Source organism: Benincasa hispida, chromosome 7, assembly GCF_009727055.1.
Source record: "Benincasa hispida cultivar B227 chromosome 7, ASM972705v1, whole genome shotgun sequence".
NCBI classification, from domain to species: domain Eukaryota; kingdom Viridiplantae; phylum Streptophyta; class Magnoliopsida; order Cucurbitales; family Cucurbitaceae; genus Benincasa; species Benincasa hispida.
Window position 1 is genome coordinate 36,182,583 of NC_052355.1, and position 72,089 is coordinate 36,254,671.

Here is a 72,089-nt window from a genome sequence, read left to right on the forward strand (position 1 = left end):
ATTTTTATTTTTATTTTTTTTATTTTTTCTTTTCTTCGATTTTTGCTTCTTTCATTTATTTTCTTTCTTTTCTCTGGTTTTTCTTCTTCACTTTCTTTTTTTTCTTTTTTATTTTTTTTCTTTCTTTGATTTTTACTTCTTCTGTTTTTTTTTCCCTTTATTCGGTTTTTCCTTCTATCCCTTTTCTTTTGTTTAAGAGTTGTTTTCAAATAAAAGAAAATGAATAAAATAAAAAAAAAAAACTCGGGGGGACCCGACCCATTCGGGTCAGAGATTCCCCGGTTTGACTGGGGACGGGGTCAAATCGGGGAATTTGTTCGAGGCCCCGTCTGGGGACGGGGACAGTATCCCCACCCCAACCCCGATTTTATATATAATTTTTTTATAAATATATATTTAGAATAATATAAAATAATTAATTTGTATATACGTTTATAAAAAAAAATAAAAAAAAAATAAAAAAAAAACCCAAAATGAAAAGGTAAAAAGCCCTAAATCTTCTCCTCTCCTCCTTCCTTCTGCCGAAAATGAGAAAATCATCTTCATTGAGTTGTTAAGTCTTTCTTTGCTTTGAGATTTGAGAATCAGCCAACTCGACTGCCCTAAATCCCTCAACAGCCAACATAACGCCACCTCTCCTCAGCCTCAGGTCCTCACTTGTGAAGTGTGAACGCCACCTCAACGTCCAGGTTCGCCGTGAAGACTGACTGAAGACGAAGAGTACCAACAACCTGCCCTGCGTCCAGGTTCGCATCTGCATTGAGTGCTTTGAGATTTCAGTGTCGTCCTGCCGTCTGCCGTGAAGCTTGACTGAAGAGTACCAACGTCCAGGTCTATGTCCGCCATTGAGTGCTTTGAGATTTCGGTGTCGTCTGCCATGAAGCTTGACTGAAGAGTACCAACGTCCACTTCCAGGTCCAACGTCGTGGAGACTAAAGACTGTGAGTGTGAAGACTTATTTAGGATAGAGGAATAATATAAAATAATTAATTGTTTAGGTAGATCCAAAATTTGTTTAGATCATGAGTCTTTGTTTTATATATTTTGACTATTTTGTGTTGTTTTTCTTTTGAAAAAAATAGACTTTGTGCTGTTCTGAGAGGCGAGATCTGTCCATTCAACTTTCAAGACTTTAAGCCGATGTCGTCTGAGATTTGCTGCTGTTCAAGCCGGTAAAAATTTCCTTTCGTTCTCCTATTTGGTCGTTTGATATTTTTGAAAAGTATGCTTGAAATTAGTAAATAATATGTTTGAAAAATATGTTTGTGTATGTTTGATATTTGAATGTTTTGAATTTTAGGCTTGAATATGTTTGAATGCTTTTGGGGTCGTTTTGAAATTTGAATGCTTTCAATTTTGGGTTGAATGCTTTGAAAATGAAGTCCAAGTCTAAAGAAGGGTTTTTAAATTAAATCTTTGGTAGGTTGAAAACAATGTCTTCATCACCTTCTACAAATAAGGATTCTCTAAATCCAATCCCAAATTCAACCCCAAATTTAACCCCATGCTCATCGAATGATGATAATTTGAATGTTGATAATTGTGTTATTCTTGATGAGGATATTGAGAAGGGATCTTTAAAGAGGAGATTGATATCGACTGTTTGGAACCATTTTAAGAAACAAAAAATAGATGGAGTAGACAAGGCAGTTTGTAATTATTGCAAACAAAAATTAGGTTTATATATGTCCCTTCTCCACACACTTCTGAGATGCTTCATGAAGAAATAATGGAACGTCTGTTAGATTAGAATATTGATCGAAAATTGTCATCAGTAACTGTAGATAATTGTAGTACCAATGACTCCATGGTTAATATACTTGTTGATAGTTTGTGTGGAAACTTAATATTGGATGGGAGTTTATTTCATATGTGATGTTGTGCTCATATTCTGAACTTGATTATAAAAGATGGGTTGGCAGTGATAGGTGATGGGATCGAAAGAGTACGTAGTAGTGTGTCTTTTTGGGTGCATACACAAAAAAAAAGAAGGAGAAATTTGAGGAAACTGCTCAACAGTTGAATGTTTGTGATGGTAAGATGTTGAGTCTTGATTGTTGTACTAGGTGAAATTCTACATATTTTATGTTAGCCACTACATTAAAGTACAAGGCTGTTTTTTATCAATTAAAACAACGAGAACCAAAGTACAAATATTTACCTATGTGAGAAACTGAAAATATTTCATCACGCGATTGAAATATTTTCTGGATCCAAATATCCTACTGCTAATCTTTTTTTCCCAAAATTTGTAAATTGAAATTATTTCTAAGTGGACTAATTCTGACATTCAAGAGATAAGAGACATGGCTTTAAATATGATGTCAAAGTTTGATAAGTATTGGAAGAAAATTCATGGGGTAATGGTCATAGCTGCAGTTTTAGATCCACATTACAAATTAAAGTTAATTGAGTTTACTTCCCTAGAATTTATGGAGATAGTTATTTTCTTGAAGTGGAAAGGATTAAAAAAATTTGTTCAGATTTGGAAATAGAATATCAGCTGAAGCATGAAGGTGAAGGTGATGATTATCACGCTAGAAATTTAGATGGATCCTCACAGAATATAGAATTTGATGATTTTAATGATTATGACTTGTTTATATCAAACTCCAATAATATGAATCAGAAGCAACTGTTTGATACATATTTGGATGAACTTGTCTTACCTCGAACATCCGATTTTGACATTTTAAGTTGGTGGAAATTGAATGGTGTCAAATATCCAATTTTACAAGAAATTGCAAGAGACATATTAGCCATCCCGTTTTCTAGTGTTGCATCAGAGTATGCTTTTAGTACCTGTGCTAGGATTGTAAGCCTACGTCGTAACAAACTTCATCCAAAGACGATAGAGGCTTTGATGTGTGCTCAAAATTGGATTGCAACTGAAGTTTTGACAGGTTAGTTTGTTTATTTTGTTTTACATCTTTTTATCATTAATATATTAATAAATATTTTCTTTTGTTATAAATATTTGACAATGTAAGGTAGTAGCACGGTAAAAGAAATGGTTAAACATTTAGCAATTTTTTTAGAAGATACAGACGATTCTGATGAAGATGGCGTGGTGACTAAGGTATGCTCAAGGATTAACATTATTTCGTGGTCTAGTTTTTTTTTTTTTTTTTTTGTGACATTATTTATTTATTACATTTTAAATGTAGGAATGAATACATCTAAGGATGGGATGATGCCAAGAAAGGAGAAAGATTTGATTGTGAAGTCATCGTTAAAGAGAGAAGGACGATATTTATTGAATTTTAAGTTGTAAACTTATTTGAATGTATAAGATGTTTGCCTTTAATTGACTTCCTTATTCAAACTTTATTAAATTTTAAGAGGTAAACTTATTTAATGGATTTGTTAGCTTTTAAATTGTCAATTTTGTTTATTTCATAGAATAGTCTATTTTTTTTGTTCATTTGTTGTGCACTAGTCAAATTTCAAATAAAATCACTTGAATTAAAAAACGAGGAATTCGATAAACTTATTTAATGGATTTTTTGTGGGCTAATCAAATTTTTTTTTGGGGCCATTTGGGGCACCAAATGAGCTCCGTTCATAAAACTGTCTGGCGCATGACTTTTTTTCATCGTTCTTAGCCCCAGGGTCCGTTTTCGCGTTTTCACCCGCCGAAAAGTTCACGCACAAAAATTGGGCCCGGAGTAGCACCGCCGGGCCCAATAGCCATTTGGGACACCAAATGAGCTGTGGAAAATCCCCGCGGAGAAACGGGGAATGGCACCCTGCGGGGACCCCGTTTCCCTGACGGGGAATCCCCGCCCTCGTTCTCGCCTTCAAATGGCGGGGACGGGGGTGGGGATGGGGGATAATTTCTCCCATGGGNCCCGTTTCCCTGACGGGGAATCCCCGCCCTCGTTCTCGCCTTCAAATGGCGGGGACGGGGGTGGGGATGGGGGATAATTTCTCCCATGGGGCCGGGGACGATGGACGTCCCCGCCCCGCCCCGGTCCTGTTGTCAACCCTAGGTATGATAATAAATTTAATAATTAATTGGCAAACAAAAATAAATTCAAATTTTCAATAAATAATAATCAAAATCTAAATTTGTGCCAACATTGATTTAAGTCTTAAATACGATTTTCCTTTTAATGAGGATCAATATTTTGCAATCAACATCATTTGTGTAAGGGTTCGCCGCCACTGTAGCCTAAAGTTCTAGGGTGTCTTCGTTCACGTCGGGTTCTCTTCGCGTGGGCTTCATCTTCGTTTGTGTCAGGTGGGCTTTCACTGCCGGTCGTCCTTTCGTGTTCTAGAGCCGCCATCGTCGACTGAGCGAATCTGGTTCTGCGTCTATTCGATTGGATTCGAAGCTGCATTCGACTGAGTTTGTCATCGTTTCACGTCGTTTCGCGTCTGGTCTGCGTTCGATGGTTACCGGCGACTGAGTCTATACGGGTCTCGTTGTATGGCTTGTTGACTGGTGGAGGTGCTCGTGGTCGACTGGTGAGGCTGGTTGGGTTCTGTTGGTTCGAAGACGGTGACGATCTTATTGATGTGTGGGTTTAACACGGTGAGAGTTGGTGATGATGGTGCATAAGCAGTCGCCTCTAAGGCTGAAGGAGAAGAATAGAGGGCGAGTTGCTCGTCAACTCTTTCGTTTGCTTAGACCGGAGAACGATTTGGGATTGCTTGCTCGTTCTTCAGAGGTGAAGGATTTTGGGTTGTCTGATGGTCGCTCTAAAGAAGGTGAAGGCTCTGGTATGGGGAGTGTTAGGTTGAAGAAGGAAATTCGGGTTGTGAGGGTTGAATCGGGTGGGCTGGATATTGGGTTAGTTGATGGATAGGAAAGTGAAGGGGGTGTCTGGGACCCTTGAGGGTGTTGGGGGCCCTGTGAGGGGTGTGACGTGGCCTTGAAGGAGCTGGAATGAGCGGGCCTGTTGGAATGGGTTGAGGCTGAGTGAAGGGAGTGGATTGTGTAGGGGGAGTTGGGGAAAGGGTCGATAGGTGTGGAAGCTTTGGTGGGTGGGCCACATGGTACAGGGCCGAAATTGAGAGGCTCGAGGGGGGGGGGGGTAGAAGTCAGAAGTGAGGAGGTTTCGCGGGTTGGGCTTTGTGGAAGTGAGGTTCGATCGGTAGACATTCAGGTTCTTCATGAGCGGAGGAGCCAGTAGCTAAACCGGTTTAGCTAGGGGGTTGGTCCAAAGGTGGTTTGGTTGGAGGAGGGGTGTGGTTCTGGTGGTTCTAAGATCTGACGTGAAAAGGGGAAAGTCATGGGCAACCCTTTTTGGGTCTAAATCAATGGGCAATTTGGAGTTCATTCCCCCATTGGTTGAAAATGATAAAGTTATTGTCGAACCTTATGAGGAGATTATTGATGAGGGTATCTGTGTGTGGGAGAAATCTCTGGTTGGTCAGTTTGTGGATGTCGAACTCCTGTATTTTTTTTATTTTTCGTCTTATTTAGAGAATTTGGGGACGTGTAGAGATGCCAACTATTACCTTGTTGGATAACGGTTTGATTATCTTTAATTTTCAGAAGGTAGAGCCACAAGATTGGGTGCTAGAGAATGGTCCGTGGCACTTGGGTGGCAAGCTCATCTTATTACGACAGTGGTCTCTAGGTATTGTTCCTGAAACCTTTGTTTTTTATTATGTCCCTATCTGGATTAAACTGGAGTGTGTTCCCCTGAAGTTGTGGACGGATAGGGGTTTAGTAGTGTTAGCTAGTTCGTGGGTAAACCTGTCTATTTTGATGTTGCAACAAGAGAGCGGCGATGGTTATCGTATGCGAGGGTTTGTGTTCAGGTGGATGGTGATTCGTTAATGCCCCCTTCAGTCACTGTTAGAATGCGGGGTCAGGAGTTTTTTATTCCAATAGTGTATGAGTGGAAACCTCGTAGGTGTTCTTGGTGTGGTTCCTTTGGGCATACTAGGGCGGTGTGTGAGCAACAGGGTGTGGAGAAGGGTCAGGAGTTGTGTATGGTGGCAGTCAATGAGGGATGTTTGGAGGAGAACGGGGGAATTGAGAGTGTGAGGAAGGGGCAGGACTTGAGTATGGGTGCGAGGGGAGCTAGCCTAGTGGATGAGATTAAGGGCACGGAGAGGGTTGAAGAATTTACTATGGTTAGTCGACGTAGGCATGATAGAGGAGATGTAGGGCATAGGGATGGTAGTGGGTCACCGGGTACAGCGTCCTTGAAGAGCAAAGTAGTTTATGGGTCCCCTGGAATTATGAGGTTTGTAAAGCATGTTGATGATCGTAATCAGTTTGATGTTTTGTGTGATAAAGGGGGAGACTCGTTGGCATTCGCTCTAGTATAGGCAAATCCCGATCCGTTGTTTGTTATGGATGGGATGTTCGGGAGTTTGGGCAAAGGCCTAATGGAAAGTGGTAGGTGTGATCTCTTGTAAGATTCATGATTTGGTGTTCCTGGAATGTTAGGGGGTTGAATAACCCTGTCAAGTGTAGGGTGGTGGCAGACTTTCTGGCTTCCTCCTCTATTACTTTTTGTTGTTTGCTTGAGACGAGGGTTTGTTGTGAAAATTTTGGTATGGTAATGGGTAGGTTTGGTGATGCCTGGAGTTGTGTGTATAGCTATAGTGTGCAGGGAGTTAGGAGGATTTGGGTGATGTGGCAGAAGAGTGTCTATAATTTTTCCATTGATGTCAATGGGGATTAATTCATTTTTGGAATCTTAGTGGACATTGTATCCAGTGCTAGGGTACATATTGGTGCAGTGTATGCCTCTAATCATGTCAACGAGAGGAGGAACTTGTGGTCTCAGTTGATTGATGTGTGTGCCTCGTGGCAGTTTTCTAGAGTTGTTTTAGGGGATTTTAATGCTATTCGTAGTAGTTCGGAAGATTTTGGTGGTTGCCCTAGTTTGAGGGAGATGGAAGGATTGATGAGGTGTTATTGGAAGCAGATCTGGTTGAGTTGGGTGTGACAGATAACTGGTTACCTAGACTAGTAAACTTCAGGGGAATGGTATCTTGCGCCGCTTGGATCGATGCTTGTCCAATGAGGCGTGGAAGTAGCTTTTCTGTATTCGGAGTTAGGGTTGGTCAGGGGGATTTCTGATCATAGCCCTCTTCGTTTCTACAGGGAAGATGAGGAGTATACCGCCTCCTACGTTTCGTTATTTTTCTCATTGGGTGGAGGCAGAGGGTTTTCTTGATACTATCAGGTCAGTGTGGAGAAAGTCTGAGGATGTGTTCTACGAAATTTAAAGGAAGTGAAGCGGGTTTTTCGTACATCGTTTGGTAAGCGTATTTCTATGTTAGCTGATGAGGTGCAGACGACTAGGCCGGTTATGGAGACTGCTTAGGTTATGGTAAAAGGAATCCTGATTCAGAGTCAGTGTGTGCGGAGGCGGCTCGGGCCACTGAGGTATTTGGTCAGTGGCGAGATTGGGAGGGCGTCGCTCTAGCAGAAGGCCAGGGTCAGGTGGCTGGAGTTAGATGATATGAATACAACTTTTTTTCATCGTTGAGTTCGTTTCTATCGCAGCTGCAGTGGGTTATTTACGGTCGTGGATGCTGAGGAGGACTCGCCAGACGGTGCATGACAAGTGGCAGGGATGGGTAGAATTCTTTTGGGGTTGCTTAGGGGCTAGCATGTAAGGTATAGATCTTACTGCCCGAATTGAGGATATTGTGCAGTTCAGCTGGCCCGAGGGGGGGTGGAGGCACTTGGTCGGCCAGTGAGTCGGGAGGAGATTAGAGGCTTTATTCTCAATGAAGTCTGGGAAGGCTCCTAGGCCTGATGGGTTTTCGATGGATTTTTACAGAGCTGCTTGGAGTGTGGTTGGGGATGGTTTCTGTGACGTTGTGCTGAATTTTTTTGAAACATGTTACCTGCCTGGTGGAATTAATTCTACTGCTATTACTCTCATCCCTAAGAGGTGGGGAGCTGAACGTATGGAGGAGTTTTGTCCTATTTCATATTGCAATGTTATGTATAAATGTATCTCGAGGATCTTAGCTGAGAGATTGCGGTTGTGGTTGCTTGATTTCATCAGTGGTAATCAGTTTGCGTTTGTTCCGGGTAGGTCGATTTTCGATAAGATTTTATTTTGTTAGAAGCTCGTGGGGAGCTATAAGAAGGGCAGAGGGAATCCACGCTGTGTATTAAAGGTAGACCTTCAGAAGGCTTATGATTCAGTGAATTGAGATTTTCTGTTTGGTGTATTGTTGGCTATAGATACGCCCCTTCAGTTTGTTAGTTGGGTGAGGGCTTATGTTACTTCGCCTAAGTTCTCTGTGATGATTAATGGTTCCCTTGAAGGGTTTTTTTCTGGTAGGAAAAGGTTGAGGCAGGGGGATTCGTTGTCTTCTTTTTTGTTTGTGATGGTGATAGAGGTCTTGTCTAGGTTGTTGAATAAACCTCATGCGTTGTTTAGGTTCCATGATCTGTGTGAGCGCTTGGGCCTAACTCATTTGATTTTTGCAGACAATTTGATGATTTTCTGTGCAGCTAAGAGAGATTCTTTGGAGTTTTTGAGGCAGGTATTGACAGAGTTTGCAGAGTTGTCTAGGTTAGTTGCAAATATTGGGAAGAGGTTCATGTTTGTTGCGGGTGTGGAATCTAGGGAGGCGGAGGAACTAGCTGCGTATATGGGAGTCTCTCTTGGTTCATTACCTGTTAGGTATCTGGATTTACCTTTATTGACAGGTCGGTTGAGGGCCGTGGATTGTGCGCCTTTGATATAGAGGATTACAGCTCGTATTAGAAGCTGGGCAGTGAGGTTCCTCTCCTTTGCTAGGAGGTTGCAGCTTGTTAGGTATGTTTTACAGTCCTTTCAGGTTTTTTGGTGTAGCATATTCGTGTTGCCTGCATGTATAACTCATGAGGTTGATCGTCTGTTTCGTAGTTATTTATGGAAGGGTAGTATGGTGAGTCGGGGTGGTGCTAGGTGGGCGTGGGATGAGGGTGTGTGTTGCCGTTGGGAGAAGGAGGGTTAGGTGTGAAGCATGTGGCCTCTTGGAACCAGGCTGCTATTATGAAGCTGCTCTGGCTTCTCTTAATTAAATCGGGGTCACTTTGGGTGGCGTGGGTGGAGGCGTATGTTTTGCGTGGGCGGTTGTTGTGGGGCTATTAGGAGTAAGGTTGGGATGTCTTGGTGCTTGAGGGCTATCTTGCGAAGTAGAGATAGATTCAAGCATCTAGTTCGTTTGATGATTGGCGATGGACAGTTTTGTTTTGTTTGGTAGGATCCTTGGTGCCGGGGGGCGCGATTTTGAATTCATACGGATCTACGGTGGTTCATGATGTAAGGAGTAGTTTAGAAGCGTAGTTGTTGGAGTTCTTGGATGGTGAGGGAGTTTGGAGGTGGCCTACAGTGTCTTGGGAGCTGCTTGAGATCTAGTGGTTTTATCCAGGCAGTAGGGCCTAAGGTGAGGGGAGAGATTATTGGGTTTGGGTGTCGGATGCTAGTGGTCAGTTCTCTATCGCTAGTGTTTGGGAGATTATATGTCCTTATCGTCATAGGGTGTCTTGGGCTGGTATTTTGTAGGCGGGGGGTGGTATTCCGCGTCGCTCCTTCTGTGCGTGGTTAGTAGTGAGGGACAGGTTGGGTACGTGGGATTAGTTGAGGAGTTGGGGTGTGTTGTTAGAGGGAGGTGTCTTCTTGTGTGGGGGAGGTGTGGAGTCGCGGGATCATTTATTTTTTGAGTGTGGGTTTGGGAGAGAGGTGTGGTCTATTGTGTTGCATTAGTTGGTTCGACGCATCAGGCGGCTGGTTGGGATGTAGAGTTAAGTTGGTTGTGCCGAGTGGGTCGGGTAAGGGGGTGCGTAGTAAGTTGTTCCGTATTTTCTAGTGTGCGTCCATATACTACATCTGGCAGGAGCGTAATCGGCGGTTGCATGGAGGTCGACCGAGGTTGGTGTCTGCTCTGGTTCACCTTATAGTCTCTACGGTTCGTGCTCGTGCTACTTCCGGGCGGGTTGACCTTTTTGGTCTTATCTAGTGTGTGTACGGATGTTTTTTTCCCTTTTGAACTTCACATTGTTCTCTGTTTTGCTGTAGCCCCTAGTTTATGGGGTTTTGGGTTTTTCTCTCGGCCTATCTTCCTGGTGGTTTACGTGTTTGCGTCTATGTGTTGGTTTTGTTCTATTCTTATCATGTTGGTTTTGTTTTGGTTTTGATGCCCTGTCTTTGCTTCTATTTTGTTGCTTTGTTGCATTTTTTATCCTGGGCTGTGGGATCCTCCTTGTTGTTGTATAATAATATCATCTATTCTAAAAAAAAACATCACTTGTGTAGATTCTAAAATGTCTTTTGAGTATTGTAGTTCAAGAAAAAAAGAAAAAGAAAAGAAAGTCAACCTTTGTTATTATTCCTATTTTGACCAAAAATTAAATTTGAAGTTGTTAGTATATGTATTTGTGACAGTTGAGTTATGCTCATTTTGAAAAAAGAAATCAACGTAAACATAGTACAAACATTTAAAATACCAATTGCATCTCTTGTATAAAATCTCTTTCGTACATTCTAAAATTTATCCTAAAAGGACAATGATTAAGTATAGTTTAGGCTGAACCTAATCTCATACATCCGTTGGACCGCTTTCTTGTATATGGTAGAAAAAAATCATTTTTAAATTCTAAATGACAGTTTTTTATTGGGAGTTATTTGGGTTGTAGAATATATTGGTGCATCTCCATTTAATTATTTTCCTTTTATAGCTAAGGTGGTAGCAGATGGGCCTAGTTTTCAAGAAGCCCAAAGGACTAATTTAAAGCCACAAGGCCCACTTGACGAGTTCCAATAGAAGCCCAAAAGATCGACCGGCCCACATCAGCTCCTATTTCCCGCAACCGCAACTGCAACTCTGACTGTGTGAGCTCGCAAATCAATGCCGTTTTCTATGCTAAAAAATCTGTTAAAGGTCTTCTTCCTCAACTCCTCTCAATTCTTAGCTTTCTTTCTTTCTTGCTTGTTTCCAAATGTTCTGCCCCACCTCTCGAGTCCATTTCTTTTCACTATTTATACAACTTTACACACTTCTTTCTTTATTGTTTATTCCTAATATATATGTGTGCATGTAATACTGTTTTCACTCCTCTGCTCTAAGCCCCAATGTGTTCTTATGAAGGGAAGAACGTTTGAGACGAACCCTGTTCTTTGTAGAGTTTGAATTTTTAAGTGGCTTATTGTGGTAAGAGAATGTCAGTGAGAAAGGGTAATTTGTAGCTTTATATTTGTGTTTGTGGAAGCGAATTTCTGGGGATTTTTTTTGGAAAAGTATGAGTGTTTTCTTTTTCGTTGATTTGTTGGTGAAAATTGAGCTAGTGAGTTTTGCGTTCTAAATGTTTGTTGAAATGCCTGAGTGGTACAGTAATGTTTTATCTGTTTAATAGGCAGATAGGATCATTGACCTCATGAAACTCGCGACAATTTATTGTCCATTTCTTGCCAAACGGAATTTGGTTTCATACCCAAGTAAGCATGCTTTTGGTCTCCAATTTAGATGCTGGAGATCGGCGGCAGAAGGTGATATTGTGCATAGGACAGAAGATATTGATAATGACTATCTATTAGAATCTCGTCCAATTTCCACACGCGGCCACCTTAGGCAGGCTCTTTCACTGTTCTACTCCTCTAGACAACCTCATTCCCACCAGACCTATGCTAATCTCTTTCATGCTTGTGCACGCCTCCGCTGCCTCCAAGAAGGCATGGGTCTGCACCGTTACATGATGTCCCGGGATGATCCCATGAACACATTTGATCTATTTGTTACCAACCATCTTATCAACATGTACTGTAAATGTGGCCACTTAGACTATGCCTACCAATTATTTAACGAGATGCCAAGGAGAAATCTTGTCTCTTGGACTGTGCTTATCTCGGGACTTTCTCAGTATGGCCTTGTGGATGAGTGCTTCCTTATATTTTCGCGAATGTTGGTAGATCACAGGCCCAATGAGTTTACAGTTGCAAGTTTGCTTACCTCATTTGGGGAGCACGACGGCGAACGCGGGCGGCAGATACACGGGTTTGTCTTGAAAAGGTCTTTAGATGTCTTTGTTTATGTTGCAAATGCTCTTATTGCCATGTATAGCAAGAGTTACTCTAAAGATGGTGCTTACAATGATAGTAAAGATGATGCTTGGACTATGTTCAAGAGCATAGAAAAACCTAACCTTATAACATGGAACTCGATGATTGCAGGCTTTTGTTTCCGAAAACTTGGACATCAGGCTATCTATTTATTTATGCAAATGAATCATCAAGGAATTGGGTTTGATCGTGCAACACTTTTAAGCACTTTGTCTTCCACAAGTCTCTGCAATTGGGATGAATTTGGGGACGGTCTGGGTTTTTGTCATCAGATACACTGTCAAGCATTAAAAACTGCTTTCATTTCTGAAGTTGAAATAATTACTGCATTAGTGAAAACTAATGCAGAACTTGGAGGGGATATTGCAGATAGTTATAGGCTTTTTGTTGAAGGTGGGTATAATCGGGATATAGTTTTATGGACCAGCATTATGACAGCTTTCGTAGACCATGACCCTGGGAAAACCCTTTCTCTTTTTTGTCAGTTCCGACAAGAAGGTTTAACTCCAGATGGACACACTTTTTCAATTGTATTGAAGGCTTGTGCTGGATTTCTAACCGAGAAGCATGCCTCAACGTATCATTCACTGCTAATTAAATCTATGTCTGAGGATGACACTGTCCTTAATAATGCCTTGATTCATGCTTATGGGAGGTGTGGTTCAATTTCTTCCTCTAAGAAAGTATTCGATCAAATGAAACATCATGATTTGGTTTCTTGGAACACAATGATGAAGGCCTATGCTGTCCATGGTCAAGCTGAGATTGCATTGCAGCTTTTTACAAATATGAATGTGCCACCTGATGCTACTACATTTGTCTCTCTTCTTTCAGCATGTAGCCATGCTGGGCTCGTGGAAGAAGGGATCAGCCTTTTCAATTCAATTACAGATTATGGTATTGTTTGTCAACTAGATCACTATGCTTGCATGGTTGACATTTTGGGGAGATCTGGTCAGATTCAAGAGGCTCATGATTTTATAAGTAAGATGCCTATAGAACCTGATTTTGTTGTTTGGAGTTCATTCCTGGGATCATGTAGGAAGCATGGTGCAACAGAATTAGCCAAATTAGCATCTTATAAATTGAAGGAGTTAGATCCTGGCAATTCCTTAGCTTATGTGCAAATGTCAAATCTATATTGCTTCAGTGGTAGTTTTTATGAAGCAGACTTAATTAGAATGGAAATGAAAGGGTCTAGAGTGAGAAAGGAACCTGGATTAAGTTGGGTAGAAATAGAAAATCAAGTGCATGAGTTTGCATCTGGAGGTTGCCGTCATCCACAGAGGGAGGTCATATGGAATGAGCTTGAAGAACTCATTGGGAGGTTAAAGGAGATCGGTTATGTGCCCGAGACAAGCTTAGCGCTGCATGATGTGGAACACGAGCAAAAAGAGGAGCAACTGTATCATCATAGCGAGAAGTTGGCTTTGGTTTTTTCTGTAATGAATGATTTTAACTTGGTTCGTGCCGATACTCCCATAAGGATTATGAAAAACATTCGAATTTGTGTAGATTGTCATAATTTCATGAAGTTAGCTTCAAGGCTACTTCAGAAGGAGATTGTCATTAGAGACTCTAATCGGTTTCATCATTTCATGGCCGGTTTATGCTCGTGCAATGATTACTGGTAATCAATCGGCGTCAAACATTCAAATACCTAAGTTTCCACTTGAAACATCCATAGTTTGTAGCCTCAAATATGAATGGGATAAAGTTGTTTAAAATAACATTGCCACTTATATCAATAATCTATCAGTTCCTTTAACAACTGATCAGAAAATTTTAGGAGGTGAACGTAGTTGGTCCTGGTCCCTACTTCTTGTTGGAAGTATGGTACCACAACTTTTTAAGTACACACAAAAGGTTTGATGCCACATCAAGGTTGCAGCCACAGTACCTAGTTGAACTGCAAGTGATACTATAAGCAGGTAATGTGGTAATTAGTACTTGACTATTTTTTTTTTTTTTATCTACAAGATGATATTCCTTTTCAAGGACAACCTTAGATGATTTACTCCATGAAGGATAGGCCGTTGTTTTCTGACTCTAAGTATTGATCCTTGTCCAATATGAGAGAAGGAAAAGCCAAACCCCTTCAGCTTGTTATCATTTTGATTACCAAGAAAAAAAAAGAAAGAAACTCTCTCTCTCTTTTAAAAAAAGAAAAAATCCCAATACAAGATAATTACAGGGAAGACCAATTCCAGACTTGTGGAAGTTGCTTTTACCAATTTGCAAATAAGAAGCTTCTCCATTTTAGTGAGTATAAATGACGAAACTACCAATCATTGTGCAACTTCTAATTCATTTTGGATTTCTTAATCATTGTCTTTATATTAACTAACTAGATTTCGACAGACCTTTGGTTTCTGTCCTTCAGCAGACTACCTCAAGTTTAGTTTCAAATGTTTCTTAAATTCATAATGGTTATGTAATTCCTTGTATATCTTCTTGTTATTGGCATTATTATTTTATCCTGTGGAAAAATACTATATATATATATATATATATGTATGTATGAAGAGTGAAATACTGGCATAGAAGGAAGGCAAGGTACTCCCAAACTAATGTATGCTTCAAGAAATCAAGAAATAATCTTCCATTAATAATTGGAATTGAAGGCATGAAGGCCTATTTATACAAGGAAGGTGACTGGACACCTAGATAACTGGTCATCTATATGAAGTAAGCGGTTGTTGAAGGTAAATACAACTTCTTTTCTGCCGGTTTACATAGGTATAAGAGCTACATCAAATCATCCACTAATATTAAAAGTATTCACTAACAAAAGAGTGTTATAACTCCTACATCACAAACCTAGCAATGAATGAAGCTTATGGAAGCATTGCCGCCTATAGGCCTTCACCGGCATGAAAATTTGTCAACACTTCTATCTAAGAAACATGATTTCGTGGTGAGAAATGTGTAAATATTCAAAACCTAGAACCTCTCAACTTTCTCTTAAAAGTTTTAGCCGTTTTGATCAATCCAAATTCTCACGATTGCTGAATTGCATTGTAATAGTGGCTTGCTAAGCACATGTCCCTGATCTTCTGTCGTGGAAAATAATCTACATGAATCTGTGGAAATATTGTAGAACATGCGGAAAGAAGCCAAGAACAACGAACAAAAACCTCCTTCCTGCACTTCAAAGGAGGCAAAAGAAATTTAGAACTTTTGATTGTTTACATGTCTGTAAATTTGACATATTTTTGCTCACATTATTTGTCCATAATCGTTTTCACGTCTGTTTGAATTTTGTACTTTATTTTCATTGTTTATTGTCTGATCACTTTTTTTCCTCCTGAAACAGTGGTTTCTTTAACTGCTTTTAAAAATATGTACGAGCTTGGTCCTATTGTAATCCTCTTGTGCTACTTCACATTACTCTCATGGTAGAATGTTTGGTTGCATTCCACGTGCCTAAATGCTTTGCCTGTTCCCATGTGAGCATCTTTAGTTCGATCAATAAATTGGGATGGCAGCATTTTTTCCTCTGGTCCATTTTCCTTAATTAAGCTGAAACAATATGCAGCTTATACACGTATAATTGTTATGCCAACTTTCAACTGATGAATAACTTATTTTCTGTTAATATTCTGTTTATTATATTGTTCAATACTTTTCTTTTCCTTTACAGTTTAACATTATAAAATTTTCTCCTATGTTAGTTATTCCCTTGAATCCTCGACTGCTGATGTGACATCCATCATCAATCATCATCAGTATATCTGATTGGCTGGGATAAAATACTGCTTATAAACTAACGACCAGAAGACTGTATTTGAAGTACATGTTGGTTTCTAGGAGCATCAGCATGTGGTCATTGCCCGCTATAGGGTGTTGGAACCCTTTTGCATTTGCTCGCTTTAGAGTTTTTTGTGCTTCTAGTCAGCTACCTGTGTCTCCCAAAGACAAGACCCTGAGAACAATTAACAATTCTGGAGTCATTGCTTGCCTTCGTGCTAGCAGGTAACCCATTTTTATGGAATACTTTCTGCATTTTAGAATATGGTGGTGCTGGATTCTCTTAAAACTCTCTGCTTCATGAGTTTGTATTATTAGTTCTTGATGGCCAGCAGGTAACCCTAATATCTTTGTTACTTTCTCCGTATGTTTTACTGGTTAGCTGATAAATGACATCAAGGACTTCTATCTGTATAAACCATTTTCATGATTATATTACTAAAAATGGTTAGATAGCACCAACCTTATGGTAACATACATTTTCATTATTTTATTGGTTTGCAGAAGTAGAATCTCTCCTCAATTTTGGAAATCATTGCAGATTTTTTGAAGTAGTAAGAAAATTATTCGAATTGAATTGAAATGGACATAGTTTAGGTTTAGATAAAGCCTAAAGGAGCTAGTTACCAACGGAATCATTTCTAATCAAAGATAGATTACCGAAAATGTTAATGATATTGATCCGAAGAAAGGCATCAAAGTGTGCCAAACTTCCTGCGTCCTTCAGAGACCCCTCAAACATACCTTCATGTTTATTTCTAATTCAAAGAAGTCTAGGCTACTGATGTTTATTTGTGTTAAGAAATTCAGTATCATTTGTCTAGAGTTATCAAGAGCCTTGGTATGCACCTTAACTCTTCTTTAAATTCACTATAGTGCAGAGCTGGCAATGAGTGCTGCTTGTGCTGCGCTAAATGGTGGAATATCAGTTGTGAGTGCTCTTAATTTGAAGTTTTCGATCGTAATTAACCTGTAAATGAAAATCGTATTTGAATTGGTGATATGAGCAATATTCATCGGTAGTTTCAAATATTTTTTTGATATATGATTTCTTATTTCTGATGCTTTCAAAATGATTAGTAGAATTTAATAGGTTGAAGAAATTGCCCTCATGACGCTTTTGTAAGTGGTAAGTGCATGAAAAGTAATAACCATAGCAAGTGACTAGAGCATATTAATTTTATTGAATGAAACGGCTTTTTTTCTCCCATTCCTCCTGATGAATTGATTGATGGTTTCTATCTTATTTTCCTCTTTCGTCGCTATGCAGCTGGAGATTGTTATGTCGACGCCAGGTGTGCTTGAGGTTGTTGTAGAGAATATTTTCTTTTTCATTGTATTTCTTAGTAATTTTAGGTATTTATCTCATTCATTTTTTTTTACTTTTTTTCTCTGTTATAAATTTGAAGCAGGTTCTATATCAGTTGCTACAAGACTATCCTACAAGAACATTGGGAGTAATTATTTTCTTTGCTTTTCGTGGGTGTGATCATCTCTTAATGTTTGTAATATATCCTTGGCACGCCTAGGTCAAAATTTGTGAAGTTTTTTTCCCTTGAACCTTTGATCAACAAGGATGAACTATATCTGTACTCTAAATGCTTACCAAAATTCAACTTGTTAACCTAAAAAATGATGGATGGGCACCTGACCCGTTGAGTTCTGAGGATTCCCAAATATTGTGCAGGTTGGGACAGTTCTTAATATTAAGGATGCAAAGAATGCTGTAAAAGCTGGAGCCAAGTTTCTAATGAGTCCTACTATGGTAAAGGTATGCGTTGATAGAGGACCAGTATACCACTTTTACTTTTGCTTATATGTCACAGTGAACTTTAAATGTCACACCCCCTCCCGAGTTTATTCCCCAACCCAAAAGGAGACATGAAGACAGTAGACACCACCTTTGTGACACCTACTGTCTGTCCTTAAACTAACTTATCGGATAACAAATATGTATATTACAATTAACTTTTAATGACAGTTTCAAGAGTTCATACTAAAAACATTCCTGATCCTAGCTAGCCCTAGTGACTTCTAATAACCAGACTCAGGATTTTACTTTGGGAGAGGCAATTTCAGACCTTGAGTGTCACTTCCAGAACGTCCTTTTTCCGTTACTTGGGGAGGAGAAAAATAAAACATTGGAAAATGTGAGCTCAAAGCCCAATGAGTGGTATAATCTATAAGAAAATAAGTTTTGCTTTGGAAATTCATTTTTGGAAAAACAAATTCCACAATCAAGCAATCATAACACATAAAAATGTAACTCTCCCAGCCTGGTAACTGGCTCCTTTTGGCATGATCATGTGTTTCCCAAGTATTCTCGTTTATTCCCAATATGCAAGTTGAGGAAACAATTCACGAGTTCGAGGAAACAATTCCAACACCCACTTAGCCTGCTGAATGTGCACATGTCGACAATATCCCGTTAGTCGTGCTTGAGACACACTAACAATTTTCCAGGTACAATCCCAGTTTCCTGTCAATTCATGTTATCCAGCAAAATCAAGGTAAAACAATCATTCTAGCAAAACAACAGAAACCAATCAACACTAGAATCAATGTACAAAAGCCAGGAAGACACATTTCCCGATCATGCCCATTTCCAAACCTTACATATATATGTATAATAGCATATATATACACAATTCACAAATCATATGAAAGTAGGAGCCACTCACAGTCTTTTGTTGTGATTTTTCCTACTGATTTCCTCGAACGACTCTCGATCCTATTTCCTCGAATTCTACTTATTTCAAGGAAATCCTAAATTAGTCTAATTTCTCAAATAAATCAAATTTGGTCTTAAATATATCCTCAAATTGAATATTTTGACTTACCCACCACAACTTACTGAAAAATAGGTTCAACTTCCGGAAATACAACTTTTTAGGTAAATTGTCTAGGTTGGTGGGCGGCGGTGGGTAGTCAGCGTGCAGGATGGCCACAAGGCTGCGCGCAAATGGGTGGCACTCCTCGCACAGACACGGCGTGACACGAGCGTGGCGACTGGGATGTGGGCGAGCCCGCGCGCGAGGGGTTGGGCAATGTAGCATGCGCGGGCATGTGCTGGGCCGTGCGATGTGCGCGCCAACGGGCGTCCATGTCGTCCTGAAGGCGCGCCTTGTGATAGGGCGCGCGTGCACACATGCGCTATGCGTTGGGCGATGGCATGTGCGATGGGCGCCTGCCTTATGCGACCAGCTGACCTTTCTGTCTTCCAACACGAATTCCTCACTCCTCACTTCTCCAAATCAAATGGCAGCCTAGGATCAGAACCAATGTCCCCTAGTTGCCCCATTTTTAGAAGTCCCAAAACCACCTGTGCTTGACACATTTCCAACCTTGCATGTCCAAGCTGCCTTCAGCATGCATGTACCAATGCATCAAACTTGACACCTCTTTGCATGCTAGCTTCTTCTTCTTGCCTAGGCCAATGCACAGCCTTCCTTTTGAAGTGTCATTCCCACCTTTGCATGCTCTACCAAGCGCCCACCTCACCCTTGTTTTAGCCCAAACTCCACTCCGTTCAGCCACATGACCCAATTTGCTGTCAACCCAACCTTGCTTCCCAAGCTTACCTACTCAACACATACTTCTCTTCCTTAGCCACATACTCACTCAATGCCTAGCCTTACTTGGATGCATAACCTCTTCTTTGGCCACATAGTCATACTTGGGCGAATACCCCTTCCCACGCATAGTCTCCCTTGGGCGCATACCCCATTTGGCCAGCGCATACCTCCTCTTGCACCCCAACGCCTAGCCTCACAGTTGATGCATAGCCCCACTCCACGCCTACCTCGTCTAGCCAATGCATCTCAACGCACGCTCACGCCTCCTTGCCTAAGTCACCTAACCCTTTGCCATGCACGTCACCTTGACTTTCTAACCTTCGCATGGGCTTGGCCAACGCATGGCTTCAACGCAAGGCCTCCTCTCTCTCGGCCATCCCTTAGTCATGCCTTCACCTACCTCAACACCCACCTTTCGCTCACTAACCTCAAATTACTTAAGCTGCTGCACACCTCAACAATGCCTTCAATGCATGGTTCCCTATTTAGCCAAATTTTACCTTCCTTAACCAAGCCTACTACATCTTCACCTAGTACCTGTGTGCTTCATGACCCCTAAAGTATTTTCCTCCTTCTCCCAACATCCTCAAGCTTTCTCCTTATAATCTTAACTTATATTTAGACCTCTTTAATCCTAATATCCAAGTTTGGCTTGATTTGTCTTTAACAAGACTCGAGGGTTTACATTAAATGTATACGTTGAAACCTTGTATCTTTTTCCATGTTTTTTACCTATCGTGATTTTTCAAGTCTTGGGAGTCAAACTAAAAGAGACTATAAAGATATTTTCTTCATTTCAGATTATTTCAACTGATTTGCAGGGTATCATGGATGATATTGAAGGCGAATTCTTATATATACCTGGTGTGATGACCCCAACAGAAGTAATTGGATAAGACTTTTGGCTCTTTTCTATTTCTCAAGGATTCCTCCTTTTTGCATGTGAAATCATTGGTTCTGCCACAAAAATTTTTGGAACTTTTAAATTACCTTTGTAACCTAGTTATATGTAACTTTGCAGGTACTGACTGCATATGAAGCTGGCGCTGAGATTGTTAAAGTAAGTAAATTTGTTGTCTCGTTTAGGGAAGTCATTGAGAGTCGGTTATCATTTCCCATCACCATGTTCCCTACTTATTTCTCTAAGATATATGGCAAGCTCGTTCACATACAGCTTTCAAGGAACTATTACATTTCTTTGGAGGACTAGAAATTTATTTAAAAAATTGAATTCTTGGAGTTCTGCATTTATCGCAACTGAACGTGATTAAAATTGTGCTCTACTTAATTAAAAGAGAGAGAGAACATAATTTCCTATATACTAGACGGAAAAAAAAAACATAAATGTCCTGCATAAATATACTTTTCATTTATTTTTTATTCCCTCATGTTTTTCTATGTAATAAATCCCCAAGAAAATTTCTGAGTGGGAATTAGTATGCAATTATGAATAATAAAATTAGAAAACTCATGCAAGTAATTTATTTTGCTTTGTGTGCTTCAGTGCTTAAAATTTTTCTCCTGCTTATATTTGTTTTTGGCATCAAAATATGGTTCTAGCCTTGTCATTTTTTTTATAGATTTTTTTTGATTTTTAAACTTGAAAAATAGGTGTATCCAGTTTCTGCATTAGGTGGTATTAAATATATATCAGCCCTCAAGAAGCCATTTCCGCATATCTCAATGGTTGCTTCTCAGGGCATAACTATTGGTCAGTACTCAGCTTAAACCCTTTGCTCCTAAAGCCCCGAGGGATACTTGATTTTGTAAAATACACTTTTGGTCCCAGAAGTTTGAGCTTCGTGTCTATTTGATCTCAAAGGTTTCAAAAGGTGCATTTTAGTCCCCGAGGTTTGGAAAATAGTTCTAGAAAGTTCTTGAGTTAACTTGACCGTTAGTTGACTAACGGAAATTTTGATGTGGTAAATTGAGGTGGCAAATTTTACTTTACTTTATATTGTTTTATTAGAAGACATGATTTTCTTTTTTAAATTACCCTTTATTCTTTATATTCTTTTCCATCTTCTCCTATTGACTTTTCTCTTCTCCTTCCTTTTTGTTTTTTTTCCTCCTTTTTTTTTTTTACTTTGTTCTAAAGAAGGAGATGAGAGGAGGGTGAACGGTGAAAAAGCATAAGACTCCATCATTGTAAGAATAAACATACAAAATCCAATAAAAATCCAGCACCGTCGATCTCACACAGATAATATATCCTTCAATTCTCATCCTTCTGCTCCACCTGAAGCTTTTGGCATTTGTGATTTGGCTCCATAAATTAACTTCTGGGAGTGCTAGGTTATTCAGAAATGCATCCTACCCTGCCAAGTGCCAATTGCTGGAACTAGGAAGAAAAATTAGGTTTTTTTTTTTTCCTCCTATCGTGTCTTCAGATTGTAAAATTGGCCATTGGTACCGTTCGAACCTGTGAAATTAGGAAGGTAAAATTGAATTTCAGATCGAATTAAACTATTAGAGCTCTTTGATTTGGGGATTTTGATTGCAATTTTGGAGTGCTCTCTCTAGCTGTCTGACACGTGCTGCTGTATTTCACCGAATGTTTATACTTCTTGTTGTTGTCTGGCAACCATAGTGGCGGCACTGGCAGTGATGCCATTGTAGACATTGAAGCAGAGGCACTAACCCAGTGATGGTGCAGTGGTGTTCAGGATTCAGGCTATAACCAAGGTAATGGTATGACAGAGATGGGGGCAGTCAATGAAGAGAAGAAAAGATAAAAATAGAAAAGAAGAGAGAAGACATGGTAAGAGAGAGAAGCCCATGGGAGAAGATGAGGAGGGAGATTGGAGAAGAACAGGAATGGAGTGGGGAAGAGAAACGAATGAAAGATAATTAAAAAAATGCCATGTAATCTATTAAAAATAATGTAAATTAGGTAAAGTTTTCCACCTCATTTAGATTTTGCCACTTCAATTGGCCACATTAAATTTTCGTTAGTCAACTCACGGTCAAATTAACTCAATGACCTTTTAGAACTATTTTCCAAACTTCAGGGACAAAAATGTGCTTTTTGAAACCTTGGGGACCAAATAGATACGAATCTCAGACCTTGGGGACCAAAAGTGTATTTTTCCCTTTTGTATTAGCATCTAGTAGCAACTCTGTCTGTTTGATATGCTTTATGAATTCTATTTTATCTTTCCAGATTTACCGAGTCAAATAGATTCATGCAAATAGCTATTTGGTAGATTTTTTTTCTTTCAGCTATTCGGTGGTATTCATGTAAGACCAACTCTAATGTTGCTCATATGATTCGTAATTTCTTGCATGACAGCTAAGACTCCTTCAGATATATGCTCAAATACTCTAACGAGGAAGAGTGTTAAAGTAGCATAAGATTGCTGTTCGTATTATAACTCATGTTCTTTCTTAAATCGACTGAGGTTATCTTTGAAACAAAGTAATTTTGAGCTTGTGTTGTTTTGTCGTGTTGTTCATTTTACAGTTCACTGTCTTTGTTTTTCTGGCTAGTCAGTTTTTGGAAGTTCTTTTTATCAGTCTGATGTAACTTGAGCCGATTCTGAGATTCATTTGTTTCTTCTAAATTTTTTCAGAGTCTACCGGGGATTATATTAGACAAGGAGCATCTTCAGTAGTTTTATCTGATGCAATATTTAATAAGGAGTTTATGGACCAAAAAAACTTTGATGGAATATTTCAACTTTCTAAGTTGGCTGCTTCCGTGGCGATGGAAGCTTTAGAATGGTGAGGACTTCTAGTCTCCAATGCCTATTGCGTATCATATTCATGTGTCACCATAACTTGCTTCGGAGTACAAAAAATTCTATTAACAGACGTCCTTAAAGAGGAATTAAACCTGATCCTCCCGACCTCTCCACCCCACAAAAAGTTCTAGTTTTCCTCTCAAGCTAAATACCCACGTAAATAAGGAGTTGCACGACAGCTACAAATTTGCACGTTTGCAAGAGTATAGAATAAGGATATAGAAACCAGAACTAGTCCCAACAGAAAAAGCAGAATAAAGGGAGTTGTAAGATAATAGTACTCCCTCCCATACTTCCTAATATAAGGCTTGATCCCAGTAAGACTACAAGAAAATCATGGCAAGAAAACAAAACTGTTAAAGAACCTTTCTTTTGTCACATAAACTCAAAAAGGAGTGTTCAAGAGTACCTCATACATCGAACAACACCCCCCACTATTACAAGCCGACACAACCCCAAAAGGCTTGAAGAAACGATTCCACCAAAAGCTAACAAAATCACAATATACCAAAGCAAATGATCCATTTCCTCTCCCTTTCTCCTACAAAGAACACGCCATTATTTGCCCATTGTGTTTTTTCCTTCTTTTGTGTGTGATGTAAAATAGAAGAGCATCAATTAGAATTAACTTATTAGTCTTTGCATTATGCTCATAGTCATTGCCCACCCCACTCTTTTTTTTTTTAAATGGAAACAGAATTTTTCATTGATATAAATGAAAGAGCACAACTCAAATTACAAAGAGACATGAACCAAATAAACTACTAAGGATCGGGAGATGCACCCAGATATCTCAATTAGGTTGATACATCTTTAGCACCCTCATTATATCCAATACAAAACAAGATTTCAGATATTACAATTCTTTCTTGGAGTTCGCAGTCCAAGCTCTTTTCAAATTACTCTATTAAGGATATTTGTCTCAATTGGAATGCTTTTCTTCTTATATGTAACCAAGTATTTTAGACCATTTCCCACCCACTCATTCCGGGAGAACAATGGTTTTAAGTTGTTAAGCGTTTGATGGGAATTCAGAACCTAGACTTTTCCCAATACCATATCAGAACCCCTTGGATGCGCCTCACTTCAAATTTGGTACATAATTAGCAAATAGCCTTTATTTGCTTCATAGCCTTCGACTGTCTTATGTGTCATTACAGGAAGCAGCAGTCTTCATTGACTGAATCATGTCACTAGTAGCCAATTTCCCGTTTGTGCTTTGACCTGGTTCAGATGTATTACAAAAGCTTTCAACTCTTGTAGGGGTGAAAAATCAAGGTAAAAACTAATGCATGTCTTTACTTCATTTTATTCTAAATGGTAAAATTGACTGCTCAATTGTCTACTGGCATTTATGCATGCAGTTTTGTGTCTCCATTTCTGTCTTCTAGTTTGTATGCAGCACTACTTAGAATTGAAATATTTTCATGTTAATTTGTCTACTTTAGTTTTTCTGCAGCACTACTAGTTTAAGGCTCCGTTTGATAACTTAAACATTGCACTTGTTTTCTCACCATTTCTTTATAACTACAATGATTTTCATTTTTCTTAATGAAACATTTAAATTTTTAGTCAAATTCTAAAAACAACGGTTATTAAATCGGGCCTAAGAAACTCCATTTTGACTCCTATAGGATATGGTTTTGTTAAGGGGTATTTAGAGTAAGGAGTGGAGTTGTGAAGTCGTAGGACTTAGTATAAGAGATAATAAAGCATACAGTTGATTCTTTTAGTCGTGGAGTCCACAAACTCCTTAGACCAAACAAGGGTTGGAGTTCACAACTCCACTCCATCGGTCAAATACCTCCTTAGTAATTATGTTCCTTTGAAAAATGAGAGAAACATGACTTTGAGAGTTGTTCCTTTGTGCGATAAACATTTTCTTTCTCTTTCTTTGTAGTGAAGCCTTTTTAGAGAAAATAAAGCATGGAAAATGGTTTCTTTCGTTGAGCGGTTGTGTATCATGTTATGCCTATGGTGATGTTTTTCCTTCCCTTAGTATTTTGTTTCTAAACTTGTGTGTTTTTTTCTACTTGCTTGACGTTGTAGTTAGGTTGGAGTAATTGTATACCGCTATGACTTATTTAATTCCTTGTCGATTATAAATGGTGTATTATTCATATATTGCTTGGTTCATAGGTAATAATTTAATTAGGTTTTGATGAGCAATTAATTTTGATGTATCAAAACTAGGGTTCAACTTGTGGAATTAAAAGTTTAAAGTCGTTGCGCTGATGATACAAACGTGTAAGTTGTAACTCAAGCTAGGGGCATCAAAGTGGCTAGAGGTTAGTTTGCTCTATTTAATAGGTTCTTTAACTTAATTAAGGTCAATATTGATTCATTGTATAAGAGTAAAAATATTTTTCTTTTTCTATATTTAATTACAAAAAATGTTCCCCTTTCTCCCTCAAGTTTTGAGATGAAGTAATTTGGACACCTCATCGTTAATTTATTTAATCATGAGTCAATATAATTATGCACATGGGGGAGAAAATAATATATCAATTTTATATTCATTGATTTTATGTGCTGGCAATTTAACCTAATTGAACTTGAGATTGCGACGTAGTTTTTTAAATTTGTCTTTTGTTATTTTTGTGATATTACGTCTGAAAAATCAGCCATTAAAATTTAAATTAGGAAATTAGTGAAGAAATTAGTTTACGTTATTTGTGCGACGAAGCAATCATCTTCTTGAGTTTTGACACCTCAATTGGACTATTCTTAATTTTCTTTTAATTAATTAAGATCTTTTAAAGTTTCTTTAAGATTAAGTAAAATTATAAGTTTAGCTCTAGACTTTTAATGCTTTTATAAGGTATTTGATAGTTTTTTTTTTTTTTTAAATTTAATATGTAAAGGAGAGGAATCGAACTTCGAAATCGAGATTAATAATTCAAATACTATACTAGTCGAGCTATGTTCATTTTGGTAAATCTTAGATTTTTAATTATGTGTTTGATATGATCAAATCTTTCTTAAAATTAACAAATCTTTTAGATATTAAATTAAAATATGTATCTATTAAGATTTTAAGGTTGTATTTGGTTAGTAATCTGAAAACAGAAATCTAAAAATAATAGATCTTAGCTTCAAGATATATATTTATAAATTATAAAATAGTTCGGTAGATTGATGTAACCATTATTAGTTTTTGTTTTTTTTTTTTTTTGAGAAAAATCTCAACCATTATTAATTAATCTACAAATAAATTTTGTACTGTTATTATTTTATAACTTGTTTTTTTTTACATAATTTAACTTAACAAAATTGAACCAATTTTATAACATGAAACATACCAAAAGAAAGGAATTTTGCATTATAAATTTCAATATTAAAAGTTCAAACATATGCAATTAAATCGAAGTATCACAACTCAAAAAATAAATAAAATATAAACCAAGTAAGGCAACATGCCAACCAATTGCTTCAAAGATTGAAAGTTCAACATGTATTTTTATTTTTCCTAACTTTCAAAAGTTGAATTTTATATAAAATCAAAAGGGCTTTAAAGTCATGTAAATATTTAATTAGAACTTTTAAATGAATATTGAATGGAATAAAAATAAAAATGTAGGTGGACATTGCATGGGAACATCCGAAGGCGGAATAAAGGGGAAGATCGGTCGGCTGAGATTCTTACACCCTAACTCGCACCCCCTAAAACCGCCGTCGAACTCGGAAGCTTCCAGACTTTTTTTCCCTTTCATTTTCAATTTTTAATTCTCACTTATTTATTGACATAATAATTGTATGAAATTCCCAAAAAAAAAAAAAATGGTTTTTTGCCACTCTTTGAAATTTAAGGAATTTGCCCTCTTGCTTACAAAATTACCCTCAATTTTCTTTTTCCCTCTTCTCGAATTTTCTTCTTCCATTTGCATCGATCATTCTCCATTTTCTCTCTCTATTTGTTGTCGGTCATAGGGACATTGTAGTGGAATTGTCAGAGTGGGATTGGAACATTAGATGTGTGAGGTTACCCGAGAGCGAGAGCGAGAGCAAGAGAGAGGAGATCGAGAGATTGAGAGGTCCAATCTGTTTAGACGATGTTTTATTTTGGTAATTTTACTCAAATATGACATAAGTAAAAGGTTTTAAAAAAAAATCCAACTTTGAAAAATGAGACATTTCATTTTCTCCAAATTTAACGTCGTGTATCTGTCTGATCTTTAGAAAAAAAAAAAAGATAGCATATTTTTAACAAAATTGGCGTAAATATTTGTTAAGATTTTCTCTTTTAACATCGGTATACATTAAAAGATTTGTTATGGTTAATGTACATTCATGGTATTAAAATTGGATGAATTTGTGATACTTCAACATATTCATGAATTTGATGAAGAGTTAATTTAAATTTATGAAACACAAAAAACATACATATAGGGACGAGAAATTTGAATCACGATCTCTTGTAGAAAGCATAGCAAGATGTTCTAATATTTGAATGATATTCTTATTCCTTTTCTTATGAACTACATTTTCCTTTTTTTTTTTTTTAGAATAATTCGTCAATATCGATATTTTACCAATGTTTTACAAATTGGAGACATTAGCATTTTTTGTTGTTATCACTATTCATATCATTAGTGCTAATCGTGCTTGAACAATTATCTTTAAGATTATTAAATTGTTGTTATAGGTTGATTAAGATAAATGGTAAAGTGCACAAACTACTCTTTAATTGAGTTCTTATAACTAAGCTCTAAATATAAATCTTAAACCACTTTTGGTGGATTTGATTTTCCTCTTTAGTTGAACAATGATGGAGAATAGGTATCGAATAATTAACTTTTAAAATAGTAATATGTATTTTACCTATGAATCACAGGTCATTTCAACATTTTTTTTTGTCTTCACCATATATGATTCCTAGAAAAAAATTTCAAGATTCCACGAGCTTGCTCCAAACCAAGTACAACTAACTTTCGAGGGCTTATGATTAGGTCATCAAACTGAAAGTGTAACTTCTTAGTAAATATTTTGGCCATATATTTTTATAAATATCTTTAAATTTGATTGTTTTAAAAAAAGATTTTTTAGTGTTATTTTTGGACGATTTTACCCTTTTTTATATTTATTTGTATTCGTTATATATATATATATTCCTATTTTCAAAGTTACTTTAATGATGGAGAGAGAAAATACATTTACTATAAAGANTAATTTTCCTATTTTCAAAGCTACTTTAATGATGGAGAGAGAAAATACATTTATTATAAAGAGAAAAAATGCATTTAATATTAGTTTTTCTCATTTATCAATTGGAGAGAGAACATGTATTTATTTGATTTTTTTCTATTTTCCCATTTGAAAAAAAAAAAGCATTTAATGAAATTTTATTTTTTATTTACATTGGTTTTTACATATCAATTTATTGTTTTTTTTTTTTTTTATAGATTAATGGTTATTTTAAATATACCTTAGAATATTTGGACGGATTCATGATTATTTTAAATACACCTTGTTAGGTATTTAAAAATATTCTAATCAATATATGAAATATACTACAGTTTATAAATTAGAGATTGACTCAATGTTTGACATAAAACACAGTATAAACCAATATATGAACAACAGTATATAAATCTTCATAAATTTCATTTACACCATAGTACATATATCATAATACAATAAGTCTAAAAAAACACTCGTCTATATTAAATAAATGAATGCATATACCATAGTATATATCAAATTCCCTACAAAAGCTTAAAAAAAGTACATATATATATCACATTATATATAAAAAAATAAGAAAAAAAAATAAAGTCTATCTTCATATGGAGGTTTATAATACATAACTCTCCGTCTTCATCTCTTCTTCTTTTTCCGACATGGTTGCCATGGATCTCTCTCCCCGTTGTCGTTGAAAAAATTTGCTCGTCCTGCCATGTCGTCGACCAAATATGCTCAATTTGTCACCATCGATTCACCCCACACCATCGACGCCATCGATTCGTCCCAAGTCGTTCGTGTCATCTCATGCTAAGCCATCAATTTGCCCCACGTTATCGTCTACCGCTTGCAATAAATATTATGTAGGGGGAAGGAGAAAAGAGAGGGAGAGGAAGAAATGGATGTGAATTATGAGAGAGAGAATATATGTATGGGAAAGAGAATATGCATGGGAGAGAGAAATATATATATATATAATGTAGGTGAAAGCTAAATTATAAAAAGCCACTAATATTAATGAAGATATGGAGGCCAATAGGTCTATTTTGTAAAAAAAATGAAATGTGCATGACATTAATGTAATATATGTCTATTCTTTAGGTCTTTTATGTGAAAATCTCTAGTAAATATTAATTTTTTTTAAGTCTTTCTTAACTTTACTTGCATATTCTCAGATCTCTATCAGTATCATTTTATTCGTACATCACTTCTTCACTTAGACATCACATATTATGTGTTCAAATATAACCTAATATGAGTTAAAGATATATTATCAGTTCATGCACTTTACCGCTTATAATGATTAAGTTATTGAGAATTAGAATTTTCATTAAATATCTCATGAAAAAGAAATCAATAAAGCTAACTAAGGCCTTTTGTAGGGTGAAAGAATATTAATAAAACAAATTATTTATTAATTTATCCAAACTTTGTCTCTGTTAGAAATGACATAACTCTCAAAACAAACAGTAAACGGTCAAGACACGATGATCAAACAAAGAGTAAAAACCTACAAAACAAAAACTCGTTATAGGTTGAGTGCGAAGCTTGCTTTCTTTAAGACATTTAGTGATTCTGTCCAAGTGTGCAAACAGGTCTAAAAAATGCAATGTCGTCTCCAAGATAAAACAGCCAAAGAAAGCGATCAGAAATGCACAATATAATTTTACTCTTATTTCATAGATTTTTATAAAAGCACAATATCCTATTTTAAAAGCTACCTTGAAATATAATCGAAGGAATGAAATCAATTGTTCAAACGACTAGTAAATTAATCCTCCATCCTAATATTGTTAAACTAAGAAAAAAACTTCACACCAATTGGTCCATGAAAATATAAATAGAATATAGAAAATTTAATACCATAACTATTACTGCTTCCATTAATATTTTGCCACATGATCCATAAATGTATTATTTTGTAATATAAAATTCATAAATTTGTTTAGGGTAAATTATAAAAAAACAAACCCTAAAATATAGTGGTAGTAGTAATTATACTCTCAAACTTTTAATTGTAAAAATCGAGTCCTCAAAACCAGCAAAAGTATAGTTCAATTGACATAATGTTCATACTATCGACCTCAAAATTTGAGGTTCGAAGAAATTTGAGGTTCAATTTTTATCATCAGAGTGTCCAATTTATACTGTGTTACATTTGAAAGAAGTTTTTATCATTCTCTCATTTGACTTATTTCTCTCTCACAATAAATTATACTGCGTTAATTGTGGTCGTAATTTACATACAATGATTACTATATAACAATTCATTGAATTCTAAATCCAAGTAGGGGGTCACTTTCTACTAATTATATATATACAAGCAATGAATCTCACCCAAAATATTATATAAAAAAATCAACAAAAATTATTGTTAAAAAATGAAATAGAAAAAAATATTAATTATTTTCCAGTAAATTTTAGGCCCAGTTTCGATTTAATCCTATGTTATAAAATATTATAATTTTAATCTTCGAATTTTAAATTTGATTTCAATTTATCTAAATTTCAAAATGTTATAATAGTTGAAATTTGAGTTTTCTGTGAATTTAGATCCTAAATTTCATTTATATTTTTAATCTCGATTTTTAATTAAATATTTGCTTTCAATCTTTAACTTTAATGGTTATTAATTAATTTTAAATTATTACAAAGTGACATTTTAAAATTAATCTTAAATGTAATTAAAAAAATATGATAATTATTTTAAATGATAAAATTGTTGAAAATATTTTCAAATATAGCAAAATATCATTGTCTATTACTAATAGACTGCGATAGACCGTCTGTTAGTGAGAGTGATATTTTGATATATTTTAATTAAGTTCATTCGTTTTTCTTTATTTGAAAATAGTCTTAAAAATACTTGAAAAATTATATTTTTTTAAAATTTTATTAATTAATATTTAATCCAACAATTTACGAATATATGAATGTATTTGTGGAATATATATACATATATTATTGTGATTCTAATATTTACATAAAATGATTTTTATATAAAAATAAAAATTCATTGAGTTGTAAATCCAAGTAGGGGGTCGCTTCTAGAAATTAAACAAAAAAACAAATAGAAAAGAGCAATGAATCTCACCCAAAAAGTTCAACCAAAAAATAAAAAAAAAAAGGAAAATCCATCAAAATTTATTTTTTTAAAAAAAAAAAGAGAAAAAAAGAATTTAAAAATCTATGAATGTCAAACCGACATTTAAATCCAGACGCCACCGTTCTGTCTCACACGTGTACGAAACTGACCCAAAGAAATCGTTAATTAATTAATTTATTTTATTCAAAGAGAAAAAAAAAAAAAGGAAAAAAAGAAAAAATTGGAAAAAAAGAAAAAAGAAAAAGGACGAAGAAGAAGAAGAAGAACGTGAAAACAGTAAAGGAAAGGAAAGAAAACAGAAAGGGACAAAGAAAGGTCGAGAGAGCTTAAAAAAGAGAGAAAGGACAACGAAGGCGACCTCATACCGGTTGTCGTCATCACCATTTTCCCATCTCTCTTCCTCTTCCTCTTCCTCTTCCTCTCCCTCCTTTGCCCAACAAAATTCTCTAACTGGTTAGTTTCTAGATCCTTCTATTTCAATCATGTTCTTTTGTTCTTTATCTGCGATCTTCTTTTAGTACTGTTGAATCTCGATGTTTCTTTCTTCATTTTGGTGTTTTCTTGTGTTTTCTTTTCTGGGTTTGTTCTGAATTTTGGATTGGATAATGGAGATCTCTTGTTGGGGCTTGGGTATTCGGTGTTTTGGATTTCTTTGTTGGGTTTGATTGAATTGGGGATTTGGACTCTGGATTCTTGGATCTGTTCTGTAGGGAAATGATTTCGGTTGATAGTTTTGATCTGTTGTTGTTTTTGTTAAAACGAAGATTTGGGTCTCATTTTGGAATTTGACTAATTGTTAATGTGTCCTCAGTTTCTCCACTTCCTATGTTTGTGCATGAATTGTTGATTTTCTTTCCCCCAATTGTTTGATCCTTATTGATCTGGGTTTTGTTTCCGGATTCATCATTCTTAGGTTTTGGAGTTCGTTTTTGGTGGATAAATTGTTCTGATTTAAACATTTCTAAAGCGTAGTATAGATTGGCAATTCTTTTCGTTTTCCCTGTAAAAGCCGTCAAAACTCTTGTGGAGGTTGGATGTGGAGGAAGTATTTTAATTTCTTAGATGCAGGGAAATTGATGTTAAATCAATGACATGCAGAATTCGTAAACAGTCATTTGTTGTCTGTATATTTTGTAACTCATTACGTTTTTATCACATTCAATGTAAGAATTAAAAGTTTTTGCGTTCATCATCTTTCCATCTGAATCGAATTTTGTGTTTCTGAGTTTTGCTCCATGAGTGCAGAATAGTTTGTGGTATCTCTCCATATCGAAAATTTATTTTTCTCACTTTCTCATTTTGCCTTCGATCCTGAAAGTTATTAATTGGGTGTCCACGAAATCTTCCATAGTGAAGAAAAAAAAAAGGGAGGGAAATGCTTTTAGATGGAAGGGAAGATGCCATAATCTTTTATCTTACTATTTTTCTTGTGATGTAATTGCATGTCTGTTATGAATTCTAGGTTATATTATATACACAAAGAATACTAGAGCAAATGGCGGTGTTGTTTCTCATAAACAATGGCATGCAATTTTTTCTATTTTGTTAGTTATGTCAAGCTAGTTTTCCTCAGAATTCCTAAGAGATTGTGTAACCGGCTTGGTTACATCTTGTAGAGCATTAGTTGTGCATTTTAGTTCTCTTGCTATGGGTGGATGAAACTCATTAGTTCTTGAAGTTGTTGCATTTGTGATTTTTTCCCTAGTTAATTTATAAAGTAACTGGCCTTACTGTATGGAAATGTTTGTGGCTCTTCTCATTCAGCGAATGTGAAAAGGTTTTTGTCTCTCTTATCCGTACAATCAATTTGCAAATGTAATCATATGTTAAGCATTGGTTCAATGCATGTTGTAACTTGTTCTGTTTCTGTTTTTTTACATTATTGTTAGCCGAATGATTGTTTCCCAATTTCTTGTCAATAGTTACTTGATCTTGGAAGATGCCGGTGTCAAAATCCAAGTCCGCCTCCAAGGATAAGTCTTCTGCAAGGGCTGCTTCTAAGAAACAGCTGAAGGCTTCAAAAACCTCTGCTTCTAAAAATTCAAACAGGAGTTCAGCAGCCACCACTGCTCAAAATCCAGTTGATGAAGTGGTTCATACGGTTGAAATATCGTCAACACTAACCACTTCCTCGTTGCACTCTGACAATGGTCACTTCCAGAACATGGAAGATGTGGATGACCACTCAAGCAGTCCACGGGGTACAGCATCTGATTTTGATCTGTCTTCTAACAATGGTAGTTGCTCGGGTGAGTCGGAGGATCCAAAAGAGAAGACAGTTGATTCTTCGAACCAGCAAGAGAGGACATCTGGATGTGACCATGAGAAACGGGAGAAGATTCGACTAAAGAATGAGAAGAAACACCAGAGACAGAAAGAGAAACGGGCTCAGGAGTTGCATGAACGATGCAAAGGCTATCTAATGTCTAGAAAGCTCGAAGCTCTTTCTCAGCAACTGGTTGCTATGGGGTTCTCTCCGGAAAGAGCTACCATGGCACTAATATTAAACGAGGGTAAGCTAGAGGAATCAGTCGCCTGGCTCTTTGAAGTAAACGAGGAAGAACCCCGGAACAAGGACGCTGCTAATATTATGAGTGGGAGTAACTTGAAGATTGATATTAGCAGTGAACTAGCTCATATTTCGTCTCTTGAAGCACAGTTTAAATGCTCAAAGCAGGAGGTTGAAAGAGCCGTAGTTGCTTCTGGTGGTGATCTTGATAAGGCGGAAGGCATTCTAAGAGAACAAAAGCAGAAAGAATCTATCAGTCAGTCGAATCACGAAGTAGTTGGTGAAACAAATAGTATGGCAAGAGCTCAAGAAATGCCTGGGTCTGCACCAGTCTTTACAATGCAATTGAGTAAAAACGATCGAGAGTTTAGCCATAATAGTCCTGCAATGACGGTACCAGCATGGTTAGAAGCAGGCAATAGGAGCATACAGCAGTCTTTGAAGACGTCAGATCAACCGAGACTGCTAAGGGGAGGGGAGAAGAGGTGGCCTGCTGTAGGATCAGGCCTTTCTTCGTCAACTTTGATTCCACCATTGCCTGTAGTTACTTCTCATCCATATGTAAGGGCAGAGTCTCAAATTGGTGTTTCTAAAAACGAAGCCATCAATCTTCGGCGAGAGATGCCGGAGCAGCCAGTAGAGCCAGTTGTTTTTATGCAGCAGCAGCCTCAATCCATAAATGGTTTGCAAAACTCAGTTTCCAGTCCCATGCTTCCTGGAACAACTCCATGGTATTCAAACAATGCTCCAACTATAAAAAATATAATCTCAAGTGACAAATTGTTGCACAACCATAGCAGGATGATCCTTGGTGCAGAAAATAGAAGGCTAGAACAGATCTACCATCAGGTTGTTCATAATCAACCACAATTCATGTCTGGTCCAGTTGAAATGCTATCGTCAGGGCTAGATGTATCGTGGGCGAAAGAGAATGCGGCTTCGTCGCACTCGCTTCCTTCCGAAGCGCAAAGTTTGTGGAAAGCTGGTGGTGGAACTCTATCTTCATTTGCAGTCCCATCTTCCTATGGATCGAGTTCAAACCTCAGCCAAGGATCATCAGCACAAACGACAGGGTTATTGTCACAGATGGACTGGAATATCGGAGGGTTGATGCCGTACTGCGATTACGACAGAATAGACTGGACTCTGCATAGCCCGAGTTCGCGATCGAGCGAGATGTCTCCAGGATTTTCATCCTCGTTGAGGAACGGTTCTGGAATGAGGCTGTGTGAACTTGGGATGCAGGGTGGGGGGGGAGGTGTAAAAGATGTGTCAGGTTCAGGTGGATTGCGCGATTGGACTTCACCTTTTGCAGGAAATGATCTATTCAGTGCACCCAGGCAGCTTGTTACATCTCCATTTCCTTAGGTTTTGGGGAGATATAAGTGTAAACATGTGTGCCTGATTGTTGTTACTATGGACTTTCCCTGTTGTTTATTTGTAGTTTGCCAAATGAAAGAAGGTGCATCAACTAGTGTGGCTAATAATCTTATTGTGTTTCTCCTCCTCTGCCTTGAATGTTTTCTTTATCAGCTCCCTAGTTTTAATATTACCTTATATTATTATTATTTAGATAAAAAACCATGCCTTTCATTTAATATAACCTGATAAATTAGAACCTCAATTTGAGTATTAGGTCAATTGGTTACGGCCAAAAAAAGTTAGTGATCACCAAATTGAGTAATTTATATGTTTTATCCATGGAAATTTTTATTGGTAGAGAAAATGTCAAACTATTGGAAATTTTTATTGGTAGAGAAAATGTCAAACTATTTGTAATCGATAGATTTCTATAATTTTTTTATCAGTTTTATCACATTAAGATTTTATTAAAATGATTTTCTTTATTTTTTTTTATTTTATTATTATTTATTTATTTGTTTATTATTATTATTTTTTTTAATCAATTTGTTGGTTTGAGATTCAAGGTTAGAGGTCTAATGGTTATTTCACATATTGTAACCACATGTTGATGATTGCCTATTCATCTTTTTATATTTAATCATGATATATAAAGTATAAATAATCTTATAAAATACAGAGGAGAGAACAAATATAAGTAAGTAAGAAAGAAATTGAGAGAAAAAAAAGTAAATAACATATATAGAGGTGTGTTTTCAAATGATCTCTACAACCTCTATTTATAAAGTGAAAATGGTGGTTACAAGAATGAAACATAAACAGTAGACAAAACAATTATGTGGATTGACTGGAGAGGGTAATGGATGAGTTTTAACCTACGGAGGTTATGCATGGATATCTATATAATTATCATACTTAGTATAGAATATATGCTTCGTAACCTTACTAGAAAAAATCCAATGAGATAAAAACCTAGTGAAGGAAAAATAGTACATCATTCATATATTTTAATAACTGCTTCATTAAAAGTCTTGCTAGAAAAATCCAGTGGGACAAAACCATGGTTAAGGGAGAAAGAGTGCATCATATTTACTCCCCCTCATGAAAACATCACTTGATATTCTTGGTTGTCACATATAAGTGTTGCGTGTTTAACTTCTCAAATGTTGTTGCAGGTAACACCTTCGCCAATAAGTCTCCCAAGTCGTCTTTTAAAGAAATTTGTTAAATAGTGATGTCAATACTTTATACTTTATCATCTTCATATAAGAATACTATTGGCTAGCCTCGTACATCATCAAGATTTTAACATGATTTAAAATAGTTGTTATGATATGCTTCATTAGCTATCATGATATAAAAAAATCTTCTCTATGTACTAAGTAACCTGTTTAAGATCTAGTTCTAACAGGTTAGATAAGTAACTTGCATTTTCACAATCAACTAGATCACAATTAGATTTATAAGAATAAAATAAATCAATATAAACTAATTTTCAAATAAAAACATAACATATGTTTAACCCTACTCCAATATCTTTATTTGGAAAAATATTATATTCATGCTATGATAGGTAGCGTATAGACTAGTAAAGATATAAGTGCACTTATTTCTTAAAATTATGGTTATTCATTATCTTTTTTATATCAGATGATATAATTTTTTTTTTACACTAAGTGAATGAACCATTATGGTAATGTAATTGGTTCATATAAGATCTTTTATGTATAAATTGATGCAATTTCATATGTTTATACTTTATTTGCAGGCTAAGGCAAAACTTATCATCTCAATTTATTTCTTAAGAAACTCTATTGTCTTTGAAATATTTCAAGAGTTTCTACTCATCATCGATATATATATATATATATATATAGTAAATCTCATGTTGCGATTTCTTTATAAAAGCATATGGACAAATAGGGTTCTTTTTATACCCTCGTATCATCAAATATTTAATAAGATGATTATGTTACATTCATCCGGAATGTTTTATAAAAATTTCTATGATATATATATATATATATATATATATATATATATATCATTCTCTAATATTTTACTTATATGATTTTGGTACCTTTAATCCTTTAAGGATATATTATTAATGGATTCATATAAATGTACTAACTATATCTATAAGATGCATGTTAAGTTTTTTATACACAGTTAGATAAATTAAATATCTCATGGTATTGTATCTACCATAGGATAATATGTCTCCTCATAATAAATACCAGTTCTTTGCGATAATTATTGTAGAACTTCTCTCGCTTTATATATTGCGACCCCACTCTATTTGTTTTTCTTACAAATACTCACTTGTACCCCAAATATTTGACATTCTCTAATGTTGAACTACTAGTTCCCACGATTTGGAAAATGAATTTATTTCTGTTAGATTGTTTCTTTCCACATAAGTCAATCATTTCTATGTCATGACATTTCTCAATGTATTTGAGTATGTAATACTCATTTTCATAAATAACATCGTGAGCAACATTAGTATGCAAAAATGTTGTTTACTTATTTAAGTATGGTTTCATCTTTTCTTGTCCTAACATATAATTTATCGAGATCTCTTTATTATCCTTATTTACTTCAAGATTCTCATGAGTACTCATATTTAGGATTTCTTCTGAAGTATCTATATTCTTAACTGAGTCATTGATTAACTACTTATTTTCCGAGGATCTTTATCTTTGAACCCATTTATCTATCACACTTCAAGCATGTTGCAGACTCATTAGTATTGACAACTAGTCGCATTTGGATATCAATTCTAGATGGTATATTTACAACCATTTTTTTATAATTTAGTCATTTTCTTGCAACAATAAATGTTCTGTAAATGCATCTAGCATTAATTTACAATATTTTACAAATGAATTATCTTTTGAATTTCTGGTTCAAAGTGGTATGTATGATGATCAAAACAAGATAATTTATGTATTTTAATCAATTTATTTTTCCAACATTTCTTTAATTCCTCCCTCTAAAGATGAAAATTTTGTCTTATTAATAACAATTAAATTGTGTAGTAAATACTTCACCTGTCATAAGTTCAAAGTAATTAAGTGATGTAAATTCAATTTCAACATAAATTTTAATTGTTCATCATCTTAATTGTTGTTGTGGAACAAAATATTCACTGCATACCTTGATTAAATATATTTGGCTTCTGGCCATAAGCTCATTAGTCATTGGTCGAGTATACACAATAACATATCTTGACCTAGAAGTTTTGATATTTGAACATAAGCTACGGGATATTCAACACTTATCCCAATCAATTATCAAATTTTTGGAATGCAAACTCACTAGCATTATCAAAACAAAATAATAAGTATGTATGTGACCATCAACTGGATGCGCCAACAAAAATTATAAAATCATGAATCTATTCCAAAAGTAGAAAAAGTTAAATTTCAATTTTAGCTAGTGAAAGTTTGATAATTGGTCTCTTGAGAACATGACACCATGCCAATTTATTAGATGGAATAACCTTTTAGTTCTTCAATAGATGTCAATGTATATTTTCTGTAATTATTTTCACTATTGACCCAAAATGACTCATTATGTCAAAGGAAAATATATTTGAATCAATGAACTTCAGGTTCATTGTTGCATATATTTCAACTACACAAATATGTGTGAATACAAATTCGAAGAAAAACATGACTTTTCTATATGCACTTCCCATAGAAGACATAATAGATATAGCAAATAAATACCATATATTATTCTTATTATCAATCTTTCTAGATAATATCTATTACAACGTATACCTTCCAAATTTACTAAACTTCTCTTTGATTTACAAGAGAATAAAGTATATCAATTGCCAATTTTGCTCTTCTGTCAAAATATTGTTTTCTTTTTCGAAATCTTTAATCAAGTCTACAGGACTTTATATCATATTTGATTTTTCGCTTCAAGCATTTGAATTTTTGAAAACATATTGTCTACTTTTAAGTATAATATGCATAGATATACTATACAAAACATAAATATTATCTATTTTTATTCTCTTCCGGAGATTTAAAAGAAATCCAAATATCTCATATACAAGTTTTCAAAAACAATAATAATCTTTTCACGAGATTCTAATGAAGAGATTCAAATAAATGCTCAAAGTTTGCCTCCACACATCGTTTCTTTTTCATTAATAAGGATTTTAATTCTTATTGTACGACAGGTACAAGATTATCGTCTCTTTTGCATCACATTTGAAAAATGAAAATTTCCTTCAAAACATTATATATGTGTATGGTTTTAATAGAATAATTACTTTTTCCTTTATTAACATGATTCCAACATTAATGATTAAAAATTGGAACATACACTTCAGGGAATGATATTATATTATTTGGAACACACATATGCACGCACGCACGTATGCTCATGCACGCGCACGCACACGCATACGCACACGCACATACACGTAGCCCACACACACAGTCTATTTTATACAACAATTTTAAACATACATATAAAATTATATATCATATATCCATATAAAACTTAACTAAAAATTTAAAGTCAAGAAATATTTTATTTTCAATATCTTTTCTATTTTGGATCACTCAAAATAAGGTTATTTGAGTTTCTCAAACCTAAATCTTATTACTCAACAATTTAACTTTTACCCATAATTCATTAAATACTCACCATCAATGCAAACAAATTGTGATGAAGACCCATGCACATATACAGTGTGTGAATTTTTGGAGACTGGGTTTGGAGTTCAAAAAATATATGTCTAAACAAATTCAATATGCTTGAGAAACTTGGAGGAAAACAATAGTCTAATTCACTTAAATACAAAGTAATTGATAGTTATAAAAGATTGTCCTTTAATTTTATAATAAGCCAACCAAAAATGCAAAGACTTAAATTAACCAACAAAGGATGTAAACCAAAATTGCAAATAAGACTACAAAAGAAAAAAAAAAAACTCATAAATGCTTCAAGCCACTACTAAAGATTATAGTTCTAATGCTCACATAAAACTTTGGATGAGTTTTACAATTTTCTTAGATCAAATGTAAAATCTAATATTAAATATATTTTAGCAATCAACTTTCAAACATATAAATCACACATATGATTAGAATAGAATATTCACCTTCCTCGAATTTTAGTTTTAAATATCTTGAAAATATGTAGATAATTCAAGTGGGTCTTTAACATTCTTGGTGTTCTAGTGAACCAACTCCAACCTCTACAAATATTTCAGTAGTAGAAACTCGTGCTGATAATGTGTTATAAAATAGAGAGAAGAGAAGAACAAATGTATTATACTCAATTGAGATGGTTACTAATTAATCCTCATAATTATCTTGTCCCGTCTTTATGTTTCATTCTTGTAACCACCTCAATTGAGTATAATACATATGTTCTCTACTTTCTTCTCTCCATTTCTCTCTTATGTTCTTCTCTTCTCTCTATTTTAATATATGTATTATACACAATTGAGGTGGTTACAAGAATGAAACATAAAGACGGGACAAGATAATTATGAAGATTAATTGGAGAGGTTAATGAATGAGTTTTATCCTATGGAGGTTATGCATGGACATTTATAAAATTATCATATTTATAATAAATAATTTATTTTCATGTATATATTATTAATTTGTTTAAATTACACATTTAAACTCTTTTATATATAATTTATGAATTTATTAGACATTCAATTGTAAATTTATTGTTGGCTCAATAGTATTGACATGCATATCGTCTCTAGATGTCAGAGGTTCAATTCTCCACTCTGCAATTATTGTACTTAGAAAAAAAGTTGTAAATTTATGATTGTATTGGATATCTAACAAATAACTGGATACAAAATTGAAAGCCATCAAGTAAACATAAATCTTAAAGTTTTAAGGTCAAACTTGTAATTTAACCTAAAAAATATAATAATAATAAATAAATGCTTATTGCTTAGTGTCCTAAAAGTCATGTCTTCATGTTGTTCATATGTGTCTTGTAGTATTACATCCTACTTGTCATAAATAATGACATCTGGTAAATCTTAAAATCATACACATTGGTGAGAAATCCACTTCAAATTTTCATAATTTTGATTATTTCATTTCATTCATTTATTATTATTATACTATATTTTCTCCATATCTGTTGTGTTCTATTGTGCTCCTAAATTTCACAATACCTTATCAGCACGAGCTCTTATTGCCTCCATTGCTGAAGGTAGGTCTTAAAGGTAGGTCGGTTTTTTTTCTTTTTATTATAATTAATAAATTAAATGTTATTTTGCATATTTAGTACATATTAAATTTCTAATATAAATACAATATTTTGTGATAGTATTTCCATGACAATCCTTACAAAATTAGAATTCACAACCCTTGACATTAATGACAATAATTATTGGTCATGGGTGCTCGATGTCGAAATTCATCTAGATGCTATGAACTTGGGAGAAACAATTAAAGAAGAAAATACGACATCCAGTCAGGACAAAGCAAAAACTATGATTTTTCTTCATCATCATCTCCACGAGAGATTAAAAATGAAGTATCTTACAATAAAAGATCCTTGTATCTTGTGGAAAAATTTGAAAGAAAGGTATGATCATAAAAAAACAATTATTCTTCCTAAAGCTCCTTATGAGTGGATGCATTTAAGGTTACAAGATTTTAAATCAGTAAGTGATTACAATTTCGCATTATTTAAAATTAGTTCAAAATTGTTGTTATGTGAAGAGAAAAAGACTGATGTTGATATGTTAGAGAAGACATTTTTTACATTTCATATCTCAAATATGCTCCTACGATAGCAATATCAAGAGAAAGGTTTTAAACAATATTCTGAACTAGTTTCATGTCTTCTAGTGGCAAACAAAATAACGAGTTATTGATAAAGAACCACGAATCTCGATCAATTAGGACAACACCATTCTCTAAAGTGAATGCTGTGAATATTAATAATCGTGGTCGAGCTCGTGTTCGTGGTCGAGGTTGTGACCGTGGCAGAGGAAGAAATAATTGTTATTTTCTTGGTGGTCATTCAAATCACTCAAATTTCAAAAGGATCAAACAAAATGATTATCACAAAGGAAAAGCTCCACAATATAAGAATTCAAAGAGTGTTGAAAATAAATGCTTCCGATGCGGAATGACTGGGCATTGGTCACGTATCTGTCATACGTCAAAACACTTAGTTGACCTTTATCAAGCCTCCCTAAAGGAATAGAGAAAAATGTAGAAGCAAATTTTGCATACTAGGATAATGACATATTTGACCCTTCCATATGACAATTTGGATGTGGCAAACTTCTTTGAGTCTCCCGAAGAGAATATTGGCACAGTTGATGGAGCTTCAAGTGTTTCTTTTGACTTTGAGAATATCTAGACTTAATGTTGTTGTTTTCTTTTATCTATCTTCGTGTTTTTTTAGTAACTTTTGTATATTTCAAGTGTTATTTTTCTTATTGTAATTATTTTCTTTTATGAAGAAACGTGGATCATTTTATATGTTGGGTGATTAAAAAAATAAGTAAAGAAGATTTATGTCTAGCAGACAATATAACTATACAGACAATACTTACAAATAAAAAATACTTTTCTAAATTGACAATGCTGAAAGCAAAAGTAAATACAATATCGGGTTTTGCAAACTTGATTGAAGGTTTTAGAAAGCAAATATATTTTTCCTAAAGGAACAAAATTTACTATTGACAATGCAGTGTTCTCTAGTCAATCAAAGAGAAATCTTCTAAGTTTTAAAGATATACGTTGCAATGGTTATCATATTGAGACTGATAGTAAAAATAATGTGGAATATCTATATATTATCTTTATATTATCAAATGAAAAATGTATATTGGAAAAGTTGTCTGATTTATCTTATGGATTGTATTATACTCATATTTGAGTAATTGAAACATATGCAACGATGAATTTGAAGTTCATGAATCCCGATATATTTACTATTTGATATGATAGATTGGGTCATCCAAGGTCTATAATGATGAGAAGAATTATCGAGAATTAAAATGGACACCCATTGAAGAGCCAGAAGATTCTTCAACCTAATGAATTATCATGTGATGCTTGCTCTCAAGGAAAACTAATAATTAGACCATCACCAGGTAAAGTGAAAACTGAACCACCTGCATTTTTAGAACAAATTCATGGTGATATATGTGAACTTATTAACCCACCAACTAAACCATTTAGATATTTTATGATATTAATATATGCATTTAGTAGATGGTCACACATGTGCTTATTATCAAGTTCGAAATCTTGCATTTGCAAGATTACTTACTCAAATAATTAAGTTAAGCGCACAATTTTCTAATTATACAATTAAGATCATTCGTCTTGATAAAGATGGTGAGTTTACATCACAAGCTTTTGATAATTATTGTATGTCGATTGGGATAAATGTTGAACATGGGTAAGTGTTGAACATCATGTAGCTCATGTTCATACACAAAATGGTTTAGCATAATCATTTATAAAACGTTTGCAATTAATTGCAAGACCATTACTTATGAGAGCTAAGCTTCTTTCATTTGTATGGGGACATGCTATTTTGCATGCAACGTTACTTGTACGCATTAGGCCAATAGTTTATCATAAGTATTCATCATTACAATTATCTTGTGGTCATGAGCTATTATTTCCCATATGAGAATCTTTGGATGTACAGTATATGTTCCAATTGCTCCACCACAACTCTTTAAGATGGATCCTTAAAAGATGGTAGGAATATATGTTGGATATAATTTTCCATCAATTATTAAATATCTTGAAGCCCTGACGGGTGATGTATTTACTATACAATTTGCTTATTGCCATTTTAATGGGACAAAATTTTCAACATTAGGGGGCATTAAGAAATTGGAAAAATAAATTACATGGAATTCATCGTCATTGTCTCATTTAGATCTCCTTACAGATCAATGTGAACTTAAAGTTCAGAAAATAATTCATGTACAAAATATAGCAAATTAATTACCATATGCATTTATAGATGCAAAGAAAGTAACTAAGTCACATATACCAGCAACAAATGTTCCATAAAAAATTAATATCCCAACATAACAAGTCGTCACTAATGAGTCTGGAACACGCTAGAAGAGTGATAGACCAGTGGGTTCCAAAGATAAAAATCCTTGAAAACGAAAAAATAATTAATAGTAAAAAAGACTTGGTTGAGGATGTAAATACCTGAAATCCTCGACATGATTAGTGAGGAAGGTGAAATACCTAAAGATAATAATGAGATTTCAATAAACTATGTCATGACAAGAAAAAGATGGAATCAAACTAATGTAGTTATTGACAACATTTTTGCATATAATATTGCTCTTGATATTGTATCTGAAAATAAGGATCCTGAACTAAATTTTTTTGAAGAATGTTGACATAAAAAAGATTGGCTTTAGTAGAAAGAAGCAATCAAGGCAGAATTAAACTCACTTTCAAAATGGCAGGTGTTTAGACCAATAGTATGAATATCACAAGGTGTCAAACCTGTGGGATACAAATGGGTTTTTATGAGAAAAAGAAATGAAAATAATGAGGTCATAAGATAAAAAGCAAGAGTAATTGAACAAGGTTTTTTCACAAAGACCTAGTATTGATTATGAGGAGAATATTCTCCAGTGGTGGATGCAATTACACTAAGATATTTAATTGGCCTGACTGTGTATGAAAGCCTAGATATGCATCTTATGGATGTAGTCACAACATATTTATATGGATCTCTTGATAATGATATTTATATGAGAATCCCATAAGAATTTAAGATACCTGAAACATATACATCAAATTCAATTGTATTCAATAAAGTTACAGATATCACTATATGGATTGAAACAATCAGGACGGATGTGGTATAATCACCTAAGTGGATATTTAATTAAAGAAGGATATCAAAATAATCCAATATGTCCATGTGTTCTTATAAAGAAATCACAATCAAAATTTGCTATTATAACTGTATATCTTGATGACTTAAATATAATTGGAACTTTTGAAGAGCTTTCAAATGCAATAGAATATCTTAAGAAAGAATTTAAGATGAAATATCTCAGAAAAACAAAATTTTGCCTTGGTTTGCAAACTAAGCATTTAACTGATGGAATATTTATTCATCAGTCAACTTATATAGGAAAGATTTTGAAAAGATTTTATATGGACAAAGCATATCCATTAAATATTCCAATGGAAGTCTGTTCATGGATATAAAGAAAGATATATTTCGACCTCGAGACAATAATGAACTTCTTAGTCTTGAAGTACCATATCTTAATGCAATTGGTGCACTTATGTATCTTGCTAATAATAGAATACCATATATTGCATTTTCAGTAAATTTATTAGCTATATATAGTTTTTTTCCTACAAAAAGACATTGGAATAGAATTAAACATATACTCTGTTATCTTCAAGGAACAATCGATATGAGTTTGTTTTATTGAAATAAACCAAATTTTGACTTAGCTGGTAGCCTGGTTATGTAGATTCTGGATATTTATCTAATCCACACAAAGCTAGATCTCAAACAGGTTATCTATTCACATATAGAGAAATTACTTTATCAGGCGATTGATGAAACAGACCATAACGGCCACTTTTTCAAATCATGCTGAAATTCTTGCAATTCACGAAGCTAGTCGAGAATGTGTATGGCTAAGATCAATAACTCAACACATTCGTGAAACATGTGGCTTGTCTTCTAATAAAAATCTTTTAACAATATTATACGAAAACATCACAGCTTGTATAGCCCAAATCAAAAAAGGGTATATTAAAGGAGATAGAACAAAACATATTTCACCAAAACTTTTCTACACTCATGATCTTGAAGAAAATGGCGACATCATTATACAACAAATTTGTTCGAATGATAACCTGACATACTTATTTACAAAGGCATCATCAACCTCAACTTTTGAAAAATTGGTGCACAACATTGGAATGCGGCGACTTAGAGTTCTTAAGTGACGTTTTCATGAGAGGGAGTAAATATATTGTATTCTTTTAGAAGTATATATTATATGAAATATGTAATCTTTTTCCTTTACTAGGTTTTTTCCCGTTGGGTTTTTCCTAGTAAGGTTTTAACTAGGCATATTTTAGGCATCGAAGGAAAAGTATTATAAATATTATGATGGTTACGAAATCGACAATTAAAGAACACAAAAAGGAACGTAGAGATAGAGAAGATCGATACACAGATATACATGGTTCACTAACAGTGTGTTAGCTACGTCCACGGGCAGAGGGAGAACAATATTATTTGAGAGAATGTTTTTAGAAATTACATCATAACGGCGCCTCTAGGGTTAGAGAGTTTATATAGCGCACTACTCTAAACCCTAAGGTCAAAATCGTAAATAACTACAAATAAATAAATGCTCATTGCTTAGTGTCCTAAAAGCCATGTGTCAATCTTCATATTGTCCATGTGTCTTATAGTTATTCATGCTTGGTGTCCATGTAAGACCACATCCTACTTGCAACTTTGCCTATAAATAGTGACATTTGGTGGATCTTAAAATCACACACATTGGTGACAAATCCACTTCAAATTTCCACTAAATTTTCATAATTTTAGTTATTTTATTTTATTCTTATATTATATTATATTTATATATTATTATATTATATTTTCTCCATATCCGTTGTGCTCCTCAATTTCACAACATATATATAATTAAATGTAAGGTTAAATTACAAACTTCATTCCACTCTATTTTGTGTCTATTTAGTCTTAAGCTTTTAAAATACATCAATTATGTTTTTTAGTTTCAATTTCACAACATATATAAAATTAAATGTCTTCGATGTTTATACTAATGGAATAAACTCCTTAAATAATTTTTTTTTGAATAAAACCTACGATTTAGTTGATAATTGCACCTATTTGGAAAATAATAATAATAATAATGACAATCCAGTTTATAACTTGCACTCAATTACATATATAAAATCACGAAAAAGATTGTAAGTTTTTAAATCATCAATATATCAAAAGTAAAGTAATATTTTCTTTTATAAAAGGTCATAAGTTAATTTAGGTCCCGTTTGATAACCATTTGGTTATTTATTTATTTTTTAAAATTAAGCTTATATCATCACATTTCTTACAATGATTTGCATCTTTCCTAAGGATAATGGTTAAATTCTTAGCCAAATTCCAAAAATAGAAACAACTTTTTGAAAACTACTTTTTTTTTATTTCTCAAAATTTGGCTTGATTTTTTAAATCATTGATGAAAAGTAGACAACAAATGAAGAAACTTGGAGATGAAAGTAGTATCCATAAGCTTAATTAAAAAAAAAAAAAAAAACAACATGGTCACCAAATGGAGTCTTATTTATTCAAAATAGTCATTTAAAAATAATAAAGAAATCCAGATAAAAAATATTAATCAACAAGACTTTGGAAAATTGCCGATTTTGACCCAAAAAGTTTTTTCCAATTCAACAGTAATCACATTTTTAAAATCTACTTTTTTTTAGCCTTTTTTCCCATCTTTTCAGTCTTTAAGTGGAGGAACTCATCGCGTGAAAATACCATTTTGCCCCTCAATAAATGGTCATTCAGTTCCTTAAATATAAAATCATCCAACTTACCTAATTGACATATCTTAAATTAGAAACTTCAATCTTCAGTTTCACATTTTGTTTTCAATATAGAAATGTTTTACGTGAGGGTCCTAACTTCATAGGAATAATCCTTTTCAGAGGGTCCCAAGTTCAGAAGAATAATTTCTTTCCTTTTTGAAAGCTCCAAAAGATATAGGTATGTTGAAAAGTAATCTTTTATTTTTTTAGAAAGTCGGCAAAATGGAGTCAAAAAATTACTTTTTAAAGAAAGTTTCAGTAACCAACGAAATTCTTACTTTTTTTTTCTCATATTTATGTTATAAAGGAGAATTTTTACGTTTTAGGAGAAAAATGGAGAGAAAATTAAAAAATGAAAAGTGCTGGAACATGGTTGAACATGGAAAAGTTATTATTGGTGTTCTGTGATTTGTCGCGTAAAGTTCAATGTAGATGTCTCGTGATCTCGTGAAGATGACTTTGTCCAACTTTACGAGACAGCTCCTTTGTTCAACTTTTGTCTTGTGAAGTTGAACCAATCAAGCTGTCTCATAAAGTTGGCTAAGTCAACTTTATCATAAAGTTGGTTAAGTCAACTTTCTTGGAAAGTTGACCAAGTTAACTTTCTCGTAAAGTTGACCAGGTCATCTCACTCATAAAGTTGACTTGGTCAACTTAAGTCAACTTTCTCCTTTTTTTTTTTATTATTTGTTTATACATTTTCTTTCAACCAGTAAGTTTTATCTTCACTTGCAGAATGCCTCGTGTGTTTATTTGCTATGGTAGTATTTGGAATGAGGATGAGCGAGAATACGCAGGCGATAATCTAGGGGCTTTGGACGTAAGAAGTGACATTTGCTTTTAGGACTTCTTATTGGAGTGCTATAACCTAAGTGGGATTGACTCAAACAACCACGATCTCACCCTAAGATGTTTATACACTTTTGGATCCAGGGTTCTTATGTACCTTATATGAAATGATAAAAAACTTAGGTTCTTTTCAAATGGTGAGGACGCATGTAGGCCCCCTATCTATTTATCAACAAAGTCGAAACCTATGTATGGCGACAATGATTTATAGAACCCTAGTTGCTCATACCAACCAAGCTTTCCATACAATTTAGCTCAAGAATATGAAGGAAATCGAATACGAGGATTTTCATGAACAGCGGAAAGATCATTCCAAATTACAATTGTATATGAACTTTACAATTACAATCGCAAACAGAAACATACGGTTATACTAATAAACAGAAATTATAGTATGCTATACAAATGATCAAGGACAGTAACACACTTTTGTCGACTCATCATAAAGCTCCTTGATCACGATCGCTCGATCACAACTATATAGCAACACACGAACACTCGTCCAACACGACCACTACACTGTACGAATACCGCGCACTCAAATTAAGTGATTGCCTTGGTCATAAACACCCCGAACAACACGAACAACCTCCACAGAACTTTGACAGTGTCGAGTTGAGTATGACACCACCAAAAAGGTTACCTTGGTATTCTCGGTGTGAGAATCCAGAGGGTGGGCTCTGTGTGGACTTGGTTTGAGGCAAAAAGCAGGAGGAAACACAATCGTATAATTGAGTAAGTTGGAGATGGAAGAACCTATCGTATAGGTCGATGCACAATCGTTTAGGAAAAGCTAAGCGATCGTCTAGCAAAAGCTATGCGATCATATAGCTCATTGCTTAACTGAGTGTCTATCACCTAAGAACACTCCACGATTGTTTAGCTAACTCCAAACTGTCGCTTAGTAAATCTAATTTACTTGACAACTATCCGTGAGAATTTTTTCGAGATTGAAAATCTCAAATTCACAATTTTGCAAATCTTTTTCTTACTAAAATTAGGAAAACATTTTTCCTTCTATCTCACGGTTACCATGAAACTACCAATAACCTCCCACTCAATTTGTTATTAGAGAAAAAGAGATAATTATCGAATAATTAATATTAATATAAATAATAACTAACTTACCATAATATATTTATAACTTATAGTTTTAATATTTTATCTCATGAAACATATAAACCATAGCTCTTTTCTATTCCATGGCACTTAATGTAAATCCTATTTACATTAATCCTCCACTAGATGTATCTCATACATCATACTGATCATATCATATATAATCGAATTACCTCTTGTCAATTTAAACATTTCAAATCAACACCAAAAACTGATCCTCAACTTGAATCCATTGAGCTACCAAGGGGACCTTATGGACCTGTAGCTCGAAGCTCCAACGGTATGTGAATAACTGACTAAATCTTTTAGTCATGGGATCCACCATCCGTTAACTGTCAAGCACTCCACTAAAGATCGATAATTGAACTCTCCTTATTACAGATATATTATGTGTCCATCTTAACCATTCAACAGTACGACAATCCTTCACAGATCGCTCGTAAGTACAACTCAGCCAATAACCGTTATGCCCTTATAGTTACATCTAACTCCTTAAGTACCACTGAATCCTCTAATGAACATAAGTCATAGTTCTATTATGGCTGAGTCCTCTCTTCCAAAGAGAAGTTGTTGCCACTATGTTCAAGCCCCAAAATCAGCCCTTAAGGGAGCAATCTCTCTACTTATTCCTGCTTCAGGAAATGAGTAAATTCCATCTTGTGTATTGAGTTCCCAGCTCCCAAATCAGACAAGTCCCCGAAAAGATAGGCATGTTGAGTTTGCAATCTGGCCACTCTCATCCATACTAATCAAAGAACCGCCCTCAAAGACAGGAATTTCCAAAATATTCCGGATTGAGGTCGTGTCACCTATGGTCGTTTAGGTGAGATTTAATTCTCTAGTATCAACGACGTTATATACAAAGTCTAGTCATCTCGTGGCCCGATCTTATACAAACTCTTTGTATAGGACACCCCCGCTCGCATGTCTCCACATGGATGGTTAGGATCTACCATCTGTCGTAGTTTACAACACTTGCAAACCTTTACAAAGCGGGTCGTATCCGTAGTGTCACCAGGATCAGGTATCCCATCTTAATCCTTATACTACAGACCTATTTAGGTTATCACTTAAGGCATGATCCACTTGTATATTTCATATACATGTTTAAGTTTACATAAGATAACCATGGAGCTTTGTTTATTGGATATGAGTAAATGCCATAATGAAAAATAGTTATTTTATTCATAAAACAATGTGTATCATAACAAACAACGAGACTCCAGAAGAATTAGGACACTAATCCCAACAGAATATTCATCCCCTTATTATCCTACACAAACTTCCGTAGAACAAATTATCCATCAGGTTATGCTACATTACTAACCCTGTTAGATATTAATATTGCCTCATATAACTTATCTGATGATAGTTTCTTTGTTTATTTATACAATCCCGAGGATAATGATCCATCATTCTCAATGTACGGAGGAGGATAATGTTTGTGCATATGAGGGGTTTGGGCATAATGTATGTGAGGAGAATGAGATAGAAGATGAAAAAGTGTGTTGAAGGGGTTTTTTAGCATGGTGTAGGAGAGGATAATGTGAACCAAGAGAAGAACATAGCTGAAGACGATTCAGACTACGAATGGTAATTGCCAGAGGAATTGGATGATGCATCTAATGAGTCTTATGAGTTTGATGATATGACTGAAGAGGATGATAGAGACATTCGAATGGAAGGTAAGTGTGTTAACTGTCATTGGGAGGATACCAACCTGTACGTAAGAAATACTCATGCGGAACCTTCGAGTTCATGTCCTGAAGTGACAATTATTGCATTAGGTCAGATGTTTGAGAGCAAGGACATTGATATTAAGGTAGGGTAGATATTCTCTCAAAGGAAGAACTTTCACTCGCATTGTCCCTTTTCGCTATACGTCGGAATTTTGAACATAGGGTTAACAAATCCACCAAATCACTATTGGTTGTTAAGTGTAGACACGATGCCTGTCATTAGAGGATTTAGGCTCAAAAGCTTAAGGATTCAGAGTTGACAAAATAACAAGGTATCAAGATGTCCATACATGCTCATAGCAATTAATGGATCACGACCACCGTCAAGCTAGTTGCAAGTTAGCTGGTCATTTGATTAAGTCTAAGTTCACGAATGTTAGTAGGACATATAGGTCGAAGGACATCATGCAAGATATGCAGGAGGGATATGGTGTCAATATTAGTTATATGAAAGCTTGAAAGTCTAGAGAAAAGGCGTTAGTAATGGTCTAAGGTAGCTCAGAGGAGTCTTTCGACCAATTACATGCTTACGGAGAAGCTTTGAAGATAACGAACCTCGACACTATTTAAAAATTGAAGCTTCAGGATGATAGGTACTTCAAGTACGTCTTCATGGCTTTGGGTTCGTCAGTACGAGGTTTCTTGAACTGCATAAGGAATGTTTTGGTTGCTAACGAGACACATTTACTGGGTAAGTTTAAAGGTGTCATGTTAAGTGCGAATTTAGTGGATGGGAATGATCAAATATATCCAATTGCATTGGCCATTATAGATGGTGAAACAGAAGAGGCGTGGACATAGTTTTTTTTTTTTTAACAAGTTAAAGAGGCAGTTGGGGCTATATTTGAACCTGTCATTGTATTGGATAATAAAGCAAGCATTGGCAAGGAAATCAATAAGGTATTTCCTTCTGTCTTCAATTATTTCTGCATTCATCATATAAGTCTAACCCTACTCAAGAATTTAGGGAAAAAAGCTCCCTTCCCCGATTTTTTCCTAGCTCCTAGCTGCAAAATCACCCCGTGAGACTACTTTTCAAGTACGTTGGGCCAAAATGAACCCAATCAAAGAAGTGACTCAATATTTGGAGAAAATTGGATTTGAAAAGTGGGCCTAGGAATTTCAATGTGGACGAAGGTTCGATCATATGACTACTAATGTGGCTGAGAGTTTAAACATTTTATTGAAGGATGCTAGAACATTGCCAATAACTAAATTTCTTGATCACATAAAGGGTCTGTTGCAAGACTGGTTTCATCGGTGAAGAACCTATACATCGAGTTGTCAAAGATGCTTTCAGATTATGCAGAAGTGATGATGGCGATAGTAGAGTAAAGATCTAGAAGGAATTTTGTGAGGTCGATTGATCAAACATTTTTTAGGTCATTGATAATCACCTTGGTGGAGTTGTTGACTTGAATGCGTGTACGTGTATGTGCAAAGATTTCGATTATTATGACATCTCATGCTTCCATGCGATTGCAGCAGCCAGTTACCGGAACATTGACCCATACACGCTTTGCTCCCCTTGTTACACCATGCAGGTTGTGTATGGATCATATGCAGAATTCATTTTCTCTGTAGATCCTATTTTATAATGGCCTCGGGTGATGATTATGAAGACATCCAGATATTGCCCCCGATGCGTGTTGCTCAAGTTGACAGTCGCCAAGAGATAAGAATACCATCTGTAGGAGAGGTCACTCATATCCACAAATGTACTAAGTGAGGTATGCATGGCAACAATCGAGTAACATGCCGATAATTATTGACAAACACATGAATCCAATTTATTTATGTTATTTACGGTGTAACATCCTGTAAATAACTAACTTGATGGTGTAAATTTAATTATCTCAAACGAAGTGTTAATATTAAATAGAAAACAAACACCGTTGAAGACAAACAAATGTATTAATAAATAGCTTTGTTCACATATATTTGTACAGCAAACTAACGTTTGAAGAAATCCATATTTGATTGGGTCAACGTGGATATATTACACCCAATTACTGTTAGGTTGTATGTTCTACAACTCGTGGTTTGTAGACGTTAAACATATTTTTATTTACAATAAAGATATTGTTGAGGTTTATTCAGTAAAGTTGTTATTGAATATGTGAATTGCACCTTTTAAACCTAAATCCAATAAACTAAGAACCTCTGGCTATAGCATGAATACTTGAATTTTATGTGGAGAGATAAAAGTGGATTAAGTTCGAGTAGTAGCCAAAATGGTCTATAGTATAAGGATAAGGTTGGGTACCTTATCTTGGGGACACTATGAATGCGGTGCACTTTATAATTGTTACGATAGTTGTAAAATATTACAAATGATGTGATCCTAAATCATTCATATGGACACATGCAAATGGAGCATCCTATGCAATGAGTTTGCATAAGACCAAACCACGAAATAGTCAATTTTACTTTATAACACAGTTTATTGATAAGACTGACTATTTTAATTCGATTGAAGGAAATCGGACTCAAGATTTCCATGAGCAGCGGAAATAAGATTATTCCAAATTACAATCATGAATGAACATTACATTTACAGTCGACTTCAAAACAAACGGTTATGCAATTGATATAGAAATTACAGCATGAAAACTCAAATGAACAAAGAGAATACTCTACGAACATTTGAAGATGCATCTCCACACTCCTTTATGCACGACCGCTCGAACAATAGTAACCTCGAACACTCGATCTACACGACCTCAACACAGCATGAACACTTCGCACTCATCCTCAACGATTGCCTTGGTCATGAACTCCTTAGCAACAGCACGAACGACCTCCACAGCACCTCGACGGTGTCGAGTTGAGTTTGACACCACCAACAAGGCTACCTTGATATTCTCAGTGTGAGAATCTAGAGGGTGGGCTCTGTTCGGACTTGGAATGAGGACTGTCTCTTATACACATCTAGATGTGTATAAGAGACAGCCACAAAGGCTGTTTGGACTTGGAATGAGGCAGACGAAGGAGGAAACACTGATTGTGTACACGATTGGGCAAGTGGGAGATGGCGGAGACCTATCGCATAGGTCGATACCCAATAGTTTAGCTAAAGCTAAGCGATCGTCTAGCAAAAGCTATGCGATCGTTTAGCTCATCGCATAGCTCGGTCTGTCACCTACAGACACTACACGATAGTTTACTTTGGGCATGCGATCGTTTAGCAAAACTATGCGATCATTTGGTAAATATTGTGCGATCGTTTAGCTCGTCACTACACGATTGTTTAGCTCGCCCTAGCCGTCGTTTAGTAAATCTATATTTACTTGACGACTCCGTGAGATCCTTTACACGAGAGAGAAATCTTAAAAACTTTTTTATGAAAATTTTTCAAAAGTTTATAAATCTTACTAAAATTAGGAAAACCATTTTCCTTTTATCTCACGGTTACCATGAATCCAATAACTACCCACTCAATTGGTTATTAAAGAAAAAGAATTAATTATTCAATAATTAATATTATATAAATATAAATGATAACCAACTTATCATACTATATTTATAACCTATAGTTTTAATATTTCATCTCATGAAACATAGAAACCATAGTTCTTTTTCTATTCCATGGTACTTAATGTAAATCTCATTTACATCAATCATCTACTAGATGTATCTCATACATCAAACCGATTATATCATATATAATTAAAATACCTCTTGTCAATATGAACATTTCAAATCAACACCAAGAACTAATCTTCAACTAAACCCATTGAGCTATCAAGGAGACCTTATGGACCTATAACTCGAAGCTCCAATTATACGTGAATAACTGACTAAACTCTTTAGTCACAGGATCCACTATCTGTTAACTATCAGGCACTCCACAAAGACCGACAGCTGAACTCTTCTTACTACAGATATATTATGTGTCCATCTTAACCAATCAGTAGTACGACAACCCTTCATAGATCGCTCGTAAGTACAGCTGGACCAACAACCGTTATGCTCCTGTAGTTACATCTGTCTCCTTAAGTACTACTGATCCCTCTTATGAACAAAAGTCATAGTTCTACTATGACTGAGTCTTCTCTTCCAAAGAGAAGTTGTGGCCACTATGTTCAATCTCCGGAATAAGCCTTTAAGGGAGCAATCTCTCTACTTATCCCTGCTTTGGGAAATGAGTGAATTCCATTTTGTAGATTGAGTTCCCAGCTCCCAGATTAGACAAGTCTCCAAAAAGGTAGGCATGTTGAGTTGGAAATCTGGCCACTCTCACCCGTACTAATCAAAGGACTGCCCTCAAAGGCAAGAGTTTCTAAAACACTCAGGATTGAAGTCGTGTCACCTATGGTCGTTTAGGTGAGATGTAAGTCTCTTGTATTAACGGTGTTATATACAGAGTCTAGTCATCTCGTAGTCCATGTCTTAAACAAACTCTTTGTATAGGATACCCCCACTCGCATGTCTCCATATGAATGGTTACGATCTACCATCTGTAGTAGTTTACAACACTTGCAAACCTCTACAAAGCAGGCTATATTCGTAGTGTCACTAGGATCAGATATCCCACCTTAATCCTTATACTACAGACCTATTTAGGTTATCACTTAAGGCATGATTCACATGTATATCAAATATACATGCTTAAGTTCACATAAGATAACCAAGGAGCTTTGTTTATTGGATATGAGTAAATGCTAGAATTAAATAACATTTATTTTATTCATTAAACAATGTGTATCTTTACAAAACAATGGACTCCGGGAGAATTAGGACACCAATCCTAACATCGATAACCTAGGTAACTCGATTTTAATCCTGAGCTAATTAGGAACTCTTGTTTATTTGGGATTATCCTTTAATCTGCATGGGTGAGAGAGACCAACATTGCCAATTCAATAAGCCTCCCATTTTAGGGGTAAGACCGGGTAGATAGCTGGAGACATAGTCCTACAAGACAGAATTTACTCTTGTCCGCTTCTAGGGTTAGTGGATAGGTTGTTCTCTTAAGTGCTGAATCTAGGTCTTGAACAAGGGGCCCCGCTCTCTCTAAAGCTTGAGAGGGACTCAGTTTGGTGGTTGGACCGCAAACCAATTATTCATTAGAGGATTAGTGGGACTTAAGAAGCAAGATGTAATTACAGGGGTAAAACGATAAATTTGATCCATCTGTGATTACGAACAACCTGTGAAGGATCAACTTACTAATCATAGTTAAATCAAGTGGATATATCTATAGTAAGGAGAGTGCAACTACTGGGCCTTAATGGAGTGTCCTGGTAGTTAATGAATATTGGTTAATTGGGTCAATGAGATTGGCCAGTTGATCTCGGATCGTTGGAGCTCATGATCTGTAGGTCCATTAGGTCCTCCTCCTAGCTCATATCAGACTAAATTTTGGAACAATATGTTAAGAGAATTTGAATTGTTCAAATTTGTTTTAGGGAATATAAGTATTAATTATATACGATATAATTAAAACGTTTGAATAATAAATTAAACAAATTAGAGAGTTATAAATATTTAAATTCAATTTAAATAGTATACATGTGAATGGAGATTCACGTTCAGCATTGGTTTTCTATTAATTTAATATTTGATATTAAATTAAATTAATTAATTATTTATGATTAATTTTATTTAAAATTAATTATTTGAATTAACTTTATTTAAAATAAAAAAAATGAATTTATGAAGTTCATTTTAAAAAAAATCAAATTTCATTTTAGTTGATTTTATGAAAACCAATTTAAAAAGGAGAAATTTGAAATAGTGGGAAAATCCCACAAAACCCACTATTATCTATACCTAAAATCCAACTTAATTAAATATGATTTTGTGTCAATTTTTGGTGCAATTATATTGCATGAAATCTTATAGAAGATTTTCAATTGGAGAAAAAATCTCATGCAAAACTAAAAATTAGAAGAGAAATTGTTTCTCATAACATTAACCACCAAAACTCAGTTTTCCTCAAAATTCCCTTAAATTTCTCCATAAATTGGATCCCACAATCCGTTCTTCTTGGGGTTGATACCCTAAATCTCGTGGGTTATGTAGTTTGTAATTGTAATGTACAAATATTTTATTTATTAATAAAATATGAGATATTTTATTCGATATTTAGTAGCATTAACCCACAAACCAATAAACTAAGATCCAAGATTATCATCTATATCTTAAACATGTATGTAGAGACATACAGGTGAATCATGTTTAATTGATAGCCTAAATGGTTTGTAGTAGATTGGTAAGGTTGGATACTTTATCCTTGTGACACTACGAATATGGCTTGCTTTGTAGATGTTACAATTGTTGTAAAGTACTACAAATGATATGATCTTAATCATTCATGTAGAGACATGTGAGCGAAGGTGTTCTATATAAAGGAGTTTGTATAAGACTGGACCACGAAATGACTAGTCTCATTAGATAACACGGTTAACAATAGAGACTTACATTTCACCAAGATGACCATAGGTGACATGACCTGAATCCTGAGTGAGTTGTGAACTCCTGCCTATTAAGGTGGTCCTTTGATTTCTATGGGTGAGAGTGATCAGATTGTCGACTCAACAAGCTTACAATTTTGGGGATTCGTCTGATTGGAGAGCTGGGAACACAACTACATAAGACGGAATTCACTCGTTCCCTGATGTTTAGGTAAGTAGATAAATTGCTCCCTTAAGGGCTGATTTCAAGGCTTGAACAATGTGGTGTAACACCCTCTCTTGGCCCGAAAGAGATTTGGTCATAGTTGAACTATGATTTATTGTTCATTAGAGGGATTAGTGGTACTTAAGAAGTTAAATGTAACTACAGGGGCAAAACGGTAATTTTGGTCCAGCTATACTTACAAGCAATTTGTGAAAGGTCGTCGCATAGTTAACTGGTTATATCCAATGGACACAAAAATATGTCTGTAGTGTGAAAAGTGCAACTTCCAGTTTTTAGTGGAGTGACCAGCAGTTAATGGATGTTGAGTAATTTAATTAAAGAAGTTTAATTATTTATTAGAGTATCATTGAAGCTTCAATTTACAAGTCCATAAAGTCCCCTCTATAGCTCAACTGGATTATTAAGAATTAAATTAATTTTGGATTAATTTGAATTATTCAAATTAATTGAGGGATTAATTATATATGATATAATTAATTTAAATTAACATGATGTATTTGATACATTATAATATAAAGTTTATTGAGAGGATATAAATATTTGAATATGATTCTAATATTAATTATATGAATTGGATTCATATGAATGTATTTAATATAAATTTGATTAATATCAAATACCATAAATTATTGAGAGTATTACAAACTATAGGTTATATTATATTTGATATGATATAAACCATATTATGTATTATATTTGATATAACACAGAACATATTTTATTATTTAAATTAAAATTTGTTTAAATTTAAATTTAAATAAAAATGGAGGGAGTTATTAAAATAACTTCCCTCCCCTATTTTTTCTCATGAATCGTGGGATAAGGTAGAGGGAGTTATGCAACCTTCTTCTTCCTTCTCCCTTGTAGTTCATGCAGACACTCTGCGTGTATTTTTGTGAAGATCTTTGCTAAAATCCTCTCAAGAATTCTTCTCCCTCACATTTACAAAAGTTAAGAGCAAAGTCTACAACTCTTGCTCTTATTCTCACCTTAAGGAGAATATAAAGGAAAATCTTATGGTGGTGGCCATTTTGTTTGTTTATTCATGATCGTTTGTGGAGAGGAAATTCGTGAAGATTTTATGACTTCAAGGGTATGTTTATTTTTAAACCCTAATTACTTTTTCTTCTTCTTCAATTGCATGCTATATAATTTCTGAAATTTTGCATAATTTTGTTCTATAAAATTTTTGTTCTATGAAATTAAAATTTGGTCTGATTCCCGCTCCCGCTACGAAACTTCACAGAGTCTTCAGTTCTAAGGCTGGAGGATAGCAAGGAAGACTCTTACAATGGTCCACGAACAGTTGGTGATCAGAATTCAAGGAGAGATTACTAGAATTTTGAGTTCTTCAAAGGTTGTTTTTTCTCAAACCCTAATTTTCATTATGAACATGCATGCTTAATCTCTAAAATTGATGTAATTAGAGTGCTTAAGATCCTAATTGCTCCCGTTTGTGCTTCCGTTTGTTAAATGTTAACACCAACAGTTACAACATACTAAAAATCTTAGCATAAAATATGCCACAATCTCCACTAACTAATTGTTGCGGTGCATCCTCAACTCACTCCACCTCCTAAGTCTACTGATTTATACATCCTCAAGTCACCTGATTTTAACTAAGTGGTTTGTTTAATTTTCTCAAAAACAACAATTGCTTTTGACGATTAAACAAGTTTGATTCAAGTCTTATTAAACTTTTTAATAGACTTTCATCAAATTTGCATGCATGTAAAAAATCTATCTAATTCATCTTTCCAGATAAGAACCAACCTTAGCCAAAAGGTCCCTTATAGATACATTTGTTAGATATTTAATCTTTTATTAGTCAATTTAATCATATTAAACCGAATTAAAAGATTAAACTTAGATTTCTAATCTCATTAGAAATGTGATCTTAGGTCTATATCAATCAAATTTTAAAACATTTTTAAAAGATGATTAAAGCCTAAGGTGTGTAAGCAACTCTTTATTGTTGATTTTAATTCTGATTTCATTAATACTAACTCTTACAAAAAATGAAATAACTAAAATCATTCCACATTGCTAGCTAGACATACATAAGTTATTTATAACATTTATAAATAAACCTAAGTGTCATGCTTCATGCAATGTTCATTCATTACTAATATATAACTTTTATATAATAAAGTAATGAACTAAGCATTCCATGCTAAATACAACCTTATATTATAACATTTATAATATAAATGATGCATGGATATGTGATAATGCATGCATATATTATAACTCTTATATTATATGATGCATGAGCATGCTTTAAGTAATTTAATCATGTATAATAATATATTATTGTTCGGATTGGTGTCTAAATTCTCCCGGTGGTTGATGTGTTATTTTATATGCGATGAAATAATGGTAAGGATTGCGTTGGTGGAAAATGCGTTGAGCATGCAAGTTTTTTCAATAAGATGCAAGTATAAATTCTATCGAGTTACCTGGTAAGCCCAGGGTCGAACTCAGGGACTAAGGAAAACAATATGCGATTGTAATTTTTAGATCACTTTGCGGTAACAAATAAATCAAGTGGTTGGTTGGTTTGTTATTTACAGTATAAAATGTATGCGGCGGAGTTAAGAAAATAGTTAATAATACGAAAGATGCGATGAATATGCGGGGGAACGGGTTGAGAAGGGGTTTAGCTAACACTTCCTAGGATTGCCTTCATTGTTATGCGATCATGCTACATACACACAACAATAAACCATCTCTCAATGTAAATGCTACGGCTTCTAGTTTTAGAACGATGTGATATATGCGATGATGTCTATAGGACTTACACATAAGCCTCTATTCTTGTCTATGCGATGATGATTGACACACACACATACAAGGCGACTGCATACTACTAGGGGTGGTCATTCAAACCGCAAAAACCAAACCGTTTCTAAAAACTAAATCGAAAACTCAGTGAAATCAAAAAATTCGGTTCAGTTCGGTTTCACTTTCGAAAACCGAATTTGAAACCAAACCGAACCATACCGAGTCGTTTCCACCCCTACATACTACTATAACCTATCTCTAGGGTGCATGTGATGCATGTTGGTAAACAGTGCTTATCTCTAAGTCCCTATCTCTTGCTTATGCAGATCTAATCTTGCTCTCTCGAGTCTAGATTCTAACCTAGCTCTCTCAAATCTTAGGTTCTTTCTTTAGACTCTCTCTCGAGTACCTCTAAAGGGGTGTTGGGCGCAACATAAGACAAGATGATCGCATGCAATAAAGATCCTAGGTCATGTTAGTTAAGTACTTCTAAACCCATTCGATAGATTTAACTACTCATGTGTATTTTAAAGAGAGTGAACAAATGTAGATAAGCAAGTTCCATTTTATAGATATATAATCGAAGTACAGAATGATAAGGCGGAATAAGAATAAAGAGCCTGGTAGCAATTTCTTGCTTCTCAGGGCTTTTACACCGTTCTTCTCTACTCTGCTCAAAAGATATTCTTGCTCTTGTAAGAGTTGGCCCTCTCTCTGTGTTTCCATACCTCTTGGGTTCTCTCTCGAGCTAACCAGGACGATCTTCCGGTGTCTTTTCCCTTCTCTCGCTTCCGCCTTCTAAGAACAAGAACTCTAAGACTGGGCGAACTAACTAACTGCACGAACTCCTTCACTGAAGATGGCCCTCTGTATTTATAGAGATTCAGGGTGAGAAGCTTCTTCTCTCTTATGATTGCACTGATGGGAGGACATTAATTCTCTGTCTGATGTGCCGAATAATTGTCACCAAAAAGTTGAGTGTACTTGCTACAGTAGGTCGTTAATGACTTGTTAACTTAATTTGGAATCGACCGTCATCAGCTTTCTGTCCCATCGTGATTTATATAGCTTTCACCTAGATATGACCACCTTGATGTGCCGACTCTATGCAGCCATCTTCTCAAGCAGATTTTCGAACGCAAACGATCGTATAACCTTGCGGTCGCAATCCCGAGCAGATTTTTTATCACAAATGACCGCGTAGCCTTATGGTTGCAATCTTGAGTAGATGTTCGCGAGTGCAAACGATCGCATAGCCTTGCAGTTGCAATCTCTTATGTGTTCGGACGTTAATTTCTTTGGATCGCATTTCCGTCTTGCGTCAACATATTTTCTGCATAAAATACATAAGTTAGTTGTTTTAATGCGATGGACGCATGCAATCGCAATGTTGTGAACTTAGTGCTTTTGGATGCAATATTGTATATTTTTACCATCGTAATCCTGCATTATTTTATAACTTAGCGCTATAATAACGTGCATTTCTGCTTGTTATCAGTGGTCTCATAGTTTGTAAACATTTTGTACACAATTTTTTGATAAAATAAATTTATTTTATATGCATTTACTCAAATCCAATAAACTAAGATCCGTGGTTATTTCATGTAACTTAAGCATGTATATGAGGCATACAAGTGGATCATGCCTTAAGTAATAGCCTAAGTGGTATGTAGTATAAAGATAAAGGAGGGATACCTTATCCTGGTGACACTATGGATACGGTCTAGAGGGATACCTTATCCTGGTGACACTATGGATACAGCCTACTTTGTAGATATTACAAGTGTTGTAAAGTGCTATAAATGGTCTGATCCTGATCATTCATGGGTATTCTATACAAAGATTTTGTATAAGACCGGACCACGAGATGATTAGTCTCTTTATATAATGTTGTTGATAATTGAGACTTACATCTCACTAAGATGACCATAGGTGACATGACCTTAATTCTGAGTGAGTTAGGAACTCCTGCTCATGAGGGCGGTCCTTTGATTAGTATGGGTGAGAGTGGCCAGATTGCCAACTCAACAAGCCTACCTTTTTGGGGATTCGTCTAATTGGGGAACTGGGAACTCAGCTACACAAGACAAAATTCACTCATTCCCGACGCGGAGTAAGTAGATAAATTGCTCCCTTAAGGGCTAATTCTGGGTCTTGAACATAGTGACCACACCCTCTCTTTGGAAGAGGGGACTTAGTCATAGTGAGACTATGACTTATTGTTCATTAAAGGAATCAATGGTACTTAAGGAGTTAAATGTAACTACAAGAGAAAAATGGTAAATTGGCCCAGTTGTACTTACGAGCGATTTGTGAAGGGTCATCGCACTGTTGATTGGTCATATGGACATAGAAATATATCTGTAGTGCGAAGAGTGCAGTTACCGGTCTTTAGTGGAGTGATCAACAGTTAACGGATGGTGGATCTCGTGACTAAAGAGTTTAGTTTCACGTACCATTGGAGCTTCAAGCTACAGGTCCATAAGGTTCTCTTGGTAGCTCAATGGGTTCAAGTTGAGAATCAGATTTTGGGTTAGTTTGAAGTGTTCAAATTAACAAAAGAAAATTCAATTATATGTGATATAATTGATATGATGTATTAAATACATTAATTGGAGAAATTAATATAAATATGATTTATATTAAATACCTAAAATAGAAAAAGGACTATAGTTTATATGTTTCATATGATGAAATATTAAAATTATAAATTATAAATATAATATGATAAGTTGGTTATCATACTTATTTATAATATATTAATTATATGGTAATTAATTCTTTTTCTCTAATAACCGAATTGAGTGAAGGGTATTGGAAGTTTTATGGTAACTGTGAGATAAAAAGGAAAATTGTTTTCCAAAATTAGATGATGTTTCATTCGAAAATTCTCACGGAAAAGGCTATTAAATTAAAAGTGTTTTTACTAAGCAATAGCGTTGAGAGCATACACGATAAAAAATAGTGTTTTTTGTCTAATTTTTCTTTCTTGTTCTAGAGCGGAAAATTTTTGTAATGCATACTAAAATAATAAAGAAAATTTGCAGTTTCTATATTGTCAAAAAAAATTTACTTAAAAGCAATGGGTATGTTCATTAACAGTTTCAGCGGATCATCTTATTTGAACAATTGTAACTTCGTGACTTGAAATATTTGAAGGATTTGGCAAAAAATTAAGAATAAAAAATACTCACTTGATCGTTGTTACACGATCGAGTAGCAAACTCTATACTATAGGCTTCATATTCTAAACAATCAAGTACATTGTTTATGCGATAGACAGTCTTTATCTCCCACTTACTCGATCGTATACCTTCATTTTCCTCAATCCAAGACCATACAAAGCCCACAACTCCTGGATTTTCACACCGAGAATACCAAGGTAACACTCTTGGTGGTGTTCTAATTCAGTTCGAGAATTGAGTTGGACTCGATTGGGTTCGAGGTACATCCAGTTGTTCATGTTGTTGGTTATTTCATTCATATGTTTGTGTTCGTGCTGACTGAACGATTTGCTGAACGATTGAGGGATACTTAAAGAAGAGTTCTTCAAAGGTACACATACTCTATCCTTTGTATCTTCTTGTAGCATGCTGTAATTTTTGTTTATGCATAATTTGTTGGTTTCCATTTAAAACTGTAATTGTTGTGTTCATTCTGAATGGGATTTGGAACGATCCACTTCCACTGCTCACAGGATATTAATGTTTAGATTTTCTTCAATTATAACATTTATAATATAAAATGATGTATGAAAAAATGCATAATCTATGGTGGGTTTTAAAATTATATGACATACATTATGGCATATAATATAAACATACATCACATGCACATTTAATAAAAGTTGATGAACCGGGATAGTTTATTTCAAAACCGAAAAAGAAAAGCTAATTTATTACAAAAGTTTGAGTCAACCGGTTCGAACAGGTGAACGAGGTCTTTAACTGCTCGCCTTGAAGCCTTGTCACTTGATCATGTAGCAAACCTTCTAATTGTCGAGCAACGAGCATCGAGTGTAAATGATCGTGAAACAACGATCACGTAGCTTAGGACTATGTGATAAGCATGAAAGTCCACGCGATCGTGCAGCGCACTTCGAGTAACGCATGCCTTGCGATCATACCGCACAATCATTTACCCTCGAGCATCTATGCGATCATGCAACCAACGCAACATGATCGAGTAAACACTTTACATGATCGCGTAGTATTAGCTATGCGATCGTTTAGCAAATGTTACACGATCGTGCAGAACAATTCTACACGAACATATAGCCAAATCTAAACGATCGTCTAGCTTAAGCTACATGACGCGACCACCATTTCGTCTTCTCCATCGAAGTCGAACTGCAACTCTTGCTTTTGAAGCTTCTTCACGAACAACTCAAAAACTCTAAATGAGTACAGACTCGATTGCAAGAAATTATGCCAAAAAACGCAAGGGCCCTTACAATAAACTTTTGAAAATGTAAAGTGAAAGCATAAACAGAGACTACTATCCTGAAATTATCCATTAAAAACATCCATAAACATTTAACAGTTAAATGCATTGCAAAAAACTTAAAACCCACCAAACTGTAAACGATTCAATGTAGAAAATGGAATTTGGAACTCGGAACATAACCTGGCTCTAATACCAATTGAAGTAACTTTTATAATAGAAAACCTTTGAGCAAAAGTGGATCGTCCAAATCCCATTTTGATTGAAGGCATACATTTACAATAATACATACAAATTATGCATAAAACTTAAACTAAAGCATGCTTTTGAATAAATGAACAAGAGTTTAGAGATTATATCTTTGAAGAACTCTTCTTCAAGTAAATCCCACGAGTGTTCATGAACGTGTCAAACAACACGAACTCCCTCGAACAACAGCAAGCAACAATGCAAACTCGAACCAAAAAGGGATAGTACTACTCAGTGACCTTGGTATTCTCAGTGTGAGAATCTAGGAGTGATGGGCTCTGGCTAATTTTGGTTAGAGAGGAGTTTAGAGTTGGAGGAGGAAGACGATCAAGGAATGAACAAAAGCTATCGTGTAGGCGATCAAATCTATCGCATAGACTTTCTTACTCGATCATATAGTCTCTCAAGGAAATCGTGTAGAAGAATTTTTGTCGTGAATGCTTGTCACTCGGAATAATAAAAATCACATTTCATTTATCCCAAATTACCATAAAAACCGAATAACTTCCCATTAAGGGTGGTTAGAGAGAAAAATTGTTTAATTATCAAATAACTAATAATATAAATAGATATGATAACAAACTTATCATATTATACTTATAACTTATAGTTTTAACATTGTATCATATACAATATATAAAGCATAGTTTTTTTTCTCTATTTTATGGAATTTAATATAAATCAATTTATATTAAATGTAACAATTATGAATCTTATTCATAGAAAATATATTTGAATCATATTCAAATATTTATTTCTCCAATTAAACTATAATGTATCATATACATTATGTCAATTATATCTATATAATTGAATTAATTTAATTATATCATATTTAATTAAATTCTCTCTTATTAATTTGAACACTTCAAATTAACCCAAAAACTGATTCTCAACTTAAATCCTTTGAGCTACCAAGGGGACCTTATGAACCTGTAGCTTGAAGCTCCAATGGTACGTGAATAACTGATTAAACTCTTTAATCACATTATCCACCATTCGTTAACTGTCAGACACTCCACTAAAGACCGACAGCTGCACTCTCCGCACTACAAATATATTTTTGTGTCCATTGGATATAACAAATCAACAGTACGAAGACCCTTCACAAATTGCTCGTAAATACAGCTAGGCCAAATTACCGTATTTCCCTATAGTTACATCTAAATCCTTAAGTACCACTGGTCCTTCTAATGAACAATAGATCATAGTTCCATTATGAAGAAACCCCTCTCGGACCAAGAGAGGGTGTGGTGCCACATTATTTAAGACCCGGAATCAACCTCTAAAGGAGCAATTTATCTACTTACCCCTGCTTCAAGAAATGAGTGAATTCCATCTTGTGTAGCTGAGTTCCCAGCTCCCCAATCAAATGAATCCCCAAAATGGTAGGCTTGTTGAGTCGGCGATCTGGCCAATCTCACCCATGCAAATCAAAGGACCGCCCTCATAGGCAGGAGTTCACAACTCACTCAGGATTAAGATCATGTTACCTATGGTTATCCTAATGAAATGAAAGTCTCAATTATGAACGATGTTATATAATGAGACTAAACATTTCATGGTCCGGTCTTATACAAACTTCTTTATATAGAATATCCCTGCTCGCATATTTAATACATGAATGGTTAGGATTAGATCATTTGTAGCACTTTACAACATTTGTAACACCTACAAAGTGGGTCATACTCATAGTGTCACTAGGATAAGGTATCCAACCTTATTCATATACTACAGACCATTTAGGTTATCACTTAAACATGATTCACCTGTATGTCTCCACATACATGTTTAAGTTACAACGATAATCATGGATGTTAGTTTATTGGTTTGTGGTTAATGCAACTAAAATATCATATATTTCATAGATAGAAGTGAATAAAATATCAAATATTATTAATCACATAAATATTTGTTCATACAAAGTTTACAAACTACAGGAGCCTATGATATTTAGGGCATCAACCCCAACATGATCCTCTTCCACCCGATTCTATTTATGGGGGTCATCGTGTCCATGATCACCCTAATCGTCATCATGATCACCCTCACTGTGGATGTCATGACCACCCTCGTTATTACCCTTGTCGTGATAGACCCCACCCTCGTCGCCAAGATCTTGGGCAACATCACAATGATCGTGGTCAACATCACCATGATCATGGTCAGTATCACCCTCAGCACGATGATCATCATGTTAGGTTTTATATCTTAAAACTCGTGGTTTGTAAACAATAGAACCAATTCTCAAAATTCAATAAGATGTTATTGAATAGATGTTTTGCTTATTAGAAATCCAATAAACCTAAAAGTCCATTGACTATTACATGTGTACTTAAACTTTACGTGGAAACATAAAAGTAGATCAGGTTCGAGTAAATAGTCAAAATGATCTATAGTATATGAATAAGGTTGGGTGTCTTATTCTGGTAACGCTATTGGATGCGGCCTACTCTGTAGTTGTTACAAATAGTTGTAAAGTGCTACAAATGAAGTGATCCTAATTCGTATATATTATGACATGAGGAGTGGGGGCGTCCCTATGCAAAAGGGTTTGTACTAGATCAGAATACGAAATCAGTCATTCTTACTTTATACCGCTGTTTATTGTTTAAGACTGGCTATTTCAAAGCGATGACCTAGGTAACTTGACCTTAATCCTAAGCTAAATATGAACTCCTGTTTATTTGGGATTATCCTTAGATTTTCATAGGTGAGGGTTTGGCCCTCAACAGCGCCGACTCAATAAACTCCATTTCAGGGGTAAGACTAGATAGATAACTGGGGACATAGGGTACAAGAAGAAATTCACTCCCTGCCCGCTTTTAGAGATAGTAGAGAGGTTGTTCACTTAAGTGTTGATTCTGAGTCTTGAAACAAGGGCCCCACCCTCCATTGGCCCGAGAGGGACTTTAGTTTGTTGATTGGATCACAAATCAATTGTTCATTAGAGGATCAGTGGGACTTAAGGAACAAGAGGTAATCTTGGGGGTAAAACAGAGAATGACCCAGTCGTTATTACGAACAACCTGTGAAGGGTTAACTTACTAATCATGGGTATATCGCGGTGGAACAGGAGTTCAACTATGAGCTTTAGTGGAGTGGACCCATTAGTTAACGAATGAGGTTAATTTGGTCTAATAAGTTTAGCCAATTAAATCTCGGATCGTTGGAGCCCATGATCTGTAGGGCCGCGAGGTCCCCCTACTAGCTCGTAAATGGATTAGCTTTAGAGTAGCGTGATAAGTTAATTTGAAACGTTCAAATTAGAATTAAAGGGAATAGTAATTATATGAGATATAATTACACATATAATTTTAAGAAATTAAACGAAATTTGAGAATTAATATTTTAAATTCTATTTAAAATATATGAAGGTGGATTGAGGGTAAAAATTAATTTAATATTTGATATTAAATTAATTAGAATTATTTAAATTGTTTAAATAATTATTTATTAATTTTATTAGAAAAATTAATTTATGAAATTAATTAGTAAAATTAATAATTTTTTATTTTTGAAATCAAATTTTTTTTCTAAAATAAAATCTAGAATTTGAAATTTGAAAAAATACACAAAATGGAAAAATGGTATTTTCCATTACATCTTCATAGTTGCTCACCCAAAACCCACCATCTTAAGACTTCAATTACTCTAAGCATGAGTTGTATCTCATGCAGCCATCTTCTTTGCATGATGGTCTGCAATATATTGAGAAAATTAGAGTGAATTTGAGGCATGTAATCGATAGAATTTTTGCTGAAATTTTCAATTAAAGAAGGTGTTTTTCAAGTGGGTTGCTACTGTGAGCTATTCTCAAAATTCCCTTGATTCAAGCTTCTTGGGTGAATGTTTGCGAGCATGATCAATACAAAGTCTTACAGTGAAGTTGCGCTCGATCGATGAATGTCTATGATCGCAATCTTTGTAATGCGTTAACACATATTCTGCACAAAAAATACAAAAATAAATAGTTCCAACGCGCTGACGCACATGACCACAATATTATAGATTTTATGCTTAATGGATGCAATTTATCATTTTTCATCAACACAATACAACATTGTTTAATAACTTAGCACTATGATAACGTACATTTCTACCCGTTATTACACTCCCAAATTTAAACAATGCTTGTCCTCAAGCATAAGCTAAAGATTTTTTTAGCAAGTCCACCGCAAAGTTCTTTTCCTAGATTTCTCAAGGATACTTCATTCAAATCCTATATACTAGAATTTTCTTAAGTCTTATTCAAGTCTACTCTTAAAATATTTCTAAGATCTAGGAACTGCAAGTTTAACTTTTAAAATGACTCTATTAAATTCTGGAATATCGCATGATTTATTTTAAAAAGAAAATTTTCTACCAGGGTGATAAAAGATTTATCCTTGCACAAAAATTTTCTTTATTGCTATTTTTTTTTTTTTTGACCTTGTGTTGATCCAAGTGCCTTGCCTTCGTTTTGGCTTGCCCCCAAAGGTATCATACGGACATCCAACTACGAGCAATGCACTTTTTCTCAGACTAAACTCATACCGATTTGGCATTGGAGTTGCGTTCATCGATTTATGCGTTGATCCTGGTAACTTACTTTCGTTTTGGCTTGCCCCCACGTGTGTCATGCGGACATCCAACTACGGGTAAGTGCCTTTCACAACTTAACTCTTATCAATATGGGTTTACCCTTTGCGTTGACAGTAGAGTTGTTATTCTCAGAAATGTTTTTTTTTTCTTTTTTTGTAGAACATAGCAAGGTGGAAAGTAAATACCTCACCCCCAAATTTGAAATGTGGCAATGTCCCCATTGCCAAAAGATGAAAACAAGTTATGTGACGTTGTAGAATGCGTTGTAAAAAGAGTTTGAAAGAAAGCTAGCAAACTCTAACTTCTAGAAATATTTTATGAGGTGACTATCTTAAGATTTAGTTGACTCTAATATATATGAAAGAAATATAAGCATATTTTTCATCATTGAAATCATACTTGGCAAAGAAACAGAATGCGGTAAACTACTAAATTTATCTACTTGTTAAATGATTGCAATAATAAAAAAGGATGCGATGATAAAACTTTGAAAAGCAAAATGCAATGCGATAGCGCAAAATTTGAAATAAAGATAAGGAAGAGTACACCCCCAAATTTGCGCTGTCGCCTGTATTGGATTGACGCATCCATCCTTGCGGCGATCTTTGCTACTGTGGATTGCGGTGATGTAGTGAGATCATTTAATTCTTCTGGTGATATCTCCGCAATCATATGCCTTAATTATTGTAAACAGACAAAGAGAGGATCAAATGATTTTAAACAAAACAACAAGAGATTATTTTTTTTTTTACATTTATTTTTTAGAGAGAACAAGAAATGAAAAACTGATAATAGCAAAATGACAAAAAGTTAAATGTTCAAGAGCTGAGTAGGGGGCAGTCCGGGTTTTCCAACTTTGCGAAGACCTTGTCTGGCTGGAAATCTCCTCCGTAATAAGCTTTTATCCATTGTCCATTAACTTTAAATGTTCGGCTACCATCCTCAGTGATCAGTTCCACCGCACCATGTGGAAATATTTCCTTGATGATGAAGAGACTAGACCAGCGTGATTTTAATTTTCCCGAGAAGAGCCGCAATCTTGAATTGAAAAATAAGACTTTTTGCCCGACTTGGAGGTTCTTACCGCATATGCGTTGATCATGCCAATGCTTGGTGCGCTCTTTATAAATCTTCGCATTTTCATATGTGTTGTTCCTCCATTCTTCTAGCTCGACCAGTTGCAATTTTCTCGCTTCCCCTGCCTTCTCCAAATCAAAATTTAGTTTCTTGACCACCCACAATGCCTTGTACTCCAGCTCCAAAGGCAAATGACACACCTTGCTAAATACCAACGCATAGGGGGACATACCTATTGGTGTTTTAAATGCGGTCCGATATGCCCATAACGCCTCATCAAGCTTCATTGCCAAATCTTTTTGCGAAGGTTTGACTACCTTCTCAAGTATCAATTTAATTTCCCGATTGGACACTTTAGCTTGGCCATTTGTTTATGGATGGTATGTGGTGGCCACTTTGTGGAGGATATTGTACTTGCGCAGCAGCTCCTTTATATTGTGGTTGACAAAGTGTGATCCTTCATCACTTATGATGGAATGAGGAGTGCAAAAACGCGTGAAAATTTTTTCTTCAGGAACTGGGAGACTACTGTCGCATCACTTGCAGCACATGCAATTACCTCTACCCACTTGGAGACATAGTCAACAACTAATAGAATATAGTGCTTACCGTTTAAAGGAGGGAATGGTCCCATGAAATCAATCTCCCATACGTCGAATAATTCTAGCTTCAAGATAGTATTCATCAGCATTGCGTTCTTCAATGAAATGTTGCCAGTGCATTGACACCGA

At 35.0% G+C, this 72,089-nt stretch overlaps 2 protein-coding genes across 10 annotated transcripts; both read left to right on the forward strand.

Annotated features, from left to right (window-relative positions):
• The first annotated feature begins 10,758 nt into the window (after nucleotides 1-10,758).
• On the forward strand, nucleotides 10,759-26,939 carry LOC120081433 (pentatricopeptide repeat-containing protein At1g71420). 8 transcript variants are annotated; one of them, XM_039036286.1, is made up of 12 exons: nucleotides 10,759-10,857; nucleotides 15,707-16,007; nucleotides 16,659-16,713; nucleotides 17,053-17,088; nucleotides 17,195-17,239; nucleotides 17,470-17,553; nucleotides 20,179-20,241; nucleotides 20,379-20,417; nucleotides 20,969-21,068; nucleotides 22,930-23,080; nucleotides 24,261-24,378; nucleotides 25,294-25,628. In XM_039036286.1, the coding sequence occupies exons 2-11, from the start codon at nucleotides 15,829-15,831 to the stop codon at nucleotides 24,295-24,297; spliced, it is 789 nt and encodes a 262-aa protein (XP_038892214.1). In that variant the 5' UTR covers nucleotides 10,759-10,857; nucleotides 15,707-15,828; the 3' UTR covers nucleotides 24,298-24,378; nucleotides 25,294-25,628. The 8 variants fall into 8 exon arrangements, with proteins under 8 accessions (XP_038892214.1, XP_038892218.1, XP_038892215.1 ...); XM_039036287.1 differs by having other exon boundaries at nucleotides 10,803-11,127; XM_039036285.1 differs by lacking the exon at nucleotides 10,759-10,857 and adding an exon at nucleotides 26,681-26,939 and having other exon boundaries at nucleotides 15,829-16,007; nucleotides 25,294-25,388.
• A 4,711-nt stretch (nucleotides 26,940-31,650) lies between these two features.
• LOC120081360 lies at nucleotides 31,651-35,400 on the forward strand. Of its 2 annotated transcripts, none has more exons than XM_039036152.1 (2): nucleotides 31,651-31,840; nucleotides 33,310-35,400. In XM_039036152.1, exon 2 carries the CDS (start codon nucleotides 33,327-33,329, stop codon nucleotides 35,262-35,264), a length of 1,938 nt encoding a protein of 645 aa, XP_038892080.1. In that variant the 5' UTR covers nucleotides 31,651-31,840; nucleotides 33,310-33,326; the 3' UTR covers nucleotides 35,265-35,400. The 2 variants fall into 2 exon arrangements, with proteins under 2 accessions (XP_038892080.1, XP_038892081.1); XM_039036153.1 differs by lacking the exon at nucleotides 31,651-31,840 and adding an exon at nucleotides 31,853-33,164.
• Nucleotides 35,401-72,089: the final 36,689 nt, after the last annotated feature.

Bases quoted from the DNA above. Each gene is read 5' to 3' on its own strand.
- LOC120081360 (XM_039036152.1), top strand. From the start codon at position 33,327: ATGCCGGTGTCAAAATCCAAGTCCGCCTCCAAGGATAAGTCTTCTGCA.
- LOC120081433 (XM_039036284.1), top strand. From the start codon at position 11,351: ATGAAACTCGCGACAATTTATTGTCCATTTCTTGCCAAACGGAATTTG.